Source organism: Triticum urartu, chromosome 1 (genome assembly GCF_003073215.2).
Source record: "Triticum urartu cultivar G1812 chromosome 1, Tu2.1, whole genome shotgun sequence".
Classification (NCBI taxonomy): domain Eukaryota; kingdom Viridiplantae; phylum Streptophyta; class Magnoliopsida; order Poales; family Poaceae; genus Triticum; species Triticum urartu.
Window position 1 is genome coordinate 507222183 of NC_053022.1, and position 62175 is coordinate 507284357.

Here is a 62175-nt window from a genome sequence, read left to right on the forward strand (position 1 = left end):
AATATTTTCATTGAAGCCTTCATCGAAACTCTCTCCGAACGCTGGATCTACTGTGTTATCACAATACTTACCGAAATGATCAGACCCACCACACCTTGTGCACTTACGCTTCCTCGCTCCAAGTCCAGCTCCTTCGCTGCGAGGTCTGATTCGACTCTTCCTTGGTCTACCTGCTGCTCTTTGCAGAACTGGAGCACAAAGCTTGAATCCAGGGTCCACCATGTCCCATTGTTGTTTTCCCTCCATAGTAGGCAAGGCATAAGAATATGTGGCTTTGAACCTTGCAACAGAGTAGTAATCATGTACATACTGTTGTATGTTCCCTGCTGGACCTGGGAGAGAAGTGATGAAAAACAAGGCATGAATCCATGGCAACCCAGTTATCTGCCATTGCCTACAACTGCAAGTTCTAGTTTCTAAATCCATTGGATATCTCCATTCCTTCTTCTATTTATTCAAATATGATATCTCTGCTGTGGTATCCGAGCAAAGAGTCATGTTCATTTCCATGCCTGTTGTTTTCTACTTCAGTTCATTCATCACGGTAGGGATGATAATATGGCCCATGAATTTAGCCTCGACTATTCTTGCACGATAATGAAATTTCTACATGTATTCTATCCTTATCCTGTCAAGCAAATCCACCACATAATGACCCTTTAGTTTCCGGATCGTTGAGTTGAAAGACTTTGCTAGATTATTATGCACATAGTCAACTTTGCTCAGTTCACTTAATTAGCTTCTGGCCCATAACTTGGAGTGGTGTGTTTCCAAGTATTCTTTCACTTTGGGATTCATGTATAACTGCCTCAAGTGGTAGTTGTGCTTCTTCACACTGCAAGTCAAAGATGCTGGCCATAAATTGTCGGTATACACCTTTCCTTTGAATTTCTTTATGAAATTTGCAGCAAGGTGATGCATGCATTCCCTATGCTCTACTCCAGGGAACACATTGTCCATGACCACTTCTAAACCTTTGTAGACATCTGTATGAATGACCAACCCATTGGGATGTGCAATAGCCCGGCGCAGATTATGCAAAAACCAAGTCCAGCTCTCCTCAGACTCTGTCTCCAGCACACTATAGGAAATTGGAAATACAAAACTGTATGCATCAACTGCACAAGCTGCTACTTACTGTCCTTTAAACCTCCATGTGAGAAAAGTTGCATCAATAGCCAAATAAGACTTGCAGCCTGCCAAAAAACCCCGGCGACAAGCCTCAAAGTAGAGAAAAACCCTCCTAAAGCATTCCTTGGTCTTTGTCACTCCCCTGAATGTGTACTTCTCGGTGTGGTGGTCAATATCTACAATACTACCTGGGCTGGTCCTCTCCACTTCACCTTTGAATGAATACAACAATTGAAAACTTTCCTGCCAGTTACCATAAATAGAATCCATAGCTTGTTGTTTACCATTAAACAATCTCATGTATGGTAAACCTATCTTGAACTTATCTTTGATGTTCTTCTGCAATTCCTTTGGACCCATTTGCTGGTTTTCTTTCACACACTTCTTTACTTCTTCTGCAACCATCTTGACTTGGCTCTACTGATTGTATCCTTCCTAAAGGTTGATTCCTGGCATGTGTGCTTAAAATGGTTCACTTTGACCTGAACATTAGTACTATTTCGCATTTTAGATGCTAGCAGCCTTCATGGACAACCCTCAGTCGGACAGTGCACTCTGTAACGTACTTGATCGCTCTTGTCAACTTTGAAAGTATGTTCTACCTTGATGCAGTATGTCACAAGTGCATTTCTACACTCAGTCATGGATGCAAAAATGGTACCTTCTTCCATATGAGGGTTCAAAGGGTCCCATTCAAGAGCTGCAAGGTCTTCGTCCTCAACCATTGTGTCATCATCCACACGGACTGTGAGCCCCATCTCGGTTTTCAGCCCGAGGTGCCCGTCGTAAATTCTGAATAACATTAGAATACAACTTCTCTTCATCAACCCCAGAATTGTAGTCATCAGGCTCCACTTCAAGGGAGACCCTACCGTCGTTGCCCATGCTTGTCGAGCCACCACGTCGCCGTGCACCAACTGAACTGTTCTGGCCAGAGATGCCATTACGATGACTTGGTTCTCCCCAAGATGTTGCACCTGTCATCCTAGGTCCAAATGCCTGCTCAAGCACATCAATTTGCAACCTCACATGAAAATTATCTTTCTCTTTGTGCCTAGCAAACATGGTAGCCAACTCTTCATCATTACTAACTGTCACCCATTTCTTTTCCCCATCATAGTATTTGTATACCACTTCATCAAGAAAACCCCAAGGATATTGGCTACAAATTACCTCCCCAAATTGTCTGAAACTCCAATTACTAGCCATTGGCAACCGATAATCGAAACCTCCTTGGTATTTCTTCTTATCCTTTGCATCGAACATGTATCGGTCCCTTCTAATGTGCACCAAGAAAGCAAACAACTCCATCCTAACCGACGAAAAACAGAGACGCAATCAGCACACCAATCGGGCAAACCTACTCGAATCGACTGTTTAAATGCATAACTAAGCTCAATCTAAACAGGAGGCGTGACTTACCCCTCGGGAACCCAGTCGTGGACACGGCGGATCTTCTGCCCGATGCCTGCCTCGCCAAATACTCCGGGGTCGCCGCTACTCGCCATTTCGCCCTAGGGTTCTTCCTTCTAGTTCAAACAGACTCCACTAGCCCCCACCTTTGAGTGCTCCAATCGGGCGCACGGAAGGAGGCCGCGCCGCGGGTCGAGCAGGTGGCGAGCGCCCCATCCATGGCGTCGCAAGAAGGTGGCGGGCGTCGCATGTAGCGGTGGAGCGTCGGCGCAGGACGGTAGCGGTGGAGCAGGCCGTGCAGCTGGTGGCGGGGCAGGTGCTGGCTGCGGCGCAGGTGGCGGCGGCGACGCAGTACGGCCGGCCGACGGATGGGCAGAGTGGGCGTCGATTTGGCCAGCTAAAATTCTGCGAATGATTTGGGGATTTTGTTGCACGGGCCCACATGTCAGCTCCAGACCCACGTCCACGCGGTCCCACGTGTAAGCTCCAGACCCACAACCACTAACGCCGGCGGACGGAATGAACTAAAATCTGGCCGTTTGGCCTCGTCATAGTAGCTGTGCATGGACTAGGGGCAAAACCGAGCACAATTCGCATCTGAGAGCAAAACTGAGCACATGAACACCACCGAGGGCAAAAGGATAATTAACCCTTTTTTTTTACTAAGGTACGTCTCTCGGCCCTAGGTGCCCGGGGTTGGCGAAACCCATGAGTCCACCCCCGTGTGCATCCATTGTGTAGCTCCATGAGACTAAGTTGTGGGATGTATCTCCTGCTTTTGGTAATAGAAGACTTAGACACCTATTTTGATGGTTATTTCTGCTTGCTGGCTGTCGAGACGAGGGACAACATCTTTGTGGCTAGGAAGAGTTGCACGATTGCATTGAGCGATGTGCACTCATAGGTCAATTGCATTATGGCTTTAGTCATCCCATCCTTTTGTGGACCATTGGTGGTTGACTTGCATATATGGGCCGCTGGAGGGTGCGAACAAGGTTGGTTTCGTGGACGAGTTGTGAGAGGTGCGACCTCTCCACAGTCATGGTGATCCTGAGTTGTCTGCAGTGACTTCAATATGATATATAGTAATTGAGGACGAGATCAATGAAAAACCTCCATGACCGCACGATGGGGAGATTCCACCGCTTCTAAATGATTGTGAGCTCAAAGAGTTGTACCTTCATGGTCGGTGATACACGTGGTCCTGTGAACATGGTGCTCCCTGGTTGGTCAGGCTTGATAGAGTGTGGACTGGGAGGAGCTGCATCCTAGCTGCTCGATGTAATATCTCTCTCCACCATTATCTCTGCCCACTACCAGTCTACCACCTTCTCCTAGACTGCATACGGTGACCACCAATGATGAGAAAAACATCATTATGCGTCCCAAAAACATCATGTCAAAAACCAACAGCAGTAGGTTAATTATGGATGCCATGATTGTACTATAATGCGAAAACCAGCTCACCACACAACCAAACACATGGCATGAAATCATCACAGACGAGGATCTAGAGGGCAGAACACTACAGCTATCAACTGGCCAACCTCTCCATCTTCTCTCCTTAAAGCTACTAATTTAACCCCAAGCAGACAATAGCCAGCGAAGCGGCCAACCAGACCAGCCAATGGCACCCAGCACTGGCCGGCCGGCCAGAAGGATTATAGCCGCAAACCTTCGTTTGCAAGCCAAGTCGAGACCCTCAACTCTCAACTCTGAGTCTCCAACTCCAAGTACTAGTACTATATATAACCCCTCAAATGATCTCTCCTCCTCCACCCAAGATCACAAGCCTGACAACAACTTCAGTTCTCTTGCACCACCGGAGTAATCTTCGGTAGCTCGTTGCAGCAGCATCCTTCTAGGAGCAACCAGATGGCGCCGACTCTGAAGCTCAGGATCCTCGCCGTGGCTGCCGCTGCCGCCGTCATGGTCAGCACAGTCTCTGCGGCCGACGGACCAGCTCCTGCGCCAGCCTCCGGTGCGTCGGCAGCCGCCCCGGCTGTCGCCATGGCGTCCTTGACCGCACTCGTCTTTGGCTACTTCTTCTGAGGCTTTTAGACGACGTGCGTCATGCACAATTATTTGGGATCTTTATTTGGTTTTTCTTGTGTTCATACATGATATGCGTACACATTGTAAATTTACATGTTCGTTTTTTATTTCTATGAAATTTGTTGGGGCACATACACTTGTATCTCTAACCTGTAACTGATCATTTCTGTTGATTTGACTTTTTTTTTGCGGGGAAAAAAGGGAATTCATTAATTAAGTGGCAGCCATGTCTGCATTACATAGGTCCGAAACCTCGCCAGCTGGCGAAAGGGGGATGTGCTGCAAGGCGATTAAGTTGGGTAACGCCAGGGTTTTCCCAGTCACGACGTTGTAAAACGACGGCCAGTGAATTGTAATACGACTCACTATAGGGCGAATTCACCATGTTCCCGAAGACGCGAAGTAATCTCGCGGATCAACATCATATGCTCCGATCGGTCGCCAATACCTCCTTCAATTAGTTTTACCACTTCTGTGCAGTCTGTTTGAATCACAAAAGGCAGCTCAGACCACTGGGTAGCCAGGGAGATGCCTTCTGAACATGCAGCAAGTTCAGATTCTAGTGGTGATGCACACTGCCTTAACTTACGGCAAGACGAAAAAATAATATCTCCATGTTCATCTCGGAGGACCATGCCAGCTCCTGCAGTTCCGTCCTTGGCAGAAAAGGACCCGTCGATGTTGAGCGCAGCCCAGCTGGCCGGCGGTGCCTCCCATCCAAGTGATGATGGCTTCTCACGCTCAACATGTGATAACAATTTCCTGCTGTACAAAGGGGCAGCTACCATTTTTTCCTTTGATGTGATCTCCATGAGGCTACGCCTGGATGGCTAGCAATGAGTTGATATAGCTGGTTAGGAATCTGGTCGAGGCTTCGACCGGCGGTGGTCGTTTGTCGTGGACGATCTCATTCCTCACATGCCAGCAACGCCAAATCGTCATGAGCGTATACATCCGCTCCTCTGGTGACAAGTCTGCGAGCACATGAAAAAGCCACTCTGGCCCAGTGTGCATGACTCGACGGATGTCCGGAATATTCCATTGCCGCGCCATAGCTTGCCACAAGGCGACCGCATGAGGACATCTGCAGAGAGCATGAAAAGTGTCCTCCGGTTCGGTAGCACACACAGGACACAAGTTAGATACTTCAAGGCTACGCGCATGTTTATTAGTCCATGTGGCCAGACAGTTCGTCGCCACCCGCCAAGCAAACACACGCACCTTAGGAGGAGCAGGGCACCTCCATAAAAAAGCCCAGACGGCTCGTCGCCCGTCCGGTGCCCTGCTCGCTGCGACTGAAGATGGACGGAGACGTTCATCAAGTGCAAGCCGGTACGCGCTCCGAACCGTGAAGATACCATTACGCTCCGGTTCCCAAGCAAGGACATCCTCTTCGAGCCGTGGAGAAGTCCGAATTTTAACAATCTGCTCGACATCTACCGGATTGAAATATTGTTGTAAAAGGTCCATACGCCATGCACCGCGTTCATCCAGCAGCTCAGAAACTCTTCTCAGACGGCATCGCCCCTGCATGGTGATAGGCTTGCCAGAGCCACCGTTCGGGATCCAACGATCTCTCCATATACGAATGGATTGCCCGTTGCCTACCCGCCATAAAATACCATGCTTCAGAAGCTCCAGCCCATGCGCCACTGCTTGCCAAGTTGGTGAAGAGTTGGACGGGAAAACAGTGTCCACAAGGAGGCCAGATGGAAAATATTTAGCTTTCATCACTTGTGCACACAGACTGTCCGGGTTTGAGAGGATTCGCCAAGCTTGGCGTGCCAGCAAAGCTTGGTTGAACAAGCGGAACTCACAAAACCCCATGCCTCCATGTGACTTCGGTCGGATCAGCTTCTCCCATGCACGCCAATGCGTTTTCCGCCGCCCTTTTTCAGCACCCCACCAGAAGTTACGCACCATGCGGGTGAGATCATCACAAGTTGACGCAGGCAACCTGAAGACGCTCATTAGATATGTAGGTAGTGCTTGGGCAATGGACTTTATTAGCACCTCTCTCCCGCTTTGTGCCATCGAGTTACACCACATGATGAACCTCTTTGTAAACTTTTCCTGGATGTTCTGAAAACGACCCTTACTCATACGCCCATTAGGAGTGGGAAGTCCGAGATATTTCTCTTCGAAGCTAATATTCTGCACGTCCAATACACGTACCACATTATCCTTGTCACCTTGACTGCAATGTTCACCAAAAAGGGTAGAGCATTTTTGAGGATTAATTAATTGTCCGGTAGCATTAGCATAAACATCCAGTACTCCCTTGATGCACTGCACCTCACCTTCTGTTGCACGGAAGAACAAAAGTGTATCATCGGCAAACAATAGGTGTGAAATCCCGGGTGCCCTAGGACACACTTTCAGTGGTGAAATATGTGTCTCTTGCGCCTCCTTCTTCAGCAAGGCCGCTAGTCCGTCCGCAACAAAGAGAAAGAGGAATGGTGAAAGAGGATCTCCCTACCGTAGCCCTCGCGACAGTGCAAATGAATCTGAGCGGGCTCCATTAATTTTTACCACGTATCTCACCGAGGTGACACATGCCATTATCCATCTCACCCATCGATGATCAAAACCCAACTGTTGCATCACTCGCTCCAGGAATACCCAATCCACTCTGTCGTAAGCCTTAGAAAGATCAAGCTTATATGCACAATAGCTTCTGTCCCGGTTTTTCTCATGTCGGATGAAGTGGATGCACTCAAATGCCATAAAGGCATTATCAGTAATAAGCCTTCCAGGTACAAATGCACTTTGCTCCGGAGAAATAATGTCTCCCAGAATGGGTCTTAGTCGGTTGACTAAACATTTAGAAATCACCTTATATATAACGTTGCAAAGGATGATAGGACGGAAATCTGATAACTTGACCGGCACATCAATTTTGGGAATCAAAACGATGGTAGTCAAGTTGACTCCCTCTGCCATCTGTCCTGACGCAAAAAACAACTGCACTGCTGAGATAATATCTTCCTTGACAATAGCCCAATGTTTCTGAAAAAATCTTGCCGGGAAGCCGTCAGGTCCCGGGGCCTTGAGAGGACCAATCTGAAACATCGCGTCGCTAATTTCCTTATCAGTAAAAGGAGCACACAGCCGGTCATTCATATCTGCCATAATCTTTCGCTCAAATAAGGACACCACTCGGTCTGCATTTAGAGAGGCATTAGCAGTAAAAAGATCTTGAAAAAATTCCAAGGCCATACCTTCCATCATGTTCTGGTTAGTGTGCTTCACCCCTGCACTATCCATCAGGGCTTTAATTTTATTTTTTCTTGCTCTCCATACAGCTCGTCGGTGGAAAAACTGTGTGTTACGATCCCCCTCCTTGAGCCAATCAATACGGGATCGTTGGCGCCATAGCATCTCTTCTCTGTACAACAATTCGTCCAAGTGATCCGACTCTTTCCGAATTTCTTTACGATCTGCATTCATGTTCATGAGCTCCTCTAATCTGCACCTCGACTTTTCAATCTCCTTGATCACGTTCCCAAAAGTCTTCCTACTCCAAGAGTGGAGCTTTTCCATCATCTTGTCTAGAGAAACTTTTATGTCATGCAGCCCATGTTTGGCACCCCCATCACGCCAAGCTTCAGCCACCACTTCCTCAAGAGCAGCCTCTCGCTCCCACATTACTTCGTAACGCCGAACACACCTCACCCTGCCACCATTTTCAGGTATGCACCTCACAAGGAGAGGGAGGTGATCCGAACATGAGGAGATCAGGTGCTTCACTGATGCCTCAGGAAATTTATTCCTCCAAACGTTGTCCGCCACTGCACGATCCAACCTTACTTGCACGTTAGCCCGCCCGCTGCGCTTATTATCATAAGTAAACGGGTAACCAGAGAACCCAAGATCTGAAAGATTGCAGGCCTCAAGCACGTCCCGGAAAGCTATCATTTGCCCAGGTGACCTTGGTGTATCCGACAAATGCTCATAGTCCCACATAACTTCATTGAAGTCCCCAGCCAAGAGCCAAGGTAGATCATCCTGAGCTTTCAATCTTTTTAGCCCTTCCCACATTAGGTGTCTATTTTCCACCCGTGGTTCCCCATACACAAAGGTGATTCTCCATAGTTGATCATCAGCAGGTAACCGGACATACGCATCAATCCATCTTCTATTGCAATCACGAATATCGACGTACAAAGACTCATCCCAAAACAAGGCTAGACCACCACTATTACCATCACTACTGACTCCTTCAAAACCACGAAGACCGACTCTATTGCGAAGACGATACATCTTTTCTATATTCTGCCTAGTTTCACATAAAAAGATCATGCTCGGGGAATGGGCTCGAGTGTGAGCCACAAGATCACGAACTGTCGAGGTGTTCCCCGCACCCCGACAGTTCCACACAATGCAATTCATTGCTCCTGACGGGGCACCACATCTGGCCCCGTCAGTTTACCGGCGGCCCCTGGGCCGGTCGCCTCCATGTCCGCCTCACACGCCGTGCTGGTTGCTTCATCATCTACCTGGTGCGCCTCCGTTTTCCCTTTTTTCTGAATGCCTCCAACAGGAACTTCAACAAACGGCACCAAGGCCTTGCCGCCAAGTTCAGCCTGGACATGGCCAAGCAGGCCATCCACATGCCGCTTACCCAAGATAGAATCATTGTACACCATTGAGTCCAGAACGCTGTCAAAGGAAACCTCGAGGGAGTCGAGGCCTCTCATGGCAGGAATCATGTCGTCTGGTTTAGGAGCATTGTCTATGATCACAAGTGCTCCATGCCTCCTACCTGCTGGTACTTTTTTGCCTCCTCCTGCACTCTTCTTTTTGTGTGGCCTAGTCGTATCTCCACCATGTTTTTCAACAGCTCGTGCATCAAACTGCACCTTCATCTGCTGTACCTTACTGCACTCCGGCTGCTGATTGGATAACTGCAGCCGTATCCTTTCCACCTCACTTGCCAGCTTCTCGTCCGTCTCTGCCTCACCCATTTTTTCCTGCTCCTCAAAGCCATCGTGTGCATCCACTCTTTCTGGTATTTCATGTACTTGTTCGTATGCAGTACTCGCTGCTGATCTGGCTGCTTGACATGTGGCCGAACCCACACTACCCAGGGAGAAATCCATCCCACGCCGTGCCCTTGGATGTCCAGGTGAAGGTGTGAATACCGGCCTCTGTTCATATTTCTTGTACGGGGAGCAGCGGAGAGAAGAATCATACGCTTTTGATGGGAACCCCAGCTTCTTCTTCTCACAAGCCTCTTTGTCATGACCCAAGAACCCACAGAAGAAGCAAAAGTGTGGAACTCGCTCGTACTTCAGTTTAAACGTGATGCGTTTAGTCACACCTTTTGCATTGTACTCAAGTGTGACCTCCTTCTGCAATCTTTTATTATAGGGCAGCTTCACACGAATTCTTAGGAACTCACTCGTACCATGGCCAAAATCCGGTGCATCCACTTCCAAAACTTCTCCCAACGTGCCTCCCAGAGCATTACCATAGGCCTTGGTCTGTTTCTTCCAAGGTACATCAAATACCCTCACCCAAACTGGCACAGAATCCAGTGCCGTTTTAGACGGCCGAGCATCACTATCAAACGGCCTGACCAGCAGTGCATCCCCATCATAAATCCACGGACCACCCCGAGCCACAAATCTGTAGTCTCCTTCCGAGAAGAAGGTAATCACGTAGTAGTTTTTCTGCACTGGTTTGAACTCCACTCCTGTTCGCAGCTGCCATATTTTCTCAAAGTGGTCAGACAAAGTTTTCGCACTTGGGCGCTTCTGCGATCTGTACAGGCTCATGAGCTTCCATCCCATCTCCTCTTCATCTTCATCCTCGGCGAAGTCTACTGCCACAAACGCGACGTCATCCATGTCCAATTCCCCTCCGATCTGCGCGTCAACTCCTGTTGGTAGCCCACCTCCAGATGAGGGTCCGTCCCAGTTTCTATCCTCCATCGGCGCCTCCTCCTCCCTTGAATACATACTCGCTGGCCTGCTCATTACTATCGCGCCGCTACCATGATGCTTCGGGTGGGCGGGATCCTCATCGGTTCCCCCAAGATCACCCCCACCTCTCTCAGCAAGCGACGACCGCGACATCCCAGACGATGGACGAGTTCTTCCTGGGTCAGGATCTGGTGGATTGGCGGCGCTGGGCGAGGATTTTGTGCCACACCGATTCAGGTTGCGACTATTAGTAGGCGCCGCAGCCGTTGGAACGTGGCAGTTGTGTAGAACACGGATCGAATGCACAAGAGACAGACGGAGACTCTTAGACGACGAAGACATCGGTAACGAAGCCGGACAGGACAGCCGCCGGCGCTCCGATACGCTTCCGTCCATGTTAGGGCCAGGCGGCGGCGGGAGATCGCCAATCGCCAGAGCTAACCTAACCCTAGACGAAGCAGACTCCTTCCTTACTCGATGCATATGCTGGGTCCAGTCTTCGGAATTTCAACTTCTCTATTGCGGTGCCTTAATTTCTGGAGCAATTGCACGCACCCAGCTTCTTAGGGAAACCAAGATGAATTCTTCAATTTTAGATGATTGCCAGAGAAATATAAAGAAAAAAATTCTACGCCGAAGCTTCCAAGCTAATCAGGACTACCTGTTACTAAATGCAAATACACGACTGCTATTTTGTTTTTTGAAAAAGCATGCATACGCCAGGCCTCTGTATCATTTCGATGCACCAAAACCATTTATTAAAAAAGTGCAAGCCAAACGATCCCGACATTGAGTACGTTGAGTTCTTGAAATCTAATAATGTGTTAGCTGCACTGGTTGCTAGCTGTCTCCAGGCCTTGAAATATTTATTTTATCATTTTTCGACCCCAATAGTTTCACTAGCTCACAACAGCTGGTTGCTAATTCAACTTTCCAAATTTTCTGGGTCAATCTTAAATTTTTGTACATGTTTCTTGAAATAGGCTTTAAGCCCGCTTTAGAAATAAAGCTAAACGACCGAATCGATACAAGGCAACGAGAAAATCCTTTTACAAAGCAGGTCAATGAAAAAAATTCGACAGACGAGAGAGTAACGAAAACGCCACCAACTCAAAGTCTAGTATGAATACATGAGTAGTCACACCCCACAAGAAGCACTCGAGACCATTGACTAGGAATGTAACTGTGCCTCCTCGATAAACCACCGGACACTGTTGCACCGCATAGGCCAAGCTATTGGCGGAGAGTGCCACCTGCCCTCTCTCTCTCTCCGGACCACGTAGCACCGATCCTGCTTGCAGATATAGCGAGGACTATGATGTCACATGTAAAAGGCAGGAGACAAAAGACAGAGCCCCCGCTCTCAGAGTAACAGGAGGCACCACATGATTGATCTCCCCTCCCCTTTACGCCCCCCTCCCCTCTCCCTCCCGTCGCCCCCCCTCGGGCAGCGCCAGGGCCCCCCGATCCCGCGCCGCCAGCCCCTCCCCGCTCCTCCATCCCCAGCCGCTGCTACCGCCGGCAAGGGCCGCGGTGGCGGCGGGCCTTGCACCACAGATCCAGGGCGGGTGGTCGCCGGGGCAGATCCAGTGAGGTGGAGGCGGCGTCTCATGCGAGAGATCGGGGGCAGCAGTCAGGGTGGCGCCCCTGCTGTGCAGCGGCGATGGTAACCTACATGGTCGGCGGTGTGGCAGCCGTGGGCACATGGGTGGCTTCGATGCCTGCGGATCTGGCGTCCTGTCCAGATCCGTCTCGGTACGGCCTTGGCCAGCCGGTGGCGCTAGGAGGACCAGTGAGGGGCGGCTGGAGGCTCCCTGCCAGTGTGCCGATGGCGGCCCTCGTCACCACGGCAAGGCTCCGTTCGGTTCCAGCCAGCTGCGAGGTTGGGGGGACGCGACTTCCGGTGAAAATCACGCCGACTTCGGTCATGGCGGACGATGGCGGCGTCTATGACGTCTCCCTTCTCGAGGCATCGTTGTTGCAGGTCGTGGCGCCCCACTCGTGATGCTCCGGGGGAAACCCTAGATCTGGATCTACCGGATCAGACGATGATGGTACCATTGATGCCGTTGTCCCTCCTGAGGGCATCGTTTTGGAGCAAGTGCTAGTTGGATGGGACAAGCGGAAGAGCGTTGTCTCATCCACCGCAAGGCCGGCGACGCACCTTGGTGGCATGGTGCTGCGGAGGTTCGGCGACGGGCGCGTGTGGACGGATTCGTGCAGGTTGGTGGTGGTATCGTGGTGGCGTCGACGGCAGACCTGGCAAGGTCGATGGGTCAGTTTCTGGTCTGAAGATGGACCGGTGGAAGATGACGGCAGCAACCTCTGAGAGTGTGTCAGTCCGGTATGGGACCCAGTCCCGGTGTGTGGCTGGGCTGGGGCATCCAGCTTTAGGTGTTAGGATTTGGTGTGATGTCCATTTGGTATTAGGCCCGGATATTCGGCACACCTTCATCAATGAGATAAGAGTAGCAACAGGTGTTGCCTAGATGGTGGCTTCAGACTTACTAATGTATTACTTTGTATGGTTTTTGTGAATAATTAATAAGATAGCTGCATGCATTGTCCAGATGCAGAGGCCGGGGGTCTATCCTCCTTTTCAAAAACGAAAACGAAAAAGAAAACGACCTACTAAGTATTACTCCCTAAGAAGGCATTGCCATGGTAGAAGGAAGTGTTGTTTCTTTCAAATAGACTATCACATCCCACTTTTATCTTCGACCACCTATTTGTCACTTTGAATGGTGACCAACATATCTGCCTTCAACTTTTTGCCTCCTCACAGCAAACATTATGATTGAATTTTTCTTGAGATGTAGAGTAGCCAACGCTACTCAGGTAAGACTAGTACATTCAGCTTCCATCATAGCTCGTAGACTAGTCGGGACGTCTGCTAGCAGCATCTGGTCTCCACTTCTTCTGTTGAGCGCAGCTAGCTCGTGCGCCAACCTGTTTCTGCATCGGTTCACATGGACGATCTTGCATTCAGGGAAGGCACTCATTGCATGCTTAATATCCATTATGAGGCCATAGCAGTGAGACCGCGTGGGAATCTGGGATTCCACTTCTTTCACAATCATTTGATTGTCCATCTCCAGGATTACCTTACCGTTATGGATACCGGCCAATAGCCGTAATCCAATCAGGCCTGCTCTGGCCTCTGCTTCCTCCACGCTCCTGCAGGTCGGCATCTTTTTGCAAGCGGACAGCAGCACTTTGCCGTGATGGTCTCGAGCAACAGTGCCAGCCGCTCCAATCCCAGTTTCAGTGTCAAAGGCCGCATCAGTGTTCAGTTTCACTGTATCTCGGCTGGGAGGGGACCAGTGCAAGGCCCGGGATTCAGGAAGCCTTTGTATGGCGCTGACCCCTCCACTAGTCACTTTCCTGTCCGACGAAGCATTTGTAGTTTCTACCATCCTAATTTCCTGCTCATATTTCTCAAGAAACATCACTGAAGACCTGATTGTCTGGCTGCCATCACTCCGTACGCAGTCTTCCCGCAGGTGCCAGCAGCGCCAAAATAGCAGTAGGATTTTTGCTCGGGTCTCCTCATTTACAGAATCAAGTAGAACCTGTAATCAGTTGCTACCTGTGTACCAGAAGCTCCTTTCTTCAGGCAAATTCCATACTTTCCTCATGGCTGATCTGAGCCCTCTGCTTTTTGTGCACATGACAACCGCGTGGAATTCATTCTCCCTTCCATTGCCACAGATTCTGCATATGGCATCCAGCTCAAGGGTTCTCTTGTGCTTATTTTCTATTGTTGCTAGCGTATTAGTCGCTACTCTCCAGGCAAAAATCCGAACTTTACCCAGCACCTTCGTTTTCCAAATGAGATCCCAGATACTGCGATCATTTGCTTCCCTTGATGAACTCGAAGGGGTGTGCTCTAATTGGGCCAAGTTTTCAGCAAGCTTGTAGGCACTCTTCACTGAGAACACTCCGTTGCTCTCATGATGCCATGCTACTCGGTCCTCCGCGTCCGAGGCCGGGATCGGGATTCTGCATATCTCATCTGCATCGAAGGCGTACAAATTTTGTCGGATGAGTTCTTCATTCCACTCCTTCCTATCCGGGAGCATAAGATGGTTGACCCACCTTAGTCGAGTCCTCCTGATAAAGGCTGCTGTCAATAGACCCTCTCTTCTCGGTAGCCATTGGTCCCGTTGGATTTGTATGCTCCTGCCATCCCCTATTCTCCAGATGAGCCCCTTCTTTAGGAGCTGAAGCCCAAACTCTATTGCTCTCCATACCGGGGACGCATCTGAAGCAAAGACGGTGTCTAGAAGAATACCATTGGGATAGTATTTAGACTTCAGCACTCTCGCACAGAGGCTGTCCGGGTTTTGGATTAGCCTCCATTCTTGTTTCGCAAGAAGGGCTTGGTTAAAGAGATGCATATCTCTAAACCCAATACCGCCTGCCCTTTTGGGTTTAGTCATGCGTTCCCAAGACATCCAGTGGACCTTTCTGTGTCTTTCTTCGTCTCCCGCCCAGAAGTCCCTAATCATCTTCTCATATTTTTTACAGAAACCTTTTGATAACATGAATACACTCATGATATAGGTCGGGATGCCTTGGACCACCGATTTTACATGGACCTCTTTAGCCGCAAAGGGCATGAATTTTTCTGACCAGTCACTGCATCTTTTCCTGAACCTGTCCATAATCGGTTGGAATTGTTCATCCTTCATTCTTCCTTCCGGAGTAGGTAAACCAAGGTACTTGCTTTCAAAGGTATCTGATTGTGCCCCAAGAATGTTTTTTATTTGTTCTCTCATCACAGCTGGGCATACTTCGCTAAATAGAATGGAACATTTGCTTTCACTGAGTAGTTGGCCGGTACATTTCTAGAAGGTGCCCAACACTCTCTGATGGATTCAGCTTGCTCTACTGTGGCCTTGAAAAAGAGCAAGCTATCGTCCGCGAAAAGCAGGTTCGAGATACCTGGGCTGTTTCTCGCTATTTTGATAGGAGTCACGTTGTTCGCAGCCATTTCTTTTTTCAACAGATGTACCAGTCCATCCGCGACAAAGAGAAACAAATACGGGCTGAGCGGGTCCCCTTGCCGCAAGCCTCTGGATGGGACAAACGCGTCCAGCAAACCTCTATTGCATCTCACTGAATATTTCACGGAACGAACACATTGCATCACCCATCCAGTCCATTTCGAGCAGAATCCTACTTTCTGGAGCACCCCTTCCAAAAAATTCCAGTCCACTCTATCATAGGCTTTAGCTAGGTCCAGCTTATAGGCACAGTAGTTATCTCTGGCATTCTTACTATGTTGGATTTTGTGGAAGCATTCAAATGCAATTATAGCATTGTCTGTGATCATCCTGCCCGGAATGAAGGCGCTCTGAGTCTCAGATATAATCTCGTCCAGTAACGGCCGGAGACGGTTGACAAGGCATTTAGACACCACCTTGTAGATGACGTTGCATAGGCTAATGGGTCTAAAATCCTTTAGAGATTGGGGGTTCTTCCCTTTAGGGATTAAGACGATCACTGTGTCATTTATCCCCTCGGGAAAGATACCGCTCTCAAAAAATTCTAGAACTCCTCTTATAATGTCATCTTTGATTCCCCCCCAATTTCTTTGGAAAAATCGAGCCAGGAACCCATCAGGGCCAGGGGCTTTGAGCGGACCAATCTGGAAAAGAGCATCTCCAATTTCTGTCTCAGAGAAAGGTTTAGTCAACATATCATTCATATTGTTGTTTACTCTGGCCGCGATTAGATCCAGAACCTCCTTCGGGTCCACCCCTTCTTCTTTCTCGTATAGTTTTTTGAAGAAAGAGTTCGTCATTTCCTTGATACCTCTTTCCTCCTCAACCCATACTCCGTTATCATCTTTCAGCTTTAGGATTGTGTTCTTCTTCTGCCTCCAGGTCGCTTTCTGTTGGAACCATCTTGTGTTTTTATCCCCCTCCATGAGATAAGTAGCACGTGACCTCTGCCTCCACATAATCTCCTCCCTAAGGAGAAGTTCATCCAGCTCCTGAGCTAACTTATCCGCTCTCTTCTGATTTTCTGGAGATGGAGCCGAGTTCCAGATCCTTTTTAGCTTCGACCGGATTTCTGAAGTTTTTTTGATGACCTAACTGAAGTCCTTAGCGGCCCAGCAGCGCAAACTCTCTTGCATGTGTTTCAACTTAGCGCAGATCTTCTGTAAGCTCCCAGCCGGACCATCTTCCTTCCACGCCCTTGTAATCGCTGGTTGTAATGATTCAGCACTTTCCCACATTTCTTCGTATCTAAAAGTACCACTGTTGCCTTTGTCCACAGGCCTGCACTCTTTCCTTTCCCCAACTCTCAGCAGGACAGGGAGATGATCACACCTCGACGAGCAAATGTGTTCTACAGTGGACTGTTTAAAGTAGTTTGACCACTCGGGTGATGCCACAAATCTGTCCAGACGTGCTCGAACATTTGAATACCCTTGCTGTTTATTGTTGTACGTCCATCCTGGCCCTCTGTATCCCATGTCAAACAGATTGCAGTCTGACAGAACTTTCCGAAAGTTTTCCATGTTCTTTTCGGATCTCTTTGTGGAAGAAAAATGTTCGGATTGCCACATAGTTTCATTGAAGTCGCCCATCATCAGCCATGGGAGATTACTCGTATCTTTAATCCTTCTAAGTAGTGTCCACATATGGTGTCGATCATGTGCTTTTGGTTCACCATAGACAAAGGTCCCTCTCCACTGTATGCCATGAGGATTCAAACGAATTAACACATCGATGTATCTTGCCCTCACGGCAATCTTTTTTATTTCCACACTCTCATCATAGAAGAGGGCAATGCCGGCACCTTTTCCAGTGCCGGGTTGCGTGATACAATGACGAAGGCTGAGCCTCCACTTTAAGTTCCTTACATAGTTGTTATTCTGTCGTGTTTCAGAGAGGAAGACGAGCTTGGGCTTATAGGTGTGCACAAGTCACACGAGCTCTTGAACTGTACGAGGTTGCCCGAGGCCTCGACAGTTCCATCCCATGATCGTCATGGCTCCTGGTGGGCACCGCCCTTGGCGTCCACCAGGTCACTGGGAGCCCCTGGCCCGGTAGCTTCCTTATCATCCTCCTTCCCCTCCTCAGCTTGACCTGCAGCACACACTTTCTTGTTCTTGTCATTGCCTTCATCAGGTCCAGTAGCCTCTGAAACCCCTGCAGCATCAGTCTCACGCCCACCTCTCTTGCCCAGGACTGAATAAGCCTGCATTTCTGCCTTCAATCTCACCATGTTTCTCTTTGTAATCTTGCTGTTGAAAAGGCCCTCAACTGTCCAGACCTTTTCCTGCTGGATGAACCTCGGGATCGGTTGTAACGCCCCGAGACCGATGTGCCAGGTGTCGTTCAGTTATTCGCTGTTGTTGCCTTGTCATTTGCTTGCGTGTTGCATTTCATCATGTCATCATGTGCATTGCATCATCATGTTTTCAAAACTTGCATTCGTCCGGGTTCCCCCGTTCTTTCCGTTGTCCGTTCTGAGCCGAGAGACACTTCCACGCGCCCGCGGCATGTCCGAAATATTTTTTTATAAGTGGCCGGAAAATGTTCTCAGAATGGGATGAGAGTTGACGTGTGGTCTTATTATAGTGTAGATAGACCGCCTGTCAAGTTTCATCGCATTCGGAGATCGTTTGATACCCCAAAGGATAACATAGCGGCAATAGTAGCCGGTCTAACGTCGGACGTTTTCGATCTCCAAAAACAGTCGCCGGGCCTTCTCTCTCCCCTTTTCTCAGCCTGAGGCCTTCTGCACAGTCCACTACCTACCGCCAGGCCCAACCTAACCTCTCCCGTCAGCCCGCGGCCCTCCTCACGCGCGCGTCCGAAAGTTGTCCCGGACCTGACCCGCTCAGTCATCATCGTTTGATTCGGACCATCCCCATATATCCCTCAAATATCTTTGTTTTCTTCCTTGGACTCCCCAACCTATTTATCTCGACCGTTTGATTTTAATCGGAGGGTCCGATTAGCCCTTGTCAAAAATCCTTGCTATATATACTGCCTAACCCTAGATCCTAGGATGTCCCATCCGTCCATTCCGCCCGCCGCCGCCAGCCCACCTGGTCTCCTCCTCGGCTTCCTCACCGAGCCAACCACCATCCATCCCGAACCACCTCCCTCCAACCAACCTCCGACCACCTCCCTGGTTTTCCGCGTGGCCCAAATCGCAGCAGCCAACAACATCCTCCTACCCGAGCAAGCACGGCCATGGCCACGCCCACCGAAGCTCTGCACCACCCCAAGCTACTCTGCCCCCGGTGTCGTCCCGCTCATCCCGGCCTCCTCTACGCCCGGAGCTCTCCTAGCCGTGCGTCTCCTCCTCGTTCCCAGCAAAGCCCCGTCCTCCCGAGCTCTCCCGCAGGCAGCCCCGCGCCCGATCCAGGCGGGATCGAGGCGACCACCTCGTGCACGCCGAGTCCAATCGTCGGACCAGCTCCACCACCAGGCGGCACCTCTCCTTCTCTTTTCCTTCTTCCCCTGGTGCTTCTCTCCCTCTTTAATCTGCCCGCTGTTGTTCTAATTCTCCGTTGCCTCTGTGGTTTGCAGAGGCCGAAGCCGACGCCGCCATGCGAGCCTTGCTCAAGCTCCACCCGCGCCGGATCCACGTCCTCCGGTTTTCCCCATGTAACCTCCGTCCTCTGCTTCGAACCAGGACTCGACGAGGGCCTCGCCGTACCCGTTGACCGCTCGATCTCCTCTGCTTCGGCATCGATCCAGAGACGAACGCCGCGTGCCGCCTGCTGGCGTTGACCGCGCCCAGGCCCAGCTGCTTCCCCATCGAGCGAGCGCTCGCCTCGTCCAGCCTCCCCGTTAACCGGTCGCACCTCGTGGCCCAGCTCCAGCCACTTCCGCACCGCACCAGGCCCGGATCTGCCAGCTCTCTGAAGCCCAATGTGAGCAGCCCAGTTGCACCGGATTCGGCCTGTGTTTTTTTTTCCCAGATCTGCGAATTTAGCTTTTATCCCAGGATTTACTGTTTTGCAGAAAAGTCCCCCTAGTTCATGCATTTAATAACTCACAATTGGTGCATCGGATTAAAATGTTTTATATATGAAACTTTCTTAGAATTTTGTCTAGATTCATAATATGCAACTTTCACCCATGTTTAAAATGTTTAAAATGCTGTTTGAGTAAATTTGCTCCTATGCCATGTTAAAATGATTTAATTCATAACTAAATAACCATAACTCCGAATTTAATAAGAGGGTGAAGCAAATGAAAACTACCTATCTAGTCAAGGTTAAATGAGGCCGGAAGCAACGAACAACAAATCCGGAAACTCCTCATGTGCATATTTTAGGTTTGGTCCTGTTCTGCCCTAAACCATATTTTATGGTTGTTAAACATGCAAGATTATGCCACCATGTTAAACTAGGCAAAATTCTACCCCATTTACATATAAAGTTTATTAAATTCGGAGTTACGGTTATTTAGTTATGAATTAAATCATTTTAACATGGCATAGGAGCAAATTTACTCAAACAGCATTTTAAACATTTTAAACATGGGTGAAAGTTGCATATTATGAATCTAGACAAAATTCTAAGAAAGTTTCATATATAAAACATTTTAATCCGATGCACCAATTGTGAGTTATTAAATGCATGAACTAGGGGGACTTTTCTGCAAAACAGTAAATCCTGGGATAAAAGCTAAATTCGCAGATCTGGGAAAAAAAAACACAGGCCGAATCCGGTGCAACTGGGCTGCTCACATTGGGCTTCAGAGCGCCCGCCTCTTCCTATGCTTGACGTAGGTTGCTATAGGATCACTTCTTGATCATACTTTTATTGACCGTGCTTTGCCTTCTCTTCTCGCTCTCATTTGCGTATGTTAGCCACCATATATGCTAGTCGCTTGCTGCAGCTCCACCTCATACCTTTTACCTTACCCATAAGCTTAAATAGTCTTGATCGCGAGGGTGTGAGATTGCTGAGTCCCCGTGGCTCACAGATACTTCCAAAACCAGCTTGCAGGTGCCGATGAGTCCGTGCAGATGACGCAACCAAGCTCAGGAGGAGCTCGTTGAAGATCTTGTCCTTTGTGTTGTTTCCGTGCTAGTTGATCAGTAGTGGAGCCCAGTTGGGGTCGATCGGGGACCTTTGTCGCATTTGGGGTTCTTCTTTTATTTTGGTTCCGTAGTCGGACCCTGTTTGTATTTGGTTGATGTAATGCTTTATTCATGTAATTGTGTGAAGTGGCGATTGTAAGCCAACTATGTATCTCTTTCCTTTATATATTACATGGGTTGTGTGAAGATTATCTCACTTGCGACATATGCCTCAATGCGATTATGCCTCTAAGTCGTGCCTCGACACGTGGGAGATATAGTTGCATCGAGGGTGTTACATCGGGCCAAAGCCCGGAGGGTATGGTTGGTTTGCAGCAAACATTAGTTCAACCATCTTGTCTTTCCCCTCTGTTTTGGCACCCATTCGGCCCAGCTCTGCTTCAGCTGCTGTAGTAGCAACGTTGGTCACTTGTACATCAGCCGGGTTCAGTGGGGAGCGTGGTCTTCTGATGTGACCTGATTCCCTGCTGTTTTGGTGTCATCCACAGCAGGGCCGGCCTGGTGCACAGCTGAGCCAGCTCCAGGAGCAGGCAGTGCCAGCCCGGGGTTCATCTGGGCGCCTGCCATGGCGATCTTGGTCGATTCATTGGCAAGTACAGGGCTGTTGGCCTCTTGTGATGCTCGTTTCTCTGCTCGGCTGCCTCCATCTGACACCTTCAGGGCACTGACCGCTGCAATAGCTGCCTGCACGAAGGGGTTGGCCAGGACTTCCTCAGGTATCCTCTCCTGCACCTCCTTAGTCAGGTCCGGCCCTTTCTCCCGGACCACCTCCTTCCCAAAATTGAGCAGACGGCGAGCACTATTTGCAACCGGGGCAACATACCCCCCTCTACTGCTAACTTTCTTATATGGGGAGGCACGCATTGTTGCCGTGTACCTCATCTCTTGGAGGTCCTCCGGCAACTTACAATCGCGTTGTCCATGCCTAAGAAAGCCACAATAACCACAGAAGCGTGGCACTCTCTCATACTTAACCTCTAAAAAGAACAGCTCATTTTTTGGCTTATCATGAGACTTGATCCTACAGCGGAGAGGCTCATCTACATCATGGTTGATCCGAACCCTAATGAAATCACCCCAAATCTTACCGCTATTGTAAGTGGTATCCACCTCGAGAACCTCTCCGAGCTTTGCCCCAAGCTTCCAGGCCACTCCTTCGTCCAACATGATCGGGGGCACGTCATGAATACGTACCCAGATTGAAAATTGGTCTACCAGACTAAGGGTTCAGCCTGATCCTAGTGGAGCTTGCACTCTGTGTTCATCAATTTGGCTAATTTTAAAATAATATTGCGATTGTACGAAAAAAACTCTTCAATATTTAAAAAATGATTAAGAATTTGTGCATCAACTGGTTGCAGTTATGGTTTTTGTTTCATTGACCGCAAGATGATAATTTATAGCAACGCAGGAGAGTATGCAATATAAAAAATTATCGGTATTATGCAATATCAACTCTTTGCCGCCCCTGTTTTCGGGTCTAAGTTTGCAAGCAAAGGAAAAATGCCGATAACTAGTTGTACGATCAGTCGATCAGTGGGTCACTGACAAGGGAAAGATGATGAATAGCTTTGTGCAAATATACACAATTTCATAGTTCCGTTGCCGTGTTGCAAATAAAAATATAGATATACATTCAGATGTACATATGTACAAATACAGCCAAATTTACAACTTATATTTTGAAATCTGTCGTAACATTTCATCAAACATTGTTGTGGCATCTAATTGCCTCTCCATTGTTCAACGAACCCAGTCGACTGTCAAAGACCGTTCTAAGGTTGGCATCCTGGCGAGCGACATCAAGAAGATTGCTACTGGTTTCCTGGAGTGCTCTTTTATCCATGTTAATGGTTTGTCAAATGTTTCGGCTCAGATTTTAGCTCCTTGTGCCAAGCACTTTGTTAGCCTTGTCTATCATAATGTAACCCTGGAATGTATCCAGGGGACCCTCTGTTATGATATTATTTAATCAATGAAGTGTCGTATTTGACTAAAAAGCATTTCATCAAACACGCACCAACATCCTCTATCACGGCGTAATACCAATCAATGCTTCCACGCTGTGTTAGCAGAAGAGGTAGCATCAATGGTCATGGTGAATGAGGAGGTAGAGAAAGCCGGGGTGGCGGCAGGGTTGGCCCCCGACACTGGCGCGGTGACGGGCCCTTCAGCCACTGATACTAGGGAGGATGCCACAAAAGCGACGGCCGCTGCCACAACGACGAGCCCCAAATGTAGAGTGGCTGCCATATTGGGACAAATTAACTTTCTCAAACAAATGAGACAGTTTGGAAGTTTTGGGCAGCTCCGAAGGTCAAATTCTTCTCCTGGTTGGCAATACAAAATAGGATATGGATGGCTGATAGGTTGGAGAGGAGGGGTGGGGAAAATTGTGGCCTATGCATCCTCTGCAGGCGGGCCAATGAAACATCCTCCCACCTTTTTATTCAGATGTCGCTACACGCTGCGGGTCTGGCGGATGGTCAAGGAATGGTTGGGGTTAGGAGCGCTTGAGATAAGTATGTGGGCCATGGAGCACAATGTAAGGACTTGGTGGACTAATATGTCGAAGCCCAATACTGCAAATCGAAAGGCCATGGCATCATTCACCATGCATATGTGCTGGATTATCTGTAACGAGAGAAATGCTACGGTGTTCAAGGAGAAGTCGACTCCTCCCTTCTACATCCTTAAGCTTATACGGGACGAGGACAAGCTATGGGTCACCGCAGGAGATAGACACCTTAACATCATTATGCCGCGAGAGTAGTCTTTCTTTGTTGTTGTGCGGTTCTTTTTTCTTTGACAGGCTATGTCGTGGATCCGTTACTTTGTTTGTAAATGAATTCTTCATCTCTTAATTAATGAATAAGGCAAGCCTTTTGCCTCGGTGTAAAAAAAATGTAATAGTACGTTGCATCTGGCTTGAACGTAACAACAGCGTGTTTGATAGGGTGGCTGTTATGCCAGCTTCGGTTGTTTCTCTTATTCATGCCGAGTTCGTACCGTGGAAACTAGCTAGGGCTGGGCTGCCGGGAGATTACTCCTTCTTGGTTGTAAGTGTTTGTGGTGCGAGACGTTGTCTATGACGTTTCTTGCAAGATGCTAGTGACACGCAATTCTCATGCATGTTCTTGAAGAGATAGAAATGTTAGAAGAAGAGGTGTCGATAAGAACAAGAGAACGAGATAGAGAGAGGATTATGTGTGCGCCTGCGTGTTGTGCATTGCGACACAAAGTCGAAGATAGTGACAAATATAAGAGCGTGAGTGATAATTTGTTTAGGTAGGGCAGGCTGAGTAGGAATTAACAAGGGATTTCATGGCTGGTGCTTAACTGGGTGCATTTGCTTTCTTTTTCAAGTCTGGTGTGCCACCAACGATGAGTTGTCCGTGCATACTTTTGCAAAATTAGTTTCATGTCTAGTGTGCCAGTAACCATGAGTTGTCTGTGTGTATTTTCAAGTTAGTTTGGCGATGCTAATTATCTGATTAATGATTGTCTTCCCGAGAGAAATGATTAGTTGTCAAGCTGCTGTTGTTGAAAAATTATTTCAGCATTTAGTGCAAAGGATGTGTCAACATGTCACCGAGTTCTTCCATGCCTTGCTGTATCAATGTGTATTTTCTTTTTGGTATTTTTAAAGGAAGACGAATAATGCACAATGGGATTTACTGCTAGTGGAGCCCAAAATACCCAACAACTTCTCCACCTAAGCTGCGTATTTTCTGAACTAAAATAATAATAATTAGTTGCATATGTTTCTCTATTTCTTTAATGGTGATAAAGCTATGAAAATCCATACACCACAAGACCAGGACGAAGGGACCTGACTACATACCGTATGGAAGTACATAGTTGAAGGAAAACCACCTCTTGGTGCAGTGGTGGAGTTGTGATGTGAAGCGAACCTCGACACAAGGGTCGGTCCGTTATTGGCTCGAATCTTTCATGGCAGAACCCTCCATCACAGCAAGAACTAGTCGCGGGTTTACAAAAATGTTCGCAAATCCCACGGAAACAACACCCAACCCCTTGATCTAAAGGAATAATGTGGACGAACCGTATAGGCTCAACTTGTAATCTCCTACACGCCGCGTCACAGGAACTCACACGACAACAGAGATTTTTGACAAGGTTTCTCTAAACTCGATAATGGCCGAAGGCCGGAACACACACGGTGTCTAATTCATCTCCAAATAACCTGCTTGTTACATGATCTGGACTCTGTATAATTGATATTTCCTTTTACATCTTGTCATCTATCTAAACTACCAGAAAAACGTAAATCATAAATATGATGAATTCTGAACGTACGGTGTGTGAGACACCTTTTTCTCTGTAGGCTTGCTCCTTCTGGTGGCCCCCAGCCTAACACACATAAGCAAAGGAAATCCCATGATCCGGCCAGCCTGATTACATCGTTAATATTTTCCTTACGAGGTAAGAACAGAAATAGAAAATCGATATTCACTGCCACGTTTTATATCAGCCCTGACACTATATGTCCGGCTTATCTCTTTTCTTTTCTGGCTCAAACGTACTAGTGTACAGGTCGCCTCCTAGCTGTGAGACATGTAGTTATAAGTACATGATATGGTAATAGACCAGGAGATTGATGATCAGACAAGTGTTAATAGCATGCTGAAGCAGTGTTGGTAAGTATCTGGTTCAAGTTGATGACTTGATCTATTGATATAGATGCATCAGGTGATGTACGAAAGTTGACAATGGAGAATATGCGAAAGTGGTGGAAAGTTTAAAACGTCAAAAACTTGGAGTGTCCATGAATGCATATTTTGCGGTGCTTAGAGCATCTCCAGCCGCGCCCCAACAGACTCCACAGGCCTCTTTTTTCACGCCAGCGCCGAAAATTCAGCCCAACCACGTCCTCAGAAGCCCAATTTTCGCCGGCTCAGACCGATTCTGATGCCGGCGGACCCAAGCCGAACCTGACGCACTGGGGGGCGCCCGAGGGCGCCAGGGGGAACGATTTTGGCACGAAAAGGAGTGGGTCCGCCGAGTCAGCGACTCGTCGCCTTCGTCGTCCTTATCACCTCGGTTCGCATGGAAATCAATGCCAAGGCTGTCGCGCCTGTCTGCCTTCCATTGATGCCTCACAGTCGGCACGGTGAAGGCGCTGCGATGCACGTACCGCCCGCTCCCGCCACGCGGCTCCCGGGCAGCTTCTCACCGCCCATCTTCGGCTATAAAAGCTGACCTCCCGCCCGATGAACCCCACAACTCGCCACCTCTTGCCTCCTCTCGCCACCGTAGCCCCACTCTCTCCCACTCTTCCCCCGCCGACGAGCAATGGCCAAGCGTTACCCAGGCGACGCCATAGCGGCGAACGGCTTCGGCCGGCGCCATCTGCGCGAGGACGAGGCGCGCCTCCTCTACGAGGAGGACTACGCGGCGTCCCCGGACATGCGGGTGCTGGGCTCGTGAAGGCTAAGCGCCGGTGGCGTCCTGGTGCCCATCGGAGCTGAATGGTGCGACGTGATAGCATGCATCCGTTCGTCGCTGTTAGAGGCGCAGCGGAACGAGCCGAGGTATGCCGTCGACAGCAACACGTTGTGGACGATGTACTTCGACCGCCGCCACGCCGACCAGATCACCTCCGCAAACGGTGTCATCCCCCACGGCCGCCTCAACGCCGACGGGTGGCGCGAATGGTGGGGCGTACCCGGCGCCCCCGTCCTTCTCTCGCCGCCGCGGTAGTTCCTGGACGCCGTGGCGAATGGAGAGGGCGACCTCCTCGTCGTCGGGTTCCGGTTCGCTTTCCTCCGGGTCGCCGGCGCTCCGCCCCGTCAAGCTGGAGCCATAGGAGGCGCCCCTTGGGCGCCGCACCCGTAGCGGCGCTCTCATCATCAGCGAGGGCGGCCGCCCATCCCCTCGTTCCCTCCGCCTCGTCCGGCCGAAGAATGAGCCGGGGTTGCTCCCCATGAAGAAGGAGCACGCGAAGATGGCCGCCGCCGACGAGACCATCCTCAAGTGGGCGAAGGCGGACTACGTCCGCGAGCAGGTGGAGCGTCAGCGCCGGGCCTACGAGGAGATCAAAGCTCGGCGCCACAGACGCGACGAGGGCAGCGTCGTCGTCCTCGACAACAACGATGAGGACGCGCCCGAGCCGTCCAACCCCCCGTGCGTCGGCGACCCTGGTCAGGGGTGCAACAGGGACGGTGGCGGCTCCGGCGGGACGCAGGACGGTGGCGACGATGACGACGACAGCGACTACACCCGGTTCTACAGACTTCTCGGCATGTAGAAGGCAGGCGGCGGCAACGGCGTAGTAGGGCTAGGCGTAGATTTTTTCTGTTTTTTGTACAAATTTGAATTAAATCACCGAGTTTGTGTCGTGTTTGTGCCGATTTAGGGGTGACCTAGCGGCGGCAGCTGGAAACACAATCACCCCCACGCCGAAATTAAACGCCGGTTCGGTCCAGACGGCACTTTTTCGACATCCTGGGGAGCCGAACGCCTGGAGATGTTCTTATTGCACATGTAAAAGTGCGGATGACCAATGGAGAAAGACGGGGAGTTCTATAGCTATGAAACATATAATGGACTATCCAGGGAAAAAGAGACGCGACAACTGTCAAGGCAACGACAAACAGTCAACAAGAGCGGATAATGAGTTCATGTAATTCCCATATGTGTTATCCAATCGTGGGCTGTTCACTTTCACTTAGATGATGGAAGAAGCTACCAAGGTGATGATAAAACGTTGTTGCCGGGCGGACACTCTAGGTATACACTAGTAGAAAAGGGGGCTTTGGTCCAGGCCGGGTAAGCCCATTAGTCCTGGTTCAGTCCAGAATCGGGACCAATGGGTGCATTTATCCCAGTTCGTGCGGCTAAGGCATTAGTCCCGGTTCACCTGGGTCCTTTAGTGGACTAAAGAGTGCGATGCCCATTAGTCCCGGTTGGTGGCACCAACCGATACTAAAGGTTAGACCTTTAGTCCCGGTTGGTGCCACCAACCGGGACTAATGGGCTTTGAGGCATTAGTACCGATTCATGGCACGAACCGGTACTAAAGGTCCCATTTTCAAACTCTCTCTCTCCCCCCTCCCCCGTGGACCGCCTTTTCAGTTTTAGAAAAAACAAAAGAAAATGATGGAAATGTCAAAAAAATAAAATAAAATAAGTTTCCCATGTGATATGTGGTCTAGTTGTTGGGAAAATTTACAAATATGAATTTCGACTTTATTTACAAAATCTCTCTGGAATTTGTAAAATAGGCATAACTTTTGCATACGAACTCGAATTAAAAAGTTTTTTATATGAAAAATCATCTACTCAAAAAGTTACATCCGATGGAGACCGCCTACGGTCTGTTTGCAAATTTGTAGAATCCTCCAAAAAGAAAAAAGTTATGCTCAAATTTCAGTTTTTTAAATTTTCATTAAATCTGGTCAAACTATGGTCAAACTACTTATTCAAGAAGTATTAGTGTTACTAAATAATTATTCAAGAATATTAGTGTTATTAAATAATTATTTCAGTTTTTTTTGAATTTTGGTCAAATCTGGTCAAACAATGGTCAAACTGTGGTCAAACAATGGTCAAACTACTTATTCAAGAAATATTAGTGTTACTAAAAAATTATTGTTTTTTAGAACAATAGTTTCAAACTCAAACAGTGAAATGTGTGACTTCATGCTCAAGCTAAACTCCTGAGGGTTAATAGGATTGACATCTTACTATTGTTAGGAAAACAACGAGTGCAGACTTGAAAACAAGGGAGAATAGAACCCGAAAGTTAAGCGTGCTCAGGCTGGGGGAGTGGGAGGATGGGTGACCGTCCGGAAAGTTAGATGATTTGGAATGATGAGGGGTGATTAGAGATTAAATTGAGCAGTGATGAGGGGTGATTAGAGATTAGAGGTTAAAATAATTCAGAAATTTGAAAATAAAAAAAATTCAAAAAAACATCAGAAAATTTTCTTTAGTACCGGTTGGTGTTACCAACCGGGACTAAAGGTGGACCGGCCACGTGAAGGGCCTTTAATCGGCCCTTTTTCTACTAGTGGTAGTTGGGAGCACAAAATAAGTTTCATGGAAGTTTATTGTGATTAAGAAGAAATGACTTCAGTTAGGTGGAGTGATGTGATAAATGGTTCGAGTCCAAGTTACAAGTATGTTCATGCATGACGGCTTCAGGATCATAGAGACATATTCGCCAATGTGGGGTTTACTAAAATTGTGTCAAATCTGTAGTATGTGTTGTACTATAGTTGTGCTTACAATTAGCGAATGGTTAGGTGTTTTAGTCAAACATGTGTATGATGACCTATTATATAAAAGCACCGTTGCTAGCTAAATACACTAGACATAAGCTGGTAGACAACACACAAGATCACGAGATAGGTGATCTGGATGTCTGAAAGGAGTGACCTGACGGACCGTGGCATGGGCTCTCCACTGCCTTTTGACTCCTATATGCCTTTAAATTTCACCAAAAACAATGATTTCCGGGGAGGAGAACTTTTCCGCCACCACACCTTTCTATTTCAAAGCGATTCAATCTGCAAGCCTTTTTCGGTGGGCTAGCCGGGATGATTTAGGGCATGTACAATGATGACATATGGATACAGATGCTTCATGACAAAAAGTAGTTTGAGGCATTCACATTTATTTCTTCTTCCTATTGCAAGCTATAACTAGTGGGCCTCATTAAGAAATATTCCTAGAAAATAAAGACTCTAATACACATGCATCTCTACTTTTCACTCCAACCCTTTCAATTTTTGACACCGGACCATATTTTTTCTCTTCAAGCACCCGCGTCCTGCAGAGAATCCCGCTTCTCTATCCGAACCTACTTTATCTGATATCCGATCCTACATAGTATGCGAGGCATCACCCTGGGGCTATGCATTGTACATGCCCTTAGAAGAGGAAAGTGAGCTGGTCTATTAGTAATTTTTAATTAGCAAATTGGTATTATTTTTTAACCGTCTATAACGCTCGCATATTTCACCCATTTGAATATCACACAAACTTTGAATCAAATGAGATTTTAAGCATAGCCTTTCTGTAATATAAGAAGGCCACACATAAATATTCGACCCATCCATATTTCGTTTAACTAGTGAACTTGAAAAACACCTCTGTTCACGTAAATGAATGGGCTTGAATTACAGGTTATATCTAGCCTTGTGCTAAAATCCCCAAAATATTATGGAGGCCCGCTTGTGACACAAACACACCAAGTTTAAAATTTGGGAGAAGTCCTCGCACTAAAGGACTGAAATGGAGTGAGGGTTTACTCATTCATCATCTACCAGAATGGAGAAATAGAATATCCAAATTAATTATTTAACTAATGGAAGATGATGCTCATGCAATGCTTATGAGATGCATATGAAGCACCAACAATATAGTAGGCAATAGAATAGCTAGGGTATTACTCTCGGGCTATTGCAGTAGGTTCCACCATGGTGCGCACGACACCCATAGACAAGATGTATGTGCATCAGTGTTTGAACGCGAGGTGATGATGTCTACTGTTCCATCTCGTTTGGCTGGTCAGTTTTAGTGAGCTGTCTAGTACAGTGGTGGACAACGGTTTTCGCAGCAGACATGGTGGGTGTATTCTCTCCGGTAAAAACTTATGATCAGGCAACTTCGTATTACCCTTGGTCCCCCATCTGGTTTGACGAACCAACATTGATGTGCAAGCACTGATTCCTTCTTGGGGCATTGTCTTGGAGCGTCTTGCCCTTTGTTTGCTAATATATCATGGTATGTTTGGTGGTATGATTTGGATGTTGTCATAAGACATGTCCTATGTGGAGTCTCCAGTTTTTCTATTGATTCTTTGTAAGCTGTTCTATTTGTCATTAGCAATCTTTATCTTTATTTTTATCTTTACCTAATATTAAAGGATGAATACTTTCATAGTTCTCCATAGGTCACCCTTTTACATCCGCTGATTTTAAGATTGATGGATGAGATTTAAAAGTAGATCTATGTTTATTCTTACTAAAAAAAGCTAATATTAAAAGATGGAGACTCATAGTTCTTCATAGGTCACCCTTTTACATCCGTTGATTTTAAGATTGATGGATGGGATTTAAAAGTAGATCTATGTTTGTTCTTAGTAAAAAATATTTCCGATCCAAACCCAGCTAGCGTTCCTAGGTGGAACTAGTAGAATGCCCGTGCGTTGCTATGGGCTTTTGAAATGTTTTGTTGAAGTTATATAAACATAATGTTACATGTATAGAAAAGATAGTCAATAACGATTTGATGATAATTGAAATATACTTAACTTAACTTGCAATGTAAGTTGATTACAATATAATTTGATCATGCATTGTACACATAGAGAGCGGTGATCCAATTATTAATCTTTTACGGATTAAGATATGCTTGATGCTTTTAATATATTCTCACACAATACAAAAAAATTGTTGTCTTTAGCATACTTTAGCAAGTATAATAACAAATTCTTGATCAACTCATAATCGTCCTGCAAAAGTAATATATCTAGTTAGTACGAATATTTCATGTGTAAGGTCAAAAAATGTGCAACAGAGAATACTCAATACGCAAATCGGATGAACCAATTGTTTACCGTCTCACGAGAGCACAAAATCAAAAGAAAATAGCCAGACACATACCTGTAATTTCCTAAATCAATAGTATATCTTGAATATAGTGAAAACAAAAATAAATGCTTGTAAAATATTATGACAATGAAAAAATTGTCTATCCATATTTGTTCGAATACCAACAAAAAATATACATTGCCATCTAGATATATCCGAATTTCAGCCGGGTCATCCAATTTTGAGTGCATCATTGAATTCTCTTGCAAATCTTTTTAATGTCACTAAATACCTCGGTGTTTCAATCTCTAGCGACTATGGTGTATGGATAGGATCCATAATATATACACCGTGCATATTTTTGTCGCCGGCGTACCATATTTATCGGCCGATGAATGCATATAGAAGATAAATCTACATTTGATAGCTATTAGACACCATAAATCATTACAACAATGGACAAGAGACCTTACTTACCAAGTTGCATGACAAGATGTTGTGCTATCAAACAATGTTGTCAACATCTGAATATTTGGCTTCACGCAGAAATCTCTCCCCTTATAGCCGCCCGTCCATCCGCTCCTGTCCCCGTCGTCTCCTTTCCAAAAAACGGCGTCGCCGCATCCTCCTCATGCTTCCATGGCATCGGCCGACCCCTCCTCTTCCCACCATCTCGCCTCCCCACCACTGGTCGAGCTCGTCCCTTATTGTCCCGATAACCGACCATTTCTCGACAGTGTCACCCACAACCTCCTCTCCCCGCCACGGCATCGCCGACCTCCTCCCATGCCGACAACCTCTCGCGCCGCAACATTGGCACCGAGTCCTCGTGCCCACCGATCTGGCATCCTGGCCAATCCAATCCAGCTGGTCTATGCAGAAGGGCTCGCCGCTGACGGCGCCCTTGTCGTCTAAATCACACACAAAGGTGTGACGCCACGAGGAGGGATGGTGCCCATGTCGTCTACATAGGGCACAACGGTGTGACACGTCGAAGAGGAGGGACAACACCCTCGTCGTCCACATGCGGCACATCAGTGTGACGCCGCAAGGAGAGACAACGCCATTGGCGTTTAGATCGGGCACAACAGTGTGACGCGACGATGAGGGGCGGCGAGAAGGAACAACGCCCTTGTCATCTAAATCTTGTCGTGTTTGTTTCCCGCCGTAAATCTTCATCTTGTCTTCCTCATCTCATCTCCGCTCATCACTCGACTTAGCTCTACTCCATGTATCTCCGCCATAGCATGTCATTTTTCATCACATCCTAAGTATCCCCATTCCATTGTGCATGTCCTACTTCCTCCTTGAATTATTTCTTCTTCGCACTAACTTTATTTGCTCCGTTGGGACCATAGATGTCACTTGGCAACAATTAGCAACGCCTTGATGCATAAAAAAAAATACGATACAATGAGACGAGGGTTATACAATACGGTGAGATTTATGGCACCACATTGAAATTCAACGGTGATTGGCGGCTACACACACCCATAGGCTTCACCTTTAGATTTGACAATTGTGCTACACTACCCTCGTCTGTTCAAACTGGTCGGGTCACCCTGCCCAGATGTATGTGTAGATAAGTAGACATTTTGTTCATCAAATAAAATTGTAAATTTAGGGGAATTTACCTTAGCTTAAACCGCAAAGATGAACCCATCCACAATATCGCTAAGCTAATATACCAATTAGAAACATACAAATGTTTTATTGTTAATCAAAGCTAAGGAAAAATGATCATACAATTTGTTGAGATTTTTCTTATGACAATTTGATGTCATGTCACAAGTTTTGATTTGCAAAGCTGCCGTGAGATAATTTGGTTAGGAAAAGGATCACAAATAAAATATTTTGGTGCCATCAAAATTTTCCATTAAATAAAGAATAATAGAATGCTATATAAAAAATTGCTGAAGTAGCAAGGAAAACATTAGCTTCACCTTCACATAGAGAAACTTCATTTTACAGTCTTATCTCTAGATGGATACTAAACTAATCCTGGATCATAGGGACAAAAATATAAAGCCTGACAAGGGCAAAAAGCGAGAAGACATCCTACAATCTTACCTACAGATATCGACACACTTCAGGTGTTGCCTCTTTGCTAAAAGTATAGTTAGACATTTTAGAATGACCGACGTCTTTTAGCTCGTAGAATGACAGTAACTATTCCGATTGATGAGTAGGATATTTCCTGGCATCCCACTATGGCCAAGTACAAATTGAAGATAATATCTACATTGAAATAAAGTCTTCATTAAAACACTAAAAACTCAATTGCACATAGCTGCTGACTTGAAAGAATTATTCGATGGGAAGGTAATATATGTACAATAATTCTGAACCCTAATGCATGAAGAGTTAAAAAGATGTCTCTATGGAAAATTAGAAACATATACTTTGATGATCCATTTGCCAGTGCCATCCAATCAGGGCCTCATTCGCTAAACCATTTGTTGTTAATATCATTCACATAATTTTCTGTTCACCATCCAAAGCAGCAAAAATAGCTACAGTACATACGGATGATATTAGGTACAATAACCATGCGTGGTTCAACACCACAAATATTAGGTACAATAACCATATCCTACTTCCTCCTTGAATTTTGTCTTCTTCGCATTAACTTTATTTGCTCCGTTGGGTCCGTAGATGTCACTTGGCAACAATTAGCAACGCCTTGATGCATAAAAAAAAATCAAAATATACGATACAATGAGACGAGGGTTATACAATACGGTGAGATTTATGGCACTACATTGAAATTCAACGGTGATTGGGGGCTACACACACCCATAGGCTTCACCTTTAGATTTGACAATTGTGCTACACTACCCTCGTCAATTCAAACTGGTCGGGTCACCCTGCCCAGATGTATGTGTAGATAAGTAGACATTTCGTTCATTGAATAAAATTGTAAATCTAGGGGAATTTACCTTAGCTTAAACCGCAAGGATGAACCCATCCACAATATCGCTAAGCTAATATACCAATTAGAAACATACAAATGTTTTATTGTTAATCAAAGCTAAGGAAAAATGATCATACAATTTGTTGAGATTTTTCTTATGACAATTTGATGTCATGTCACAAGTTTTGATTTGCAAAGCTGCCGTGAGATAATTTGGTTAGGAAAAGGATCACAAATAAAATATTTTGGTGCCATCAAAATTTTCCAATAAATAAAGAATAATAGAATGCTATATAACAAATTGTTGAAGTAACAAGGAAAACATTAGCTTCACCTTCACATAGAGAAACTTCATTTTACAGTCTTATCTCTAGATGGCTACGAAACTAATCCTGGATCATAGGGACAAAAATATGAAGCCTGCCAAGGGCAAAAAGCGAGAAAACATCCTACAACCTTACCTACAGATATCGACACACTTCAGGTGTTGCCGCTTTGCTAAAAGTATAGTTAGACATTTTAGAATGACCGACGTCTTTTAGCTCGTAGAATGACAATAACTATTCCGATTGATGAGTAGGATATTTCCTGGAGCACATACTTTCACGTTGACATGCATCGAAGGAAAGAAATGATCAACATTTGATCTGGAAAATGCCTATTAATTAAGGATGAGAGGGTAAGAAAGCATCAGACTAATATGGTGCAGATATTGATTGGCTTACTATGGTACATGTAACATTGAAATTGCCATGAAGAAGCTAATATTCTATGGCACAAATTAGATCTCAGATACAATACAAATTGAGGAGTCTGCTTTGAAACTAATTGGCATAACCTCGAGCAAATATCTCTTCAAAGCCAAATGGTAAGCACATACAGTAGCTAGTAGCAATCAGACCGGCAGCAAATATAACAAACAAAAATAGCAGCAGTACCAGAACCACTTACCTGTGCACGCAGGTGGAGCTTATTACATGATGAAGCTTAGACTATTACTGCCCGAGCATGACGTGTCAATCTGAGGTAGCAGACCCAAGTAATAAAAAGTTTTTAACCGTATTGCATCATTAAAAACGCAGTAGGAAACGTTCCAATTCTTGCAATCTAGCATACGGCCAGAGAAACGTGTGCGGTTGGACGAAACGACATAAGACAGAAGATGGGAATGAAATGTTGCAATTTTTTTAGGTAGTAGAGATAGAGATATGAAGTCAATTGACAAATCCACCATCACCTGTGTGTAATTGCTGCTGCTGTCGATGTCATTCCGTCATCACCCTAGGAGACGGATGTCCGGTTGGTGCACCTTTGGTAAAGTATCAATCTGATGTCTAGAACAAGAACTGCAAATTTCATAATCTCCGTCAATAAGCTCTTGCATAGTTGCAGTTTCTTTCAGAATGAGAACCTCTGCAGACAACACAATAGTGTCATGTACCTGCATCCTGATATGTCTGAAATTCACGCAATAAAGAATGTTGAACAATCAAAAGATTGTTGTGCGTACTTGTTTGAATATGAGAAAATAACTACAAATTTAAATTATGAAAAGCAAGGCAGCAGACCTCTTTAGAGGAAGGCTACTATTTATTTCTTAACTGAGATACTAAAACTCGAGCAGAAGACACTCTGTAGTTATAAATAGTTATTCCGAATATTCAAAACCAACCAGAAACAGTAGGACTTGGCACTTGTTCAGCTCTCCATTTCATATGAGAGAACAAGTGCCAGTAGAACACTTCAAAAACCAACCAGGAATAGTAGGACTTGGTTATAACTTGATGGATTATTATAATGGATTGCAAAGCACATTATAATTGACCATTTCACACATATGCATTTTTATGTACAACAAAATCAGCTCCTAGAAAGAACGGCATTCATGAAGAGTGTCGACGCCATCTTTATCATTGATTTGTTCTGTTCTCCTTCGGTATTGCTGCAGCTACAGATGAATATGAACGCACACACTCCATTGTTGGAGTGAGGCCGGGTGGGGTGGGCTTACGATCTGCGCGACGACGAAGGCGAAGCAGAGCCAGAGCCCCGGGCACTCCTGGAAGCACCAGCGGCGTGACCGGGTGACGAAGATGAGGGCCTGGCTGATGATGCTCACTTGAAGGTAGAGGGCAGACATCATCTCATCCTTGTTGCCCCTTAGCGAACGCACGTGGAACTTCTCCTGCAATTTGGAAACAAACAGGAACATTCAGCATATATTGTCTGTAAAGCAGCACGAGCCACGCCCATAAAATGTCTAGTTTGGAGGGATTAGACATGGCATGGATTGAAACAACACTTATGCTGAAGAAGTCAGTGCTGGTCATGGCGAAGAAGAACACCACGGCCTTCACAGCAGGGTAGGCGCCATAGATGATGCCGGTGATGAAGATCTCCGGCAGCTTCCAACTATCTGGATGTGGGGATGGCTTCACTCTGTCCTTGGAGATGGTCATGATTATGCGCGAGTTGAGTAAATCAATCAAACAAATGAGCAATGGACAGTAACATGTTTGGTCGGCTAAAAAACATGTTTGTTTGGCATAATGGATTTGTGACCCACCGTCGTTGAGAATGGCAATGAGCAGGATCATAAACGGCGAGAAATCGAACTTCCAAATCAGTGCGATCAGGATAAACTCCAGCTATAGTTCAGTTGGACGGCAGAAAACGAATTAAATCAAGTCCAATGTATACCTACCTATCAGTATAGGAATGGTTAATAAGTTCAGAACAGTTTTGACTTACCACTATACGGATACTTATGGACACCGGGTAAATCCAGTACATTAACAACATAGAAAAGTTCTCCTTCGGCCACTCCTCTTGGAAAGATGTGATGTTGTTTCCTGCAACACAGAATTATCAAGTTGAGTCACAACATGCGGTCGCAGAATTACGACTAATTGGGTGGCCACCACACCGTCTCACATCACCAGAATTACCATCGTCTTGGTCTTCAGTCTACTTCCCAAAACGCTTCCAAATCCTACTCCTAGAGGATGCAGGAAACAGGTTGTCAATCTCATATCATCATCGGCCAACAACTTTGCTCCCTCCCTTTCCTGATTCTGGTAATTCTGCAACAAAGGAAAGCATAGCAATAAACCATCAAAGACAAAGTTACAACACTGTTTTTAACACACCAGGATTGCTCAACAGAAGAAGTGGATCAAAACTCAACACAAGCTGCTTGTCTCAGCGGACAAGGAGAACCCAACGACATTGAGCGAACAAGCCAAGATCACGACGATGTCCGACAGCGTGGGCCCGACGGCGGGGGCGGTATCGTGCTGCCATCGATGGGGCAGCCGCCCTGCCGCTGCACTCGGAGCCCACCTCGCCCACCGCGCGCCGCACCACCACCACTACCTCTTCTCCATCAAGCAACTCAACACACTGGGTGCCGCCGCCGTACTGGCCTTCTCGACCACCGTGCCGCTCTCGGAGATCGCCTTTGGTGTCCCGCTCCTCCCCTACCTCCTCCTCCTGGCCACGCCCGCCTTCCCGCAGCGCCCCAGGAAGCCCAACCCGTCACGCCTGTCTTTCGCGGCCTCGCGCGCCTCCTCTCGCCGCGCACACATTGGGTGGGTTCCTCGTCGGTGCCGTGCTCCCGGCGCTGTACATCCTCGACGGCCTCACCACCGCGTTCCCGTGGCGGTTCTCGCTCCCCGTCAGGGCCGTCGTACCGGTCATGTACAATGCGAGCAGGATGTTCGCGGCAGGGAGTGGCTCCGGCAGGAGATGGAGGGGGCGACTGCGGCGATGGGAAGGGAAGGGGGAGGGGGAGACTGCGGTGATGGGAAGGAAAGGGGGCGGAGCGGCAGGAGGGTGGGTTGGTCGAGGAGTTCCCCGGCGGCGGCGGTGGCGTAGGAAACCCTAGAGGGCAGGAGTCGTCGCTCGTATGTGCGGGCGATAGGTTTAGGTTTTTTTTGTCGCTGGTTAACCTTCGTAGGTCTTTTTTCGTTGGTTAACCTTCGTAGGTCTCTTTTCGGTCGTAGGTGCATGGGTGCGGGTTGGGGCCTTAGCACGAGGTTTTTCCGGTTTGTGGTGGCTAAGTCTGAGGTGGGAGGAGGTACCAAAAAAATCATGGGAGATGGGACTAAAAAAAACTGGAAGCGAGACTACCAACTGCTCCATTAGGAGTAGAGATAAATCATAACCTTTCCTCGCTCCCACCCTCCGACGTTCAGCTTGATGGATTCTCCAAAATAAAACGTACGTTCAAATAAAAAGGAAAGAAACATATTCTGTATTATATCTCTACTCTTTAAAAAACACGTAGTGTTCCTTTTCCTGCCAACAGGATCTCATCCTGCCTTGCCCCTTCGTCCGCCGTTCCCACCCCACTAGGGTTTTCACAACGATCCGCTCGCATCGACAAAAGGATCATTGTTCCGCTGGTCAACCTTTCCCTGATTTTATGATTTTATGCGTGAAAACTGCACATAAATGCGTGTGGGACGTGCTAAGAAAGGGATGGGGGACGGGGCATCGGTTAGGGTTACCACTCCCCTTGATCCAGACATCATAATGCCCTGCACTACCGGACTCGCGGGCTATGCCTACGGCCCAGGGCCGTCGGCATAGGTCCTTTGCCGTTGGCATAGATCTATGCCTACGGCTGCCGTCAGCATAGCCCCGTCGGCGTAGATCACGTCAGCGTAGATATGTCAGACCGTCGGCGTAGTATAGCCGTCGGCATAGGTGCATATGCCGACGGCCGTGGGACAGCCATCGGCATAGTTTAGCCGTCGGCGCTGTTTTCCGTCTGACGGCAACGGACGGCGCCGTCAACAGCGCTGGCGATTCAGGGGACGACACATGGCGCAGGTATGCCGACGGCTTGGCCGTCGGCATAGATGGAAATCTATGCCGATGGCCAAGCCGTCGGCATACCTGCGCCACGTGTCGTCCCCCGGCTTCTCCTGGCGGCAGGGCTATGCCTACGGCAAAGCCGTCGGCATAGTTTGCCACGTGGCAAGCCCTGGTAAGTCCTGGGCGTATATATGCCGACGGCTTTGCCGTAGGCATAGTTTTTTTTCCCTGTTTTCTCTTTTCCAATTCATTTGACAGCATTTCAAAACAGAACAATATGAAATTATGCAGAAATATGACAATTCATCATGTGAACATACTCAAGTTCATCTAAACATACTCAAGTTCACCATCATCATCTAAACATACTCAAGTTCATCACATCATCTAATGATCATCACCGATGGAAGTTCATGCACATAAAAGTAGTGCAAGACATGAAACATGATAAAAGTAGGAATATGAAAGGCATGGCACGATGGCCACATGCACGGAATCATCAAGCAAGAGCACCCCCGCCAAAACCACCACCTCCGCCATAACCACCACTACCTCCGCCAAAAGCACCACCTCCTCCAAAACCACCACCACCACCTCCGCCAAAACCGTCATTGCGACCACCACCACTCTGCCAGATCGGAGTGACTGGGGTCGACGGAGCAGGAGTCGAGCCACCGTTCCCCTACATGTTTCAGAAAAGATTCTAACGGTAAATATGATATGATAGTGTTTTATGAACGAGAACTAGTTTGCTAGTAGTTAGGCAAATGTACTAACCAAACCATCACTGCCTAGTGCCACCCATTCATCGAACGTGGGCACGTGTGGGGGTTCTCCCGCAGGTGGTGGTGGGGGTCCCATTTGTGGTGGATCCGTGCGGTTAGTCCAAGACGCCAACATAGCCTGAATGTTAGTTAAACAAGCAAACTAGAAGATCAGAAGGAATGAAAGTGCAAAAATTTAGGTTGGTTTTAAGAGGGCAAAACTAACCGTCATCATCTGACGATTGTAATCATCGTTTGCCTTCACTAGTTTCAAGTACTCCCGCACCTCGAGATTCCTATGCTCGACAAACTCCTTATATGCCTACATAATTTGGGTTGTTTCTAAGTGAGCAATGCTGAAAATAAACTGAGAATGCAAGATAGAAAAAGATAAAGAGGAAGTACTTACAGCATGCTGGCGGGCTAAGGGAGTCTGTGAACGCCCCGTACTCTCTAACTGGCTCGGGTTGCTAGCCCGAAGCCGTGTGTACGAGATCGAAGGAGTGATCAAGCCATCGAAACACGGATACCGGCCATTCTTCTTCCCCTGGATGGCCACCACCGCCGTGTCGTCGATCTGAGACTGGGCGACCTCAGCAACAGGAACATCCGGATGCAACTCCTGATAGTGATGAATGTAAGACCCCAGGTGCTCCTCGGTCTTGCCATAGTACTGGCTCTCGCCCTCCTTGCGATGACTCCGCTCGCGGGCCAGCTTCCACGACTCCATGTCTGAGAGCGGCCTCTTCAACTTGTCCTCCTACAACGTCAAATAGAAGTCAGCCATACATAAGAACATGACGTAAAGAAGAACAAAAATGCATCATGCACATAGATATACCTTCATGGCCTTGAAGCCCCAGTGGTTCCTGTTTCCTTGGCCGTGTGTCCCGTCGTCTCCACGGTTAGCCCGGGCCTTGATGCTCTTGGCAGCAAACTCTGCATCGGCGCCGAGCCACCTATCCACCAAACTCGCCCATCCGTCATGCCTTCCATAGCACCAACGGAGGAACAACCTATGCAAATTTTGGAAGCATGACATGTGAGCACGAAACATATAGTTGACTACTTGAAACAATGAAAAGTTAGTAATAGTTACCATCATGAACTGCTCCTTGCTCAAGGTAAGTCGTAGCTTCTGCGCTTGAGTTTTGGGCATCTTTTGGTGCAGGTAGTAGTGGTAGTACTGCGAGACGGCAACCCAGCGCACCTCGTACTGCAACTGACGAGCTTTCTTCTTCGCAACCGCAAGCATGACCACGTCGGCTCTGGCCTTGTGCTCATCAAGAACTCTATAGAGTTGCTGCAATCATGCAAAAACCAGAAGCAAACAAGGCATGAGTTGAGTGATTCAATGATAAACTATGAACGAAACTGAAGACAAGTGATTCAGAAGAGAACTTACCCAAAATTTGGTGATCACGGCCTTAGCGGTCGTCCCGTACTCCGCGTTGCTGCAAGCCTCGTAGTGGGCCCAGCTCGTGGCCAAAACCCGCTGCTGCGGGTCCCTGTCTGGCCGCGGGCAGAATAGGCCAGGCCAAAACTCCTTCAACAGGACAGTGATAAGGCCGTTCGGTTTACGGCCCTTTCCGTGAAGGATCCAGTTTCTGCAAAAGAATCAAATGATTGCCATGTGTACAATAAGAAAATGTTGTCATGTGTTGAAAATATGATTGAGAGGCACTTACTCTGTCCCCATAGGTTCAATGAGCCACTTGTGCTCCTCGATAGAAGGTGGTGTAGGTAGTCCGGCATTACCACGCAGCCACCCCTGCGAAGAACCCGGTGGCAAGTCACCCCACAACGCGGGATCAACCTATCTAATCATCTATTACTATACATATATATGCATTCATCTACAACATTACTACACAAAAAGGTAAAAAAACTTACCTACGGATAAGGGGGCGACCACCGGAGCAGGGGACGACCACCGGAGCAGGGGGCGGCCGGTCGGGGCAGGGGACGACCACCGGAGCGGCAGGGGGCGGTCGCCGGAGGGGCCGGCCGGTCGGACCAGCAGGGGGCCGGCCAGGCTAGGCCATGGGCCGGCCGGGGCGGCATCCACGCAGGGAGGGCCGGGGTCGAGGAGGAAGGGGCGGGGGCGGCTGGAGCAAGGGAGGGCGGGGGCGGCTGGAGCGAGGTGCGGCGGCGGCGGCAGGTCGGGGAGGGGGGTGCGGCGGCGGCGCAGGTCGGGGTCGGGGGGTGCGGCGGCGGCAGCTCGGGGTACGTGGGGGAGTAAGTGAGTGGATGGGGGAGAACGTAAGTGGATAAGGTCAACTATGCCGACGGCTAAGCCGTCGGCATAGCTCAGGGCGCCACGTGGCACCTATGCCGACGGCTTAGCCGTAGGCATACTTTTTTTTATTAGCCACGTCACCGATCCGCGTATAAGCTTCCCTATTGCCGCAGCTATGCCGACGGCTTTGCCGTCGGCATATTTTTATTTTTACTTTTCTTATTTTGTATAAATTTTGTAATGTTTTCTTATTTTTTATAAATATTTTAATGTTTTCTTATACATATTTTTTACATGCAGAACATTATTTAAAATGTACCATACATTTTCTTTAATGATTTGAAACATTATTTTTAATGACATGATCTTTTTTTATATTGTACAACAATTTTCTAAAATATCACGTATATTTTTTTCTATGGTCTCGTGAAAGGTGATACATAGGAAAGCAACTGACTGAGGGGTACCGTTACCGAGTGCCTGATCCGGTAACTATGCGAGTGCCTAAATCCACTCCGTGTAGACCCGATGCGGTAGTTTCCCCCCTCCAGGTGCCGGCGGCGGCGCCGTCCATGAGGGGGGCCACGCACCAGAGATGCGTGCGGCCTCTTCGGACATGCCACAACACTACCCCGCATGTATGAGGGCCCGGTACGACGCTCCGGTGGCATTGCTACCCCCAGGGCCCCGTCCCGCCTAACCCTGGAGCGGTTGACCACGGGATCTAGCCCTTTGACTTTGCACGGATGGGCTTTGACCAGTGGACCTCTCCACCCGGTTGTGTCGGGTCAGCCCAGAGGGACACCGGGGAGCAACATCTGGGCCAAACCCACAGCTAAATCCACTCCGTGTAGACCCGATGCGGTAGTTTGCCCCCTCCAGGTGCCGGCGGCGGCGCCGTCCGTGAGGGGGGCCACGCACCGGAGACGCGTGCGGCCTCTTCGGACATGCCACAACACCACCCCGCATGTATGAGGGCCCGGTACGACGCTCCGGTGGCATTGCTACCCCCCAGGGCCCCCGTCCCGCCTAACCCTGGAGCGGTTGACCACGGGATCTAGCCCTTTGACTTTGCACGGATGGGCTTTGACCAGTGGACCTCTCCACCCGGTTGTGTTGGGTCGGCCCAGAGGGACACCGGGGAGCAACATCTGGGCCAAACCCACAGCTAAATCCACTCCGTGTAGACCCGATGCGGTAGTTTCCCCCCTCCAGGTGCCGGCGGCGGCGCCGTCCGTGAGGGGGGCCACGCGCCGGAGACGCGTGCGGCCTCTTCGGACATGCCACAACACCACCCCGCATGTAGGAGGCGCAGTACGACGCTCCGGTGGCATTGCTACCCCCCAGGGCCCCCGTCCCGGCTAACCCTGTAGCGTTTGACCACGGGATCTAGCCCTTTGACTTTGCACGGACGGGCTTTGACCAGTGGACCTCTCCACCCGGTTGTGTCAGGTCCGCCCATAAGGACACCCGGAAGCAACATCCGGGCCAAACCCACAGATACATCCACTCCATGTAGACCCGACACGTCCGTTCCCCCCCTCCAGGTGCCGGCGGCGGCGCCGTCCGTGACGGGGCCACACCCCGGAGATGCCTGCCGCCTCTTCGGACACGGCATAACACCATCTGATTGTGGTAGGTCATCCGATATATATGAACACTTGGAGCAAAGTCCCCTTCGTATAGACCCGATGCGGTTGTTCCCCATTCCAGTTGCCGGCTGGCGGCGGCACCGTTCGTGAGGGGGGTCACACCGCTCTGTACAGAACCGAAAAATAATGTATGTATGCTTATTAACACATACTGTATGTAAGTTAGTTAAATAATAATAATAATAATAAAGAAAACAGTGAAGAAAAAGAAAAAAAACTATATGTATGCTTATTAACACATACTATATGCTTATTAACACATACTATATGTATGCTTATTAACACAATCTATATGTATGCTTATTAACACATACTGTATGCTTAATAATAATAGTAATAATACTATATGGGAAAAAGAAAAAAAGAAAAAAAAACTATGCCGACGGCAAAGCCGTCGGCATAGCTGCGGCCAGGGCAAATGGACAGCGCCGCGGATCGATGACGTGTCAGCTATGCCGACGGCTGCCGTCGGCATATGTCCTGGTCGGTGCGCTCTGGATCGGTGACGTGTCACCCGTATCTATGCCGACGGCCACCCGTCACGGCCGTCGGCATAGATTTGACGTCGTTAGCCGGCCGTGATGAGTGTTGTCGGCGGGCCCGCATCTATGCCGACGGCCTATATATGCCGACGGCAGCTGTAGGCGTAGTCTGGGATAAGCCGACGGCTGCTATGTGTCGACGGCTGCTGTCGGCGTAGACGGGGATAGCCCGACGGCCATTGTACGCCGACGGCCAGGACCTAGCTGTCGGCATAGCTCGGGTTAGGCCGATGGTGGCCGTCGGCATACATTTGGCTGTCGGCTTACAGCCCTGTTCCGGTAGTGCTGGAAGCACAGGCGCGGTGGTAGATAAGCGTGATTTCTACGGCGGCAACGTCGTCGTGGAAGACGGGACGACACCAGGGATCGTGCGGCCTTATCGGACCGTCACCCGTCGTGGCCGCCTTTGTCGTGGACGTGGCCCAGAACTACGGTGGGAACAAACGAATTCATCGACGCATCATGTGGACGCAGCGCTGCCCGCGTCATATGTGATGCTCGACCGTGCCCGCGCTCCACACCAGCCTCGCTTGGTGCGTGCATGCGCTCGCGCGCGGCTTGGCGGCGGCGGCAGCGTCGGCGTGCGCCAGGCCATCGTCCCCCGAGTTGCGTCGGCTACTGCACCCGCCATACGTGGTCGATAGGACGGAACACCTCCGAGCGACTCGTGTGGTGGTTCATCAACGACGGTGCTAAACGAGGTCAGCAGGCGACCTGCGCCGGGCTGATCACCGGAGATCGGCAGTCAACGTCGGGCAGGAAAGCTGGGAACGAGGTCAGGGACTGCCGGCCCCTGCGTCGAAGGAATGGCCGTCATGTCGAGGTGAGGATCCACGCGAGGTTCGGGCGTTCGGCATGGAGGAGAGCGCGATTGGATTGCCGGCTGCACGTCCCCACTTTGGCACGGTCGCATCCCGGCTGGGGAGACCCAACCGCTGCCTGAAGCTGCCTGCAGGCTTCTTAGTTCTTTAGCTTGCGATGATACATATTGTCGTGAAATCACAGGAGCTCACTGCGCCGTCGACGCCACCACCATAGCCTTTGTCGTGCGCGGGCAGAGCCAAGGTGGGACAAGTACGTAGACCATGCAAAGTACGTACTCAACCATTTTCAGTGACATTGAGCTTTCTTATTCAGATAATCTATAATTCTGTAGCTATGTCTCGTGGTGTACTTGATGCCTTCACTCCAGATAATCGGTTAGACTGACACTTAGCTTTTGATTCAGTGCAATCACCAATTGGAACTGGGGAGAACATAAGCTTCACTCCAGAGATACTATGTTTAGCTGACATTTAACTTTTTGATTGTGGGCTCTGTGATTCTCTAGCTACATGTCTTGTGTACATGATGCCTTTCTCTGAATCTTCGCTTACAAAAAAAAATGATAACTCAATGTCTTTCTGGTGTTTCAGATAGGGCCACCTACCACAGATGCATACACCATGCATGTTTCTCTACAGCAATTTGATGTTTTATTTACAGGTGACCTCTGTTCAAGAATTCATCCGATTAACCAGTTAACTTGCCGATTAATCCCTACCCATAGGGTCCCCGAGTAGCCGATTACCCGATAAATCGTCCGATTAATTGATTAAATGGCCGATTAACTTGCCGATTAGCCTATTAATCCCCTACTCACCAGCCCACCGAGCAGCTACCAGTTAACAATTTCCTCAACAATGCAGGTGACACAAAGGAGTTCAGTGTTCACTTAGAAAATGATTTTCTTTGCAGATGCACATTTGCCGATAGACTCGTGTGTTGAACTTTCATCGATTCCGATCGCTGAGGTATCCTTTTCTACTTTTATTGATATGTCCGAAAGAGATACTTTTGGGGTGGGGTATATATCGAGTCTCAACAAAAATTCATTATGAGGTAAAAATCATTATGTACATATTTTTCATGTAATTTTTTATATGAGCGGAATCTGTCGCACCCTTATGAAAGTTTTGGATTCGGGGCCAACTTATTACATGACCACTCAGAAATTATTGTATAGTTCATCATTTACTTTATTATGTTTGTGTATCCTCACAAATGTTCTTTCTTGAAATGTGCGTCCTCTGCACCAGGCAATGCTGAGAAAAACAGAACATGAATAAAGATGGTGATGAGAAAGGGTGGAGCCGAGTATGCCACACGTGGATATGATGGTTTTCCCCTATGTTCTTTTTGGTAATCCAGTTCATCAATTGTTTATGGATGAGCTGACTGCTGACAAGCCTGTATTATACTATTATGTCTTCCATCTTTCTTCGTAAGTCAAGGAATATAGATTGTTGGGTATTATTCAACTGCTATACTTGTGGGGAAAATCTACTAAAGTATAGCAGTAAATTACTGTTGGTTTTTTCTTTGTTGGTCTGATAATAATTAAGTTAAGAAATATGTCATGTTGTAATCTGCTAATAGGGCTTTTCTATGCGTGCAAGTTGACAAACGGTTCTTTGAAGTTGTTCTAAGTAAAAACAACATGAGAAAATAGCCCAGTTGCTCTTGATGTTGCTAAACCTTTACCCCTAATACTTATCTTATCTTGACTTTCAGGTTGCTCCTTTCCAGATCACACAAACATGCAGACCGTTCTTTTCATTTATGTAGTTTATGTCTTTCTCCCTTCTACGCACAAGCATACTCATGTGTGCAGATGGACATATATGCATATGTTTACTGCTTGCAGCTGTGCAAGAACATTTTAATATTGAGAGTGGTCAGGTACAAGCTCTTTATAATGCGTTTTTCCTTTTATGATCTTCCTAAGTTTTGTTATCATAGTATCTAAAGTTGGTAAGGGTTTCAAAAATTATGTCATGCTCAAACAAGTGACAGAGCAATATCTGAATGTGGGCTGAGTTGCCACCACATTTGATTGATGTTGGTTCATTTGTGACTCCTAATTCTTGGTAAGTTAGGGTATTGCTACTGTTATTTAGGACATCTTATAGCCTACATGTATATTAAATTGATGTCCAAACAACCTTCTCAAACAAAAAGAGTATATACTGAACTCCTCTTTCCCGCCCCCTCTGCTGTGTAATGGTACTGGTTTTTGCCGAAAAGGGGTTAACCTGTTGGAAAGAGATATCTCTGTTTGAGCATGACATAATTTTTGAAAGTGGTCAGGTACAAGCTCTTTATAATGTGTTTTTCTTTGCTTTCCTATTTTGCTATCTTTTCATCTTTGTTATAAAACTTGCTAAAAATCATGTATTACTTTGCGTTAGAAACAGAGATACAATGCCTTAATTAATTGAAAAGTGTGGACTGCCTTCTTCAACAATGAAATGGTCGGTTGGACTGCCTTCGCTGCCATGTCACCATTTTAGTATGCATCCACCTTCAACAATAAATTTGTCATCTTTTTTGCTGCCCTGTCACTGTTTTAATAGTGTATATCCCCGTTGCAATGCACGGGCATTGTCCTAGTAATTAATAATATATGGTTGCTGCATCACTTGGTGTAGAGGCTGAGTGTTTTCCCAAGAAAAAGTAACGATGTGTTGTGTGTGTGTGTGTGTATGTGATTGTGTGTAGTGCTAGTTCCAAATTGGTTTGGCGCTGATGATTATCCAATTAATGATTGCCTTCTTGAAAGGAATGATTATCTGTTAAGCTGATTCATCTACAGAATTATTTGAGCACTTTAAAAAGGTTGTGTCAGTGTGCCGCGAGGGAAATCCATGTATATCTTCTTTGATTGTTGTTTTCGTAGGCAAAGGAATGCACAAAATGGAATTTGCTACTAGTGTGGAGCCCAGAATACCCAACTGTTGGGAAATGTTGCATGAAAAACAATTTTTTTACGCACACGCAAGATCTATCTAGAAGATGCATAACAACGAGAGGGGGGAGTGTGTCTAAGTACCCTCGTAGACAGTAAGCGGAAGCGTTTCAGAACACGATTGATGTAGTCGAACTTTATTCGCGATCCAACCAATCTAGTACCGAACGTACGGCACCTCCGCGTTCAGCACACGTTCAGGTCAGTGACGTCCCTCGCCTTCTTGATCCAGCAAGACGTCGAGCTAGTAGATGAGTTCCGTCAGCACAACGGCATGATGACGATGATGGTGAAATGATCTCCCCAGGGCTTCGCCTAACCACTACGAAAATATGACCGAGGATGTAAACGATGGAGGAGGACGCCGCACACGGCTAGGCAATTGTCTGATCTATGCTAGCCCTCCCCCCCCCAATATATATATATAGGTGGGAGGGAGAAAGGAGGCAGCCAGAAGACGCTCCAAGTAGGTCGAATCCTACTTGGGGTCCTCCCAAGTCCAGATGGCAACGGGGACGAAACCCATCGGGTTTTGCCTTCCCAAACACATCCCCACGAGAAAATCGCAAACCCGTCCCCGTCCCCATCATCGTATGCGGGGCTAGTTTTCCGCCCGTCCCCTAAACCCATCGGGTTTCGAGAAACCCACGAGAAAATAAAAATATTTAAACATACATAGTGGCGACAAAGAGTAACATTTGAATAGCAAAACAAGCACATTTCAACAGCATAACTAGAGCAAATTTCAACAAAAAACAATAGTAGATGGTTCAACAGCTATATAGAGTGTATTTTAGCAGATTTAAACAACATACATAGTATATTTCGGAGGCAGCAAACATAAGATAAATAGTAGCAACAATGATATCATTTCAGCAGCAACATAGTATATTTCAGCAGCAAAACAACTGCAAATTTCAGCACAATACTCAGGAATAACATCAGCTAAAAGAAGCCTATTTCAGCACAACTATAGCCCATTTCAACAACGAAGATAAGCATATTTCAGCAACAAACAGGAGCATATTTCAGTAAAAAAATGTATTTTGCCGGGTTTGTTGGGTTTCGGGTTCGGGGACTATCGAAACGGGTGCAAGCCCATGAAACGTGTCGGGTTGTATAATGTGCCCAACAACAGCCCCGCAGGGATGAAAAGACGCCCATCCCCGTCCCCTAATAGGGTAAAAACCCGCGGGGACGCGGGTTTCGGGGCCCCGTTGCCATCATGACTCCCAAGTGGCGCGCCCCCTGCCTTATTTGTTGGAGGGGGAAGAAAAGAGGGGGAGGAGAAAAGGAAGGGGGAATCTTATTCCCTTTCTTTCCTTTCCTCCTTCCCTTTTCCTTCTCCACCTTGGCCGAACCATATAGGGGCGCGCCCCCCTGCCTTGTGGCTGGTGCGTTTCCTCTATTGGCCCATAAGGCCCATATCTGTTGCCGGGGTGCCCAGAACCCCTTCCGGTGACCCGATATGTATCCAGTACCCTCCGGAACACTTTCGGTGTCCGAATACTATCGTCCTATATATCAATCTTTACCTCTCAACCATTTCGAGACTCCTCGTCATGTCCGTGATCTCATCTGGGACTCCGAACAATATTCACATAACTCATATAATACTGTATCGTCAACGAACACTAAGCGTGCGGACCCTACGGGTTCGAGAACTATGTAGACATGACCGAGACACCTCTCCGGTCAAAAACCAATAGCAGAACCTGGATGTCCATATTGGCTCCTACATATTCTACGAAAATCTTTATCGGTCGAACCGTTATGACAACGTACGTAATTCCCTTTGTCCATCGGTATGTTACTTGCCCGAGATTCGATCATCGGTATCTTTATACCTAGTTCAATCTCGTTACCGGCAAGTCTGTTTACTTGTTTCGTAATACATAACCTTGTGACTAACTCCTTAGTCGTTTGCTTGTAAGCTTATGATGTGTATTACCGAGAGGGCCCAGAGATACCTCTCTGATACTCGGAGTGACAAATTCTAATCTCGATCTATGCCAACTCAACAAACACCTTACACCCAATTATGTTGTGACGTTTGATAGCACACAAGGCATTCCTCCGGTATGCGGGAGTTGCATAATCTCATAGTCGAAGGAATATGTATTTGACATGAAGAAAGCAATATCAATAAAACTGAATGATCATAATGCTAAGCTAACGGATGGGTCTTGTCCATCATATCATTCTCCTAATAATGTGATCCCGTTATCAAATAACAACTCATGTCCATGGTTAGGAAACCTTAACCATCTTTGATCAACGAGCTAGTCTAGTAGAGGCTCACTAGGGACACGGTGTTTATTTATGTATTCACACATATATTAAGGTTTCCGATCAATACAATTCTAGCATGAATAATAAATCTTTATCATGAATAAGGAAATACAAAATAACAACTTTATTATTGCCTCTAGGGCATATTTTTTTTCACCAACAACATCTCCAACTAGGCTACATATTCTTCGTATGGAAAAAAAATCGAATTTGCATTTTTTTGTAAGTCTTGAATGAGGATAAAGCTACCAAAACAGCAAATGGGACCTTACACACTGATCACATAGTCTTGCTAGTCTGTGATAGGGATTAGCTTTCTTCACGCTTTGCGTGACACCTTGTAAATTACCACATTGAAAATATACTAGTGGTTGGGACGCGCCCAGGGCGCGTCTCTTGAGGCGGTCCGGGGCGCACTTATTTTGCTTATAATCCTTAATGACACTTACGTACAGTTATCTAAATATAGACGGATATGCTATCTTTGCTTTAGATACAAACACTTGTTCTGAACTAATGCAACTGAATCAGCTATGAAACTATACGAGTAACCTGTAAAATAGAATATGACTTCAAATATTTCAGACCAACTTTCTTATATAGCATAGAAACTTCATTGGGAAACATTTTAACCAATTATATTTAGGGTCAGTAGGCATCCATACATTAATAAACATAACAAAAGAAACATGTATGTGTGAGGTCATCTTGACCTTCCATGTAATTCAAGACAAAAGCATATAACGTTAGATGACAAGAATAAGAAACAAATGGAAAGGAAAGACAATCTGCATTGAGTCTCCATCATGAATCTAATTGTCACCCAAAGATTGCTCTTTCTTTATTTTAGATCAGTTTGTAGTACATCCCACTCCCCACAACATACTTTGTTTCCATATTGGAGCTTGTGAACAAAAAATAAGCATTCAGTTCATTCAGTGGGAACACAAGTACCTTCTAGTAACAAAATCAGTTTCGCTAAAGCACATCTAGATGTGCCATAAGTATTGCACATCTAAGTCATATGTCATTGATCTTACATTAACATTCATGTGAATATTTTCTTTCTCTTTTTTCTTTTTCTCTTTATGCTTGATTCAGTCACTTAGATGTGCAATAACTAGAGCACATCTAGATGTGCCCTAGACACACCCGTGATAATGGAATACTACCTATAGTATGCTTACCACGAAAGCAGACAAAAATACTTTGAGGAAAAATGAAAGTGCTAGAAATGTTAAACTGAAATTTGGAATGGGAGGAGAGATAAACAAACCTTCCATAAATCCCCTCAGAAATTTTAACAGTAAAGAACTCTACTAATCTGTAGTGTCCCAACTAAAATTTTAGTCAGCTGTCTGAATCAGTACATTACACGATCAATTTCTAATACTACCATACCTTTTTCTGAATGGCTCTTGTGATTTTTGGGAGTGCAATCAATGAGATTAGCTTAACAAGCATCATGGTTCAACTTATGCAACTACCAACATCTGTTTTATTGAAACAAAAGAAAGTTAGCTTAACTACATTATCTCACAATTTCATTAGGGACTACAGCAGTAGAAAAAGCATCATGGTTTAGGCTTCACAACTACCAAAATGTGATATCATGCGAAAAAAGGACAATAAATTGTTCGGCTTAGCATCATGTTTCAACTTACACAACTACCAAAATATCAGGCTAAGCCATTGCCTTATAGTGTCAGGAAAAAGGATTACAAGAAAGTTCACTCATTAATGTGATTAAGGTCAGAGAAGTTAATCGTCATCCGTGTTGGCTTCATCTGGGGCGCTGTTTTGCTCCTGCGGCACTGGCACTTTATCCAGTTTCTCTATATGGAGTTGTCAAGCTGTACATACGGCAGCCGCGCATATGCATACTTTAAACACACTGGACCTGTGGTCATCTATATAGTGAGTTCATCTTGCACCCATGGCATCCCTGCCTAGTTCTACATTGTACTCCAGTCCGCAATGACATTTAATAGGATCAGAAACTCCCTGCAAAGAAAGATGTTCAGCTTCTTAATACTCTACATGGAATCACTGAAAGTAACGTATATGTATTTCTCCATGAGAATTAAAAAAGGAAGTCAATTAGCTTTATCATGGAGCAACCAAACTGAAGAGTATCAGCAAAACACCTTCATTTTAATGATTCGTTCGTCAAGAGACTGGAAGTACTCAACTTCTCCAGCTCCATCACCTAGTAGAGCTTTGTATTCTGACCCTCCAAGGACTTCGTATCCATCTCCTGTACTGCCGCATGCAGGCACCAGAATGAAATAACACACATTGAGAATGACTTGATAAGGAAATGATCTTTACAGTTAAGAAACACACTGAACTTACAGGGAAGCTAGCAGTTGTGTTGCTCTCCTGCTAAAGGGTCCGCTTACACTGCAAAGTTAACATTTTTTTAGTTTGACTAAAACAACAATTGCAACTGCCAGGCAGATCTAGGGCCATAAGAGTCTCCAGAATTAGAACAGTTAGCTGATTTCTAAGAGGGAACGTGATCCTTTTGCTTTGATATCCAGTTGTTTCTTTCCAACTTCAGATTCCTGTTTATTAGTTAGTGAGCGACACATGACATGTTGGATGTTCCTTTGCTATAGGAGGAGGATAGGAAGTGTGGAATACCTTGTCTATGCTCCCTCCTAAGTTGAGGATTTCACATCTCTTCCCTGCAATAACACAACAGATCAATATTTAGATGAAGCTATAAACTACAGTTTCAAACATGGCTAAATTATTTTCGACACTAAAAGCATATGCAAACCGAGATAGTCTGCAGAACCTCAATAAATCAACTTTGTTTTTAAAATAAAATGAGTGCCATATATCTGAAGGGACAAGTACAGGTAAGATAGCAGACCAAAATATCAAGTAGTTAGTTTCCGATGATGCTGGGATAAAATATCAATCAAAGAACAGAAGCACCATCCTTTTAGCTTCAAATACAACTTTAGAAGAAACTGGTGTGACGATCTCAAATGATTCTGAGGAGACCCGGCCATCCAACCTTCAAACGAGATCACTGTCAATGGGTGTGAAAGACCAGATAATAAACTAACGATCTCATGTACCTTCCATCATGCATTCTGATACGTATCTGATACGTTTCCAACGTATCTATAATTTTTGATTGCTCCATGCTATATTATCTACTGTTTTGGACTATGTTGGGCTTTATTTTCCACTTTTATATTATTTTTAGGACTAACCTATTAACCGGAGGCCCAGCCTAGAATTGTTGTTTTTTTTGCCTATTTCAGTGTTTCGAAGAAACGGAATATCAAACGGAGTTCAAACGGAATAAAACCTTCGGGAACGTGATTTTCTCACCGAACGTGATCCAGGAGACTTGGACCCTACTCCAGGGGGTCAAAGAGGAGGTCACGAGGGTGGGGGCGCCCCCCCTAGGGCGCGCCCCTTGCCTCGTGGGCCCCTCGGTGCTCCATCGACGTACTCCTTCCTCCTATATATACACACGTACCCCCAAACGATCAAAACAGGAGCCAAAAATCTAATTCCACCGCCGCAACTTTCTGTATCCACGAGATCCCATCTTGGGGCTTGTTCCGGAGCTCCGCCGGAAGAGGGCCGTCATCACGGAGGGCTTCTACATCATCATAGCCCCTCCGATGAAGTGTGAGTAGTTTACCTCAGACCTTCGGGTCCATAGTTAGTAGCTATATGGCTTCTTCTCTCTCTTTGAATCTCAATACAAAGTTCTCCCCCTCTCTTGTGGAGATCTATTCGATGTAATCTTCTTTTTGCGGTGTGTTTGTTGAGACCGATGAATTGTGGGTTTATGATCAAGTCTATCTATGAATAATATTTGAATCTTCTCTGAATTCTTTTATGTATGATTAGTTATCTTTGCAAGTCTCTTTGAATTATCCGTTTGGTTTGGCCAACTAGATTGGTAGTTCTTGCCATGGGAGAAGTGCTTAGCTTTGGGTTCGATCTTGCGGTGTCCTTACCCAGTGACAGAAGGGGCAGCAAGGCACGTATTGTATCGTTGCCATCGAGGATAACAAGATGGGGTTTATTTCATATTGCATGAATTTATCTCTCTACATCATGTCATCTTGCTTAAGGCGTTACTCTGTTTTTAACTTAATACTCTAGATGCATGCTGGATAGCGGTCGATGAGTGGAGTAATAGTAGTAGATGCAGAATCGTTTCGATCTACTTGTCACGGACGTGATGCCTATATACATGATCATGCCTAGATATTCTCATAACTATGCTCAATTCTGTCAATTGCTCAACAGTAATTTGTTCACCCACCGTAGACTACTTATGCTCTTGAGAGAAGCCACTAGTGAAACCTATGGCCCCCGGGTCTATTCTCATCATATCAATCTCCATCACTTTAATCTTGCTTTGCTTTTTTACTTTGCTTTTACTTTTTACTTTGCATCTTTATACCAAAAATACCAAAAATATTATATCTACCAGATCTCACTCTCGTAAGTGACCGTGAAGGGATTGACAACCCCTAATCGCGTTGGTTGCGAGTAGCTATCGCTTTGTGCAGGCACGAGGGACTTGAGCGTGGCCTCCTACTGGATTGATACCTTGGTTCTCAAAAACTGAGGGAAATACTTACGCTACTTTGCTGCATCATCCCTTCCTCTTCGGGGAAAACCAACGCAAGCTCAAGACGTAGCAAGAAGGATTTCTGGCACCGTTGCCGGGGAGTCTACACAAAAAGTCAACATACCAAGTACCCATCACAATCCCTATCTCTCACATTACATTATTTGCCATTTGCCTCTCGTTTTCCTCTCCCCCCAATTCACTCTTGCCGTTTTATTCGCCCTCTCTCTCTCTCTATCCTCCCTCTCTATTTGCCTCTTTTCCCTCGCCATGTCAGAACCAAAAAGAGTTGGGGGTTCTCTCCCAAGTTCTAGTGCTTTAGACAATCCTGATATCTTATCTAAACTCATAAATCGGAATGCTATACAACAAGTTGCCGGAGTTATCAATGAGAACCTTAGTAATTTTGATGAAGATGATTCTGGAATTTTTTGTTATTTACTTGATGAATCTTTGAAAGATGCTTGGGATAGGATGTTAAGGATCCGGGCTATCTATGTACCCCAATATCAAATTGATGTTTACTTGAAAAGCTTTTATGTTGAGGTACCCGCTTCGTTCAAACAAGTCTTAGATTCTATTTTTGAGGGAGGTTTTCTTGAAGGGGACCCCATAGATACCTATGAGAGGATGAAAACTATATTTGGGCTCCCCATTAATGAGAAAACTGAAATTACATCTCTCTTGCTTTCTTACCAAAATGAATCTATTAAAGAGATAAAAGCTAGCCTAGATGCCAATTTCCGCAACATACTTAATCTTTCTTCTACCATTAATGGAAATGTACTTTTTCAAAATAGAAATATTAATTCCATAGATAACAAGTTTGCTCTCTTTCTCTCTAAAACCAAGAATGGCAATACCTAGATCTATCCTCGCTTTTATGCTTAGCTAGGGGCGTTAAACGATAGCGCTTGTTGGGAGGCAACCCAATTTTATTTTTATTCCTTGCTTTTTGCTCCTGCTTAGTAATAAATAATTTATTTAGTCTGTTTTGGTTGTGTTTTTGTGTTTAATTAGTGTTTGTGCCAAGTAGAACCGTTGGGAAGACTTGGGGAAAGTCTTGTTGAACTTGCTGTAAAAAACAGAAACTTTAGCGCTCACGAGAACTGTTGTCCTTTTTATTTGAAGAGTGCTATTTAGTTAATTATTTTTGAATATTATTAATAGATAAATTCCTCACGTCCAGCAATTTATTTTAGAATTTTGGGGGTTCCAGATCTCGCGCTAGCTACAGATTACTACAGACTGTTCTGTTTTTGACAGATTCTGTTTTTCGTGTGTTGTTTGCTTATTTTGATGAATCTATGGCTAGTAAAATAGTTTATAATTCATAGAGAAGTTAGAATACAGTAGGTTTAACACCAATATAAATAAAGAATGAGTTAATTACAGTACCTTGAAGTGGTCTTTTGTTTTCTTTCGCTAACGGAGCTCACAAGTTTTCTATTTTGAGTTTTGTGTTGTGAAGTTTTCAAGTTTTGGGTGAATTCTTTTGATGGATCATGGAACAAGGAGTGGCAAGAGCCTAAGCTTGGGGATGCCCTTGTCACCCCCAAGATAATCCAAGGACACCAAAAAGTCAAAGCTTGGGGATGCCTCGGAAGGCATCCCCTCTTTCGTCCACTTCCATCGGTAATTTACTTGGAGCTATATTTTTATTCACCAACATGATATGTGTTTTGCTTGGAGTGTCTTGTATTATTTGTGTCTTTATGTCTTAGTATGCCACAATCATCCTTGCTGTACACACCTTTTGAGAGAGCCATACATGAATTAAAATTTGATAAGAATACTCTATGTGCTTCACTTATATCTTTTGAGCTAAGTAATTTTGCTCTATGTGCTTCACTTATATCTTTTGAGCTAAGTAGTTTTGCTCTATGTGCTTCACTTATATCTTTTGAGCATTATAATTTTGCTCTATGTGCTTCACTTAGATCTTTTAGAGCACGGTGGTGGATTTGTTTTAAAGAAACTATTGATCTCTCATGCTTCACTTAAATTATTTTGAGAGTCTCTTAATAGCATGGTAATTAGCTTAATAATAATATGCTTGGCATTCAAGATTTGTGAAACTTTCTTTTGAGTGTGTTGAATACTAAGAAAATATTGAAGCATGATAATTGTTTTGAGATATGGAGGTGATAATATTAAAGTCATGCTAGTTGAGTAGTTGTGAATTTAAAGAATACTTGTGTTAAAGTTTGTGATTCCCGTAGCATGCACGTATGGTGAACCGTTATGTGACGAAGTCGGAGCATGATTTATTTATTGATTGTCTTCCTTATGAGTGGCGGTCGGGGACGAGCGATGGTCTTTTCCTACCAATCTATCCCCCTAGGAGCATGCGCGTAATACTTTGCTTTGATAACTTCTAGATTTTTGCAATAAGTATATGAGTTCTTTATGACTAATGTTGAGTCCATGGATTATACGCACTCTCACCATTCCACCTTTGCTAGCCTCTCTAATACCGCGCACCTTTCGCCGGTATAATACACCCACCATATACCTTCCTCAAAAGAGCCACAATACCTACCTATTATGGCATTTCCATAGCCATTCCGAGATATATTGCCATGCAACTTTCCACCATCTAGTTCATCATGACACATTCATCATTATCATATTGTTTAGCATGATCATGTAGTTGACATAGTATTTGTGGCAAAGCCACCATTCATAATTTCTTCATACTTGTCACTCTTGATTCATTGCATATCCCGGTACACCGCCAGAGGCATCCATATAGAGTCATACTTTGTTTTAGAATCGAGCTGTAATCATTGAGTTGTAAATAAATAAAAGTGTGATGATCATCACTAAATAGAGCATTGTCCGAATAAAAAAGAAGGCCCCAAAAAAGAAAATAAATAAAAAGGGGCAATGCTACTATCCTTTTTTCCACACTTGTGCTTCAAAGTAGCACCATGATATAGCGAGTCTCATATATTGTGCTTCAAAGTAGCACCATGTTCTTCATATAGAGAGTCTCATATGTTGTCACTTTCATATACTAGTGGGAATTTTACATTATAGAACTTGGCTTGTATATTCCAATGATGGGCTTCCTCAAAATTGCCCTAGGTCTTCGTGAGCAAGCAAGTTGGATGCACACCCACTAGTTTCTTTTGTTGAGCTTTCATACATTTATAGCTCTAGTGCATCCGTTGCATGGCAATCCCTACTCACTCACATTGATATCTATTGATGGGCATCTCCATAGCCCGTTGATACGCCTAGTTGATGTGAGACTATCTTCCCCCCTTTTTGTCTTCTCCACAACCACCATTCTATTCCATCTATAGTGCTATATCCATGGCTCACGCTCATGTATTGCGTGAAGATTGAAAAAGTTTTGAAAAAGTTAGAGTATGAAACAATTGCTTGGCTTGTCATCAGGGTTGTGCATGATTTAAATACTTTATGTGGTGAAGATGGAGCATAGCCACACTATATGATTTTCTAGGGATAACTTTCTTTGGCCATGTTATTTTGAGAAGACATAATTGCTTTGTTAGTATGCTTGAAGTATTATTATTTTTATGTCAATATAAACTTTTGTCTTGAATCTTTCTAATCTGAATATTCATACCACAATTAAGAAGATTTGCATTGAAATTATGCCAAGTAGCACTCCGCATCAAAAATTCTCTTTTTATCATTTACCTACTCGGGGACGAGCAGGAATTAAGCTTGGGGATGCCTGATACGTCTCCAACGTATCTATAATTTTTGATTGCTCCATGCTATATTATCTACTGTTTTGGACTATGTTGGGCTTTATTTTCCACTTTTATAATATTTTTGGGACTAACCTATTAATCGGAGGCCCAGCCCAGAATTGCTGTTTTTTTGCCCATTTCGGTATTTCGAAGAAACGGAATATCAAACGGAGTCCAAACGGAATAAAACCTTCGGGAACGTGATTTTCTCACCGAACGTGATCCAGGAGACTTGGACCCTACTCCAGGGGGTCAAAGAGGAGGTCACGAGGGTGGGGGGTGCGCCCCCCCTAGGGCGCGCCCCCTGCCTCGTGGGCCCCTCGGTGTTCCACGGACGTACTCCTTCCTCCTATATATACACACGTACCCCCAAACGATGAGAACAGGAGCCAAAAACCTAATTCCACCACCGCAACTTTCTGTATCCACGAGATCCCATCTTGGGGCTGTTGGGGAACGTAGTAATTTTAAAAATTTCCTACGCACACGCAAGATCATGGTGATGCATAGCAACGAGACGGGAGAGTGTTGTCTATGTACCCTCGTAGACCGGAAGCGGAAGCGTTATAACAACGCAGTTGATGTAGTCGTACGTCTTCACGGCCCGACCGATCAAGCACCGAAACTACAGCACCTCCGAGTTCTAGCACACGTTCAGCTTGATGACAATCCCCGGACTCCGATCCAGCAGAATGTCGGGGAAGAGTTCCGTCAGCACGACAGTGTGGTGACGATCTTAATGTTCTACTGTCGCAGGGCTTCGCCTAAGCACCGCTACAATATTATCGAGGATTATGGTGGAGGGGGGCACCGCACACGGCTAAGAGATCAATGATCAATTGTTGTGTCTAAGGGGTGCCCCCTGCCCCCGTATATAAAGGAGCAAGGGAGGGAGGCGGCCGGCCTAGGAGGAGGGCGCGCCAAGGGGGGAGTCCTACTCCCACCGGGAGTAGGACTCCTCCTTCCCTTGTTGGAGTAGGAGAGAAGGAAAGAGGGGGAGAGGAACAAGGAAAAGTGGGCTGCACCCCTTGTCCAATTCGGACCAGAGGGGGGGGCGCGTGCCTCCTTCCTTTTGGCCTCTCTCCTCTATTCCCGTATGGCCCAATAAGGCCCATATACTCCTCGGCGAATTCCCGTAACTCTCCGGTACTCCGAAAAATACCCGAATCACTCGGAACCTTTCCGATGTCCGAATATAGTCGTCCAATATATCGATCTTTATGTCTCGACCATTTCAAGACTCCTCGTCATGTCCCCGATCTCATGCGGGACTCCGAACTCCTTCCGTACATCAAAACTCATAAACTCATAATATAACCGTCATCGAAACCTTAAGCGTGCGGACCCTACGGGTTCGAGAACAATGTAGACATGACCGAGACACGTCTCCGGTCAATAACCAATAGCGGAACCTGGATGCTCATATTGGCTCCCACATATTCTACGAAGATCTTTATCGGTCAGACCACATAACAACATACGTTGTTCCCTTTGTCATCGGTATGTTACTTGCCCGAGATTCGATCGTCGGTATCTCAATACCTAGTTCAATCTCGTTACCGGCAAGTCTCTTTACTCGTTCCGTAATACATCATCCTGCAACTAAGTCATTAGTTTCAATGCTTGCAAGGCTTAAGTGATGTGCATTACCGAGAGGGCCCAGAGATACCTCTCCGACAACCGGAGTGACAAATCCTAATCTCGAAATACGCCAACCCAACAAGTACCTTCGGAGACACCTGTAGAGCACCTTTATAATCACCCAGTTACATTGTGACGTTTGGTAGCACACAAAGTGTTCCTCCGGTAAACGGGAGTTGCATAATCTTATAGTCATAGGAACATGTATAAGTCATGAAGAAAGCAATAGCAACAAACTTAAACGATCAAGTGCTATGCTAACGGAATGGTTCAAGTCAATCGCATCATTCTCTTAATGATGTGATCCTGTTAATCAAATGACAACTCATGTCTATGGTTAGGAAACATAACCATATTTGATCAACGAGCTAGTCAAGTAGAGGCATACTAGTGACACTCTGTTTGTCTATGTATTCACACATGTATTATGTTTCCGGTTAATACAATTCTAGCATGAATAATAAACATTTATCCTGATATAAGGAAATAAATAATAGCTTTATTATTGCCTATAGGGCATATTTCCTTCAGTCTCCCACTTGCACTAGAGTCAATAATCTAGTTCACATCACCATGTGATTTAATACCAATAGTTCACATCACCATGTGATTAACACCCATAGTTCACATCGACATGTGACCAACACCCAAAGGGTTTACTAGAGTCAATAATCTAGTTCACATCGCTATGTGATTAACACCCAAAGAGTACTAAGGTGTGATCATGTTTTTCTTGTGAGAGAAGTTCAGTCAACGGGCCTGCCACATTCAGATCCGTACGTATTTTGCAAATTTCTATGTCAACAATGCTCTGCATGGAGCTACTCTAGCTAATTGCTCCCACTTTCAATATGTATCCAGATTGAGACTTAGAGTCATCTGGATTAGTGTCAAAACTTGCATTGACATAACCCTTTACGACGAACCTTTTGTCACCTCCATAATCGAGAAACATATCCTTATTCCATTAAGGATAATTTTGACCAATGTCCAGTGATCTACTCCTAGATCACTATTTTACTCCCTTGCCAAACTTAGGGCAGGGTATACAATAGGTCTGGTACACAGCATGGCATACTTTATAGAACCTATGGCTGAGGCATAGGGAATGACTTTCATTCTCTCTCTATCTTCTGCCGTGGTCGGGTTTTGAGTCTTACTCAACTTCACACCTTGTAACACAGGCAAGAACTCCTTTTTGACTATTACATTTTGAACTACTTCAAAATTTTGTCAAGGTATGTACTCATTGAAAAACTTATCAAGCGTCTTGATCTATCTCTATAGATCTTGATGCTCAATATGTAAGAAGCTTCACCGAGGTCTTTCTTTGAAAAACTCCTTTCAAAACTTCCTTTATGCTTTGCAGAGTAATTCTACATTATCTCCGATCAACAATATGTCATTCACATATACTTATCAGAAATGATGTAGTGCTCCCACTCACTTTCTTGTAAATACAGGCTTCATCGCAAGTCTGTATAAAACTATATGCTTTGATCAACTTATCAAAGCGTATATTCCAACTCCGATATGCTTGCACCAGTCCATAGATGGATCGCTGGAGCTTGCATATTTTTTTAGTACCTTTAGGATTGACAAAACCTTCTGGTTGCATCATATACAACTCTTCTTTAATAAATCCATTAAGGAATGCAGTTTTGTTTATCCATTTGCCAGATTTCATAAAATGCGGCAATTGCTAACATGTTTCGGATAGACTTAAGCATAGATACGAGTGAGAAACTCTCATCATAGTCAACACCTTGAACTTGTCGAAAACCCTTTTGCAACAATTCTAGCTTTGTAGATAGTAACACTACTATCATCGTCCGTCTTCCTCTTGAAGATCCATTTAATCTCAATGGCTCACCGATCAATGGGCAAGTAAATTAAAGTCCATACTTTGTTCTCATACATGGATCTCATCTCAGATTTCACGGTCTCAAGCCATTTCGCGGAATCTGGACTCATCATCGCTTCCTCATAATTCGTAGGCTCGTCATGGT

At 46.1% G+C, this 62175-nt stretch overlaps 2 long non-coding RNA genes and 1 pseudogene across 5 annotated transcripts; 1 reads left to right on the plus strand and 2 right to left on the minus strand.

Moving 5' to 3' along the window:
- Positions 1-33070: 33070 nt before the first annotated feature.
- Positions 33071-36165, minus strand: LOC125523346. Of its 3 annotated transcripts, none has more exons than XR_007290203.1 (3): positions 36097-36165; positions 34547-35498; positions 33071-33409 (listed from the first exon to the last, which is right to left on the minus strand). It is a non-coding gene; the product is annotated as an uncharacterized LOC125523346 (long non-coding RNA). The 3 variants fall into 3 exon arrangements; XR_007290202.1 differs by lacking the exon at positions 33071-33409 and adding an exon at positions 33553-33853; XR_007290204.1 differs by lacking the exon at positions 33071-33409 and adding an exon at positions 33986-34038.
- Positions 36166-37195: 1030 nt separating this feature from the next.
- Positions 37196-37995, plus strand: LOC125532992 (annotated as a pseudogene).
- Positions 37996-51762: 13767 nt separating this feature from the next.
- LOC125536894 lies at positions 51763-53172 on the minus strand. Of its 2 annotated transcripts, XR_007295303.1 has the most exons (3): positions 52829-53172; positions 52538-52585; positions 51763-52444 (listed from the first exon to the last, which is right to left on the minus strand). It is a non-coding gene; the product is annotated as an uncharacterized LOC125536894 (long non-coding RNA). The 2 variants fall into 2 exon arrangements; XR_007295301.1 differs by lacking the exon at positions 52829-53172 and having other exon boundaries at positions 52538-52636.
- Positions 53173-62175: the final 9003 nt, after the last annotated feature.